The sequence below is a fragment of the Arachis stenosperma genome, chromosome 9 (assembly GCF_014773155.1).
Source record: "Arachis stenosperma cultivar V10309 chromosome 9, arast.V10309.gnm1.PFL2, whole genome shotgun sequence".
Taxonomy (NCBI): Eukaryota; Viridiplantae; Streptophyta; class Magnoliopsida; order Fabales; family Fabaceae; genus Arachis; species Arachis stenosperma.
The window spans coordinates 162,037,096-162,109,184 of NC_080385.1; the positions used below are offsets into that span (position 1 = coordinate 162,037,096).

At 32.4% G+C, this 72,089-nt stretch overlaps 7 protein-coding genes across 7 annotated transcripts; 4 read left to right on the plus strand and 3 right to left on the minus strand.

Moving 5' to 3' along the window:
• The first annotated feature begins 6,793 nt into the window (after positions 1-6,793).
• LOC130948444 (sucrose transport protein-like) lies at positions 6,794-10,141 on the plus strand. Its single transcript, XM_057877168.1, has 4 exons — positions 6,794-8,237; positions 9,207-9,270; positions 9,389-9,432; positions 9,558-10,141. Exons 1-4 carry the CDS (start codon positions 6,960-6,962, stop codon positions 9,735-9,737), a joined length of 1,566 nt encoding a protein of 521 aa, XP_057733151.1. The 5' UTR covers positions 6,794-6,959; the 3' UTR covers positions 9,738-10,141.
• A 2,178-nt stretch (positions 10,142-12,319) lies between these two features.
• Positions 12,320-15,483, plus strand: LOC130947451 (alpha-(1,4)-fucosyltransferase). The gene is made up of 3 exons (XM_057876158.1): positions 12,320-12,946; positions 14,221-14,394; positions 14,480-15,483. The coding sequence occupies exons 1-3, from the start codon at positions 12,455-12,457 to the stop codon at positions 15,044-15,046; spliced, it is 1,233 nt and encodes a 410-aa protein (XP_057732141.1). The 5' UTR covers positions 12,320-12,454; the 3' UTR covers positions 15,047-15,483.
• Positions 15,484-16,314: 831 nt separating this feature from the next.
• Positions 16,315-25,287, plus strand: LOC130951018 (tRNA nucleotidyltransferase cca2-like). The gene is given in 17 exon segments (XM_057879630.1): positions 16,315-16,546; positions 19,749-20,048; positions 20,051-20,166; positions 20,252-20,382; positions 20,528-20,645; positions 20,934-20,989; positions 21,112-21,161; positions 21,283-21,381; positions 21,506-21,615; positions 21,764-21,891; positions 22,605-22,671; positions 22,810-22,893; positions 23,351-23,413; positions 23,550-23,697; positions 24,127-24,285; positions 24,570-24,667; positions 24,763-25,287. Coding segments are annotated over 16 exon segments (1,743 nt in total). The 5' UTR covers positions 16,315-16,546; positions 19,749-19,837; the 3' UTR covers positions 24,868-25,287.
• Positions 25,288-28,701: 3,414 nt separating this feature from the next.
• LOC130947539 (receptor homology region, transmembrane domain- and RING domain-containing protein 2) lies at positions 28,702-33,724 on the plus strand. The gene is made up of 4 exons (XM_057876234.1): positions 28,702-29,268; positions 29,646-29,876; positions 31,198-31,602; positions 32,595-33,724. The coding sequence occupies exons 1-4, from the start codon at positions 29,088-29,090 to the stop codon at positions 33,161-33,163; spliced, it is 1,386 nt and encodes a 461-aa protein (XP_057732217.1). The 5' UTR covers positions 28,702-29,087; the 3' UTR covers positions 33,164-33,724.
• An 891-nt stretch (positions 33,725-34,615) lies between these two features.
• LOC130947540 (hevamine-A) lies at positions 34,616-35,851 on the minus strand. The gene has a single exon (XM_057876235.1). It carries the CDS (start codon positions 35,832-35,834, stop codon positions 34,944-34,946), a length of 891 nt encoding a protein of 296 aa, XP_057732218.1. The 5' UTR covers positions 35,835-35,851; the 3' UTR covers positions 34,616-34,943.
• A 24,246-nt stretch (positions 35,852-60,097) lies between these two features.
• On the minus strand, positions 60,098-61,253 carry LOC130951126 (uncharacterized). Its single transcript, XM_057879740.1, has one exon. It carries the CDS (start codon positions 61,149-61,151, stop codon positions 60,537-60,539), a length of 615 nt encoding a protein of 204 aa, XP_057735723.1. The 5' UTR covers positions 61,152-61,253; the 3' UTR covers positions 60,098-60,536.
• Positions 61,254-66,842: 5,589 nt separating this feature from the next.
• Positions 66,843-67,762, minus strand: LOC130947738 (mitochondrial import receptor subunit TOM7-1-like). Its single transcript, XM_057876443.1, has one exon. The coding sequence runs from the start codon at positions 67,601-67,603 to the stop codon at positions 67,382-67,384; it is 222 nt and encodes a 73-aa protein (XP_057732426.1). The 5' UTR covers positions 67,604-67,762; the 3' UTR covers positions 66,843-67,381.
• Positions 67,763-72,089: the final 4,327 nt, after the last annotated feature.

Consider the following 72,089-nt stretch of genomic DNA (forward strand, 5'->3'; position numbering starts at 1 on the left):
TTTTTGGAGGATTTGCTTCATGGGTTGGTTCGTACGGACTCTTATTGTATGAGCCTGAAAGTAAGGTCGTAGTCTTCGTGAGGCTATCACTAAGGAGTAGGCAAACTTCTCTAGTTTGTGGTACCTTAGCTCAGGGCCTTGTAGAACCTTACTGGTAAAATAGACCGGGTGTTGACCAACCTCGTCTTCTCGGACCAGGGCTGAGGAGACAGCCCTGTTTGCCACGGATAGGTATAGGACGAGGTCTTTTCCCGGTATTGGTCGGGTTAAGATAGGAGGTTGGCTTAAGAATTTTTTGAACTCTTGGAACGCCTCCTCACATTCCGGAGTCCATTCAAACTGGCATCCCTTCCTTAACAAGGAGAATAATGGAAGGGATTTTAGTGCCGATCCTGCCAAAAATCTGGAGAGGGCTGCAAGTCGGCCATTGAGCTGTTGAACCTCTCTTAAACAAGTCGGGCTCTTCATTTCTAGGATGGCTCTGCATTTGTCGGGATTGGCCTCAATCCCTCTTTGTGTTAGCATGAAGCCTAGAAATTTCCCTGCTTCTACTGCGAAGGCGCATTTTGCGGGATTTAGTCTCATCCCATGCGACCTTATAGTGTTGAAGACTTGTGAGAGGTCGGTTAAGGGGTCGACTTCTTGCTTGGTTTTTACTAACATGTCGTCGACGTATACCTCCATTAAGCTCCCTAAATGGGGGGAAAATACTTTGTTCATCAGCCTTTGGTACGTGGCTCCTGCATTCTTCAGTCCGAATGGCATGACCACGTAGCAATAGTTGGCTTTTGGTGTGATGAACGATGTTTTTTCTTGGTCGGGCTCGTGCATCGGGATTTGGTTATATCCCGAGTAGGCGTCCATGAATGATAGGTATTGGTACCCTGAGCTGGAGTCTACTAGGGTATCAATACTTGGTAAGGGATAAGGGTCCTTAGGACAGGCCTTATTCAGGTCGGTATAGTCGACGCACATCCTCCATTTACCGTTTTGTTTTTTGACTAGCACTACATTGGCTAGCCATGTTGGGTATTTGACCTCTCTGATGAAGCCGGCTTCTAGGAGCGCCTGTACTTGCTCTTCTACTATGGAGGCCCTCTCTGGGCCGAGTTTGCGTCTCCTTTGCTGTACAGGTCGGGACCCTGGGTAAACCGAGAGCCTATGAGACATGAGCTCGGGATCAATCCCGGGCATGTCGGAAGCCTTCCAGGCGAAGAGGTCGGAATTAGCTTTTAGGAGTTCACCCAACCTTTGTTTCAGGGTTTCCCCTAGGTTGGCTCCTATGTAAGTCGTTTTTCCTTCCTCTTTACCGACTTGTATCTCCTCGGTTTTTCCACCCGGCTGGGGTCGTAGCTCTTCTCTTGTCCTTGTCCCACCTAACTCTATGGTGTGGACTTCTTTGCCCTTTCCTCTCAGATTTAGGCTTTCGTTGTAGCACTTCCTTGCCAATTTTTGGTCTCCCCTCACCGTTGCTATTCCTCCTGGAGTCGGGAATTTCATGCAGAGGTGAGGAGTTGACACTACTGCTCCAAGTCGATTAAGGGTAGTTCTGCCAATTAAGGCATTGTAGGCTGACCCTTCATCGATGACTATAAAGTCTATACTCAGAGTCCTTGATTTTTCCCCTTTTCCAAAGGTGGTGTGAAGGGGTAAAAATCCCAGTGGCTTTATTGGCGTATCCCCTAACCCATATAGAGTGTCGGGGTAAGCTCTCAGTTCTTTTTCATCTAACCCTAGTTTGTCGAAGGCGGGCTTGAAAAGGATGTCCGCCGAGCTTCCTTGGTCTACTAGGGTTCTGTGGAGATGGGCGTTGGCTAGGATCATAGTTATCACCACGGGGTCATCATGCCCGGGGATTATCCCTTGCCCATCTTCTTTCGTGAATGAGATAGTGGGGAGGTCGGGTGTCTCATCCCCGACCTGATAGACTCTTTTGAGATGTCTTTTGCGAGAAGATTTGGTGATCCCACCTCCCGCAAATCCTCCTGAGATCATGTGGATATGTCTCTCTGGGGTTTGTGGTGGCGGATCTCTCCTGTCCATGTCATCCCGCTTTCTCTTTCCATGGATGTCCGACCTCTCCATGAGATATCTATCAAGCCGGCCTTCTCTAGCCAGCTTTTCTATCACATTTTTGAGGTCGTAACAGTCGTTGGTGGAGTGACCATATATTTTATGGTACTCACAATACTCGCTGCGACTTCCCCCTTTTTTGTTTTTAATAGGTCTTGGGGGTGGCAGCCTTTCAGTGTTGCATATCTCTCTGTATACATCCACTATAGAAGTCTTTAGAGGAGTATAAGAGTGATACTTTCTGGGCCTTTCGAGACCGGGTTCTTCCTTCTTCCTGACTTCCCTTTCCCTCTCCCTAGGGGAGGAAGTGGGTCCAGGTCGTGAACCTAGGTCTCTTAATTTGGCATTCTCTTCCATGTTGATGTACTTCTCGGCCCTTTCTTGTACATCACTTAGAGAGACGGGGTGTCTTTTAGATATGGACTGTGAGAAGGGACCTTCTCTAAGTCCGTTGACTAACCCCATTATTACTGCCTCCGTGGGCAGGTCTTGGATTTCTAAACATGCTTTATTGAACCTTTCCATATAGGCTCGTAGAGATTCTCCGACCTCCTGTTTTATCCCCAGGAGGCTTGGTGCATGTTTTACCTTATCTTTTTGGATTGAGAACCTCATCAAGAATTTTCTTGAGAGGTCTTCAAAACTGGTGATGGATCTTGGGGGAAGGCTATCGAACCACTTCATCGCTGCTTTCGACAAAGTGGTCGGGAAAGCCTTGCATCTCGTAGCGTCGGAGGCGTCAGCTAGATACATCCGACTTTTGAAGTTGCTAAGATGATGCTTTGGATCCGTAGTTCCATCATAGAGGTCCATATCAGGGCTTTTGAAGTTCGTTGGAACTTTTGCCCTCATTATGTCCTCGCTGAAAGGATCTTCTCCGCCTGGGGGTTGATCTTCTCCTTCGTCGCGGGAGTTCTTGAGAGAGGATTCTAGCTGCAAGAGTTTTCTTTCCAACTCTCTTCGCCGTTCCATCTCTTCCTTAAGGTACCTTTCGGTTTCCTTTTGCCTCTCCCGCTCTTGTTCCAATTGCTCCAGGCGGCTATGGACTAGTCCCATCAATTCTGTTACGTGGGATGGTCCACCCTTTTCTGATTCACGTCCATCTGAGGAGTTTACCTTTGGATTCTTCATTCCAGAGGTACCCTCTCTGTGTTGGTCGTTATCTTGATGTTGGGCTGTGTCTTCATTGTCGTTGCCCAGGCCTAGATTCTCTTGCTCAGAATCTGTTTCAACATGGCCTTCTTCATGGGATCTTTCTGCCATCAAGGGATGATCTCTCGGGTCCCCGGCAACGGCGCCAATGTTACGGTGGGTAACCGGAGATTAGTCCAATGGATGGCGTTCGGCGGCCCAAGTGTATGATGGAGGAGGATTCTGTGTGGGTCCGCAACTCGGGAGGCTCCGTCCGACTTGTGCTCGCGTGTGAATGGGGGGTGGTACCTGCAAAGACACTCCGATGCCTAAGTTAGCAAGGGTGTGAGCAGGTCTTAGAGAGTATTGGACTTAGGAATACCTGAGGCGTGTCAGTGTACTTATAGTGGTGAGCCAATAACCACCGTTGGAGTAGTGCCGTATCTTTAGGATAATAACCGTCCCATTATCTTAGGGAGGTTAAGATATGGCTTTATGAAGTGGTTGGAGAGATTTCAGGGGCGGTTACTCATTTGAATGAGTATTTATCTGCCAGCTAATCTCGCAACCGACTTCTTCGTACCAAGTCGGGGTTAACACCGACCTCTTGGATGGAGGTGGGTGCTTCGATAGGCTTAACCTAGTGGATCAGGCCTTTCGATTGGTCCTGGGCCCTTAACATTGGGCCAGGGTATGAACAAAAATCAATCAATAATAAATCAATAAAAAAATAGAAAAAATCAATTAAATATATTATTTTATTAATTTCAATTAAATATTAATAATTTAAAAGTTTTGAATTTTAGTTTTACCGCGATCCCCGAACCGATTTTGATAACCTTTTTTAAAACACCTTATTTCCGGTTGAACCGGGATAACTGTCAGATTTCAGAATAGGACACTGATTTTGGGATGAAATATTGAAAGTTGATGCATCAACTTGATACGTCGTCGTCGCAATTTGGCACAGTAGTTCACTGCGGACGGTACGTGGGTCCCACTAGTCAAAGGGTGTCGGTGGGTTTACGACCAACTTTTCTTATCAAAGTTTGCATTCTTTTCCCATTTTTTTTCTTTTTTCAATTTTAATTTTCTCTTTTGGGAATCTGATTCTATATTTATTTTTTTTTTCCTCTATCTTTTCTTTTCCAACAGAATATGAGAAACATGTACATACTTGTTTTAAACTTTTTATTTATTTGTTTGTGGGATATTTTTGGAAAATATTGGAGCCATGCACTTTAACCGTTTTCAGGTATTTGATTTCAAACCGTCCAAAAACTTTATTTAAGGGTAATCATGGATAATGTAATCATTGTTTATAATAAGCTTTTTTTTTTGCTTTTATTGTTTCCTTTTTTTTTTTAATCAAATTGTCTATGATACGCTTTTTCATATGGTATTTTAATTTTAGAGAGGCGATGATGATAGTGTTATCCAAAATTAAAGCTTAAAAGTTGTTAAAATGTATCTAATAGTCATACTCTTTTTGTTCTTTTTTTATTTTTGGTTCAATATCAATGATTTTCATTCGGATATTCGGTAAATTCAACACCTGCAGGGTAATGTAGAGTTTCCTTTAAGCAACATTTGGTTTTAAATTTTTAATCCATGCATATCTCATTGAAAATTGGGTTTTAAATTTTTAATCCATGCATATCTCATTGAAAATTGGGTTGTTGAAGAGCCTAAACTTATCCAGTTATTTTAGTATCTTTAGCTTATTACACCAAATATAATTAATTATTAGTCCCTAATAATATAAAAGTAGTTTTTTACTTGTCATGGTTGTTTAGAACATTTCTAATATTTAGTTTTAATTTTATTTTATATTTTATATAATATTATATAAATATTTATAAAATTATATATCATAAAAATTAATTTAAAATTTAATATAAAATTTATTATTCTAATATTTAGTTTCATTTAATTTAATAACATTACATAATAAGATTATAATATTCATTTAATAAATTTAATAGATATATAAATAACAATATTTTATTTTTTTAAAATAATACAATATCTATTATTAATTAATTCAGTATTATTTCAAAGATTATGTTCAATATAAATTTTAATTTCAAATCAATTAAATTATGATAAAAAAAAATTGATACTAAAAAAATATCTCATTAAAATTGTTTTTATTTAAGTTCAATTACAAATTGGGGTATTAAGCATTTGAACTTTCAAAATATATTGTATTACTATATATTGCTATATATTTATTGTATATTTTAATCCACTTAAAAAAGTACTACGTATAACGTACTATGCTCTGTATATGCACGGTATAATTTATTTGATCCTGAATACAGAATACTTGAATTTATTGTGCAAAACATAATTTGTCTGAATAGTATGAGACTACTCAAGGAACAGAGGAACAAAAAGTGATGTAAACCATTAAATTTCGTAATTATTCAAGCACCTATAATTAAATGTACTTTACTGTTTGTTACATAATCCTTATTACATGAATAATAATCTGGAATGTGTTTAATTCTCATTTCCTATACTCAACTTAGATGAGCAGCATCAATTAAATTCAAATGACATTCCCACCTTATCTAGTTAAAGCATTTAATACCTGATAATTTAATCATTCTTCCTTATCAATAATAGCACCCTATAATCGTGTTTTCAATTAATTACCTAGCTACATTTACAATTTCATTTTTTCTCTATTTTACAATTCTACCATTATTCATATATATACTATACGTTGACTCTTACTCTAACACTCATAATAATGACCTCAATGGTCACATTAAAACATCTAGCTAGCAACAAAAAGCATTTATTATTGAGTTTCAATCCTGTTCTAATAATTCTTGAAACTCGTGATTATTAATTGCATACAAAATTAAAATAAAAAAATAATCCCATAATGCTCCTTAAAATACCAAACTTTTTTTTCTTTCTGTTTTGCACATAACATCAGGCTTTAGAGGGATTTTTTATGTGTTAAAGAAGTAAAAGTTAAAGAAATAAAAAAAATTAACTAACATGTGTTCTTAAGACAAATAATAAGTTTATTATTAGTGAAAGATATAATTTTTAAATAAATATATTAAAAATTTAATTTTTTATATATTTTTAATTATTTTTTTCTAATTTTAATTTGTGTTCTTAATGCAGAAGATAAATAAATCCTTGAAAAAAAAGGCGAGAACAAGGCAAGTAGTAACCTTAGCTGGCTCCTGTCCTCTCTTCCATAGACCATACGAAGACAAATCCAATATACAGCAACAATCTAAATTATTTTTGTGTCTTGTTTAAATTTAAATATTCTAATTTTAAGAATATATAATTTTAAAATTTAAATATATGAGAGAGGAAAAAGTTAAACTATAATATCTAAAGAATAATTATTATAGATATTTTGTTATTTTTTTTAGATAATAACTGGCTAAAAGATAGATTAATTGAACCCCTTAGCTTAGATACAAGTCCACGCCATAATCACCTTTAATTAACTCAAATGGATAAGCCCCTTAAACCTCTCAAAATACAACTGCTACTACTTTTCTATTTACCGTATCCTCTCTCTCTCTCTCTCACACATACACAGCCAACACAACACAGTACTGTTCTCAAAGATTCTCTCTCCATTACATGCAACTAAACATACCCTTTCTCCCTCCCTCCCTCTTCTATTATAAAAACCCCTCACACACCTTCCCCTCAACTCCACACCATAACACACAAACTTCACAAACACATACACTACTTCAATTGAACGCACAATGGAGTCCCTTTCCTCCACCAAACACAATCACAATCCTTCTAAGCCTAATTCTCTTCACTTAGAGAACCAGCCTCAACTACCACCGGAGCCAAGTCCTCTACGTAAGATCATCGTCGTGGCGTCTATTGCTGCCGGTGTTCAGTTTGGATGGGCTTTACAGCTCTCCTTGCTGACTCCCTACGTCCAGCTGCTTGGTATTCCACACACTTGGGCCGCTTATATCTGGCTCTGCGGCCCAATAAGTGGGATGCTTGTGCAGCCTATAGTAGGCTACCATAGTGACCGCTGCACGTCGCGGTTTGGACGTCGGCGGCCCTTCATTGCTGCCGGCGCTTTAGCGGTTGCCATCGCAGTGTTCCTTATAGGCTACGCTGCTGACATGGGACACATGTTTGGTGACTCGCTGGAGAAGAAGGCCCGCCCGCGCGCCATAGCCATCTTCGTGGTCGGGTTCTGGATCCTTGACGTGGCGAACAACATGCTTCAAGGTCCATGCCGGGCACTTCTCGCCGACCTCGCTGCTGGAGATCAACGGAAAACGCGGACGGCCAACGCTGGCTTCTCCTTCTTCATGGCGGTGGGAAACGTCCTAGGATACGCCGCCGGTTCCTACAGCGGTCTCCACCACATATTCCCGTTCACAAAAACGAAAGCATGTGATGTATACTGTGCAAATCTCAAAAGCTGCTTCTTCCTCTCAATCGCGATGTTGCTAACTCTAGCCACGGCGGCGTCGGTATACGTCAAAGAGAAACCACTCTCGCCGGAGAAATCAACGGCGGCGGACGCCGAGGACGAAGGGAAATCACACGGCATGCCGTGCTTCGGAGAATTGTCTGGCGCGTTCCGCGAATTGAAGAGGCCGATGTGGATCTTGTTGCTGGTGACGTGTCTGAATTGGATCGCGTGGTTCCCGTTCTTGCTCTTCGACACCGATTGGATGGGGAGAGAAGTGTACGGCGGAACGGTTGGTGTTGGTAAGGCATACGATATGGGAGTACGCGCCGGAGCCTTAGGGTTGATGTTGAACTCGCTTGTGCTCGGAGCGGCGTCGTTGGGGGTGGAGATTTTGGCGCGTGCAGTTGGTGGAGTTAAGAGGCTTTGGGGAATCGTGAACTTCATTCTTGCAATTTGTCTTGCAATGACGGTTTTGGTTACCAAGCAAGCCGAGCACTCGCGCCATTTCGCCCCTGGATCAAACGACCCTCTTCCGCCGCCCGGACACGTTAAGGCCGGCGCTTTGGCTCTCTTCTCCGTTCTTGGAATTCCCCTTGCGGTCAGTAATAACCAATAACCATTTATTCTTATTTATTTCGCTTTTTTTTTTCAAATATTTATTTTGTTTAATGTGAAAAGAAATTAAATTTGATTGAAAATGTATGTGTAGTTTTGGGCATAAAAAATAGTTTTGACTACTTTTGAATATTTAAAGAATACTTTTACCATAATCATTTGCTAAATTCTTAAAATATGATGATTGGGTTTTATTTTGAATAATTATGGGAATTAATTTATTTTGGGTGGGGGTGAGAGAAACATTGACATGTTCCTAATAATATCCGTTTCAGAGGAATATGAGAGGGAAAAGTTAGAATACTTTACCTACTAATTTTGTTTCAAAATAGAATTGAGGGGTGGCCATGCATGAATGAAGAGCATGTGAATGAGAGGCATGTGATTTTTTTTTTTAATTTTAAAATCTCAAAAGATCTTCTTTTTTTCAGTTTTTCTTGTCTTTTATGGGAAGTGTTGTGCAGAAGCTTGGCCTTCCCCATTAAAAACAAAAATATTGGGTATCGATTTGCTTAAGGCGTGTGACTCTTGTATTTTTGATGTTACAGACTTTATTTGAACTTTACCTGTTAAATAAAACAAATTGTGTTCTTGGCTTTGAGTGTTTGTTTGAATTGTCAAAGACAATTTTAATTAAACAGGACCAGAAAGAAATAAAAGACAATTGTTAGCATGTGTTTGCAGGGATTTGTTTATTATTGTGACTAGTTTTGATTATCAAATTAATACAGTGGCTAATATTCCTTACCCTGATTTTGATCTCTGCAATTAAATAAAAGATACCAGTTAACTTCTAATAATCCAAAGTTTAGGTACTTAATTCATTCAAATTTTAAAGAACATAACCTAAAAAAACAACTAAAGAAAAAGTTTAGAAACTTTATACTTCTGCAAAACATAACAACAACATAGTAATAGGCTAACATTTTTTATTATTGTGCATGTGTCACAGATTACTTACAGCATACCCTTTGCTCTAGCATCTATATTCTCTACCTCCACAGGAGCAGGACAAGGTAAAAGACAAATCAAACCCTTTTAGTTTGAAAATTTGAAGGTCTATAATCATATAGATCAATACTAAACTAAGATCCATAAGCTTAACCTATTGTTATTGTTTCAAAATCATTTCAGGGTTATCTCTAGGAGTTCTCAATCTTGCAATTGTCATACCACAGGTTAGCATTAAATTATTCATAAGGTTTTGACCTTATTAGTACTTCTTTTTTATATGTTAAAAAAAAAGTAGTAGTTAGTCTGAATAATTGACTAATTTGTTTGTTATATATTATTATGTGTATAGATGGTGATTTCTGTAACTAGTGGACCATGGGATGCTCTGTTTGGTGGTGGAAACTTGCCAGCATTTGTGGTGGGAGCAGTGGCAGCAGCAGCAAGTGGCATATTATCCATAATCCTGCTACCATCACCGCCGCCGGATTTGGCCAAGGCCGCAACTGCCGCCGGAGGAGGCTTCCATTAAGCCAGTGCAGCAACATACATCTCAGATCTCTTTTTTTGTCCCAGTCTTTCAATATTAGTAGCCAAAAACCAAAAGAAAAAAGGGAAAAAGAAGTTTTTGGTATTTGAAGTTGGTTGTGTATAAGGCCTTTTTAGATCCCAAGAAGAAAAAAAACAAATATGCTGCAATTTCCCTTTTTGTGGCATCAATGACTAATAACAGTCATCTCAATTGTAAAGCCTTGATGTGGCTGTACATAACCCTGTTTCACCAGAAAGGTTCCAGCCTTGTCTTTTTATTTATATGATCATGTTTTTAGTACCCTTTTTTTTGAGGAATGTAGTGATAAAAAGCTAGCTTGCATGCATGGATGGTTAATCCATTAATAATACCATGTGATGGGGAGGAATTCCTGAATTTGACTACTGCACTTCTTTTCTATGCCTTTGCTCACTTTTCATTTTCTTCTTCCATTTTGTTGATTACTAGTACAACAATAAAGTTGATTATTTTTCCTTCTATACAGAAACAGAAACATGTTACCCTTTAATAAATATGGGTGGCAATATATATTATGTTACCAGTCATGCAAGGAGGAGAAACCCAAAAAAGGATGATAAATATAAATGGAAGAAAGCCATGAGGGTGAAGAGATGTTAATGATTAGTAGAAAGAATGGTACCAAACTCTCTCTGATACCCTTAGGCCTTAGATGTTTTTAAAGTAAATAAAAGAGTTTACTTTCTCAATCAATTTATTCTGTATAAATTTGCACTGAGAACACTTAAAAAATTTTCTAGAGAGAGTTAGTTATCAAGAATAAAGAAATATGAGAGGGGAAAGAGCAGAGAAAAACTTCATAGCTAGAATCAATAATTCTCCTTTCCATCTTTACTCTTGCAGGATCAAGATTTATTCTCTTCTCTACTGGCTTATCTGGCTACTATAGTGTCAATGACATCCCTCTAAGTGATTTTGGGTCCATTGTATTTAGATGTATATGCCGCTGGCCAATGACCAATGAGTTGCTACATGCACAAGGCAGGATTTGAACTACTGACACTTTCTTAAATGGCCGAGTGAGTTGACCACTCGACCAACTCAAGTTGGTTAATTGAAGAAACTTATTTAAAGTCACCAAATTATGAATTAGTGAGAGTATTAGATTTTTTTTTTGGTCCTGGTCCATCATTATAATTATTTTTGGTTCTCGCATCCATTTTAGGATCCTTTTCGGTCTGATCCATTTGAGGCTTTTTAGCCCAACAAATTGTTGCTTAATGGGCCAATTATTATACAAACCCTAAATCCCTAAAACTAAGGTCCAAAAAAGAACATCTCACTAATCGAATACCCAAATTACATACATAATGGACCGACCAACACCCAGAATTCTTTACCCAAAAATCCCTAAAAATATTATGATAAACAGTGACAGTTCCTCACTTCCTCCTGAGTCCTGACAAAAAATATTAATAAAAAAGAAGAGAAATGTTGTCAACAAACTTACGTGGTAGAAAGTAGAAACTCTAACTTCAGTTGACCGAAAACAAAAGAAAGTCTAAGTTTTAAAACAATAAAAAATTCTGAACAGAAAATAGCCCTGACAAAAAATAAAAAAAATAAGGCCTATCCCAAAAAATATAAAAACTAAATACTGAAAATTATTCAAGTTAAAATAATTACATACTTTAATAACTTGTAGTTATAGATATGGAGTTGTAAGTGGACTTTGTAAATAATATAAAGATTTATAGAGTGATTGGGAATATAGTTATCAAAATTGAACGAGTATAAACTGATCTAATTATTGATTTATTAGTTTAACAGATAGCTTATCCATGTACAAATTTGTAATTCAACTTCTATTCCTATCGATTTTCATCGATTTAGTTTGAATTTAATTGATTTTTTTTAAACAGTCAAAATACTAGAGTGAATCGATTAATTTATTAGTTTTTTTAGTTGAATTGACTGATCTGATCCAATTTTAATAATTATGATTAAGACAAATTAAAATATAATAATATAAATTATTATTGATTTTTCATTTTTTTTGGTTTCTCTTTTTTTATTATTAATTTTAAAAATATTAATTAAGTCTTTAATAATTTTGATGTTCGATAAATTAATTCCTAAAAAATATCAATTAAATCTTTTACTTTTGTGTACATTTAATTACAATATCGTGTTTGTTTATAAAAGATTGTAATAACTTTTGAACAAAACTTCACTTGCTTAGTAGAGTTCATAATAAATAAAAAGTAATTATTGATAGTTATGTAAAAATTCATAAAATAAATAATATCGTCTTTGTATTTATGTAAAGACCTGTAAATAAATAAAACACATAAATAATTTTATTTCGTTTTATGTTATTTATAGAGAAAAAGACATAACCTATTTACTGTTTGTTATTGTAAAAAATGTTATTGATATTTATTTTTTCTTCTAATGAGTCCGATATTAAAATAATCAAAGACTAAATTGTGATTTTACTCTATATTTTTTATATTAAAAAATTTAAAAAATATTATATATTTCAGCAGACATCTGAGTAGCATTTATGAAATTTCATATATGCCACTTCTTGCTTCTTAGATCTCAATTAAGTAAGGAGACCAAATGCGTAGAGACAAAGAAATCAAACCGGTTTCAGAGACGTAGAAATTACAAGAGAGAGAGAGAGAGACCAAAACACAAGCTCTCACCAGCAGAGACGTAACACCATTAACACCATGCTGCTGGTGCCACCCAAACCCATCAACATCACCATCACCATCTCCATCATGCTCCTCTTCATCTTCTTCCTCTTCTTCTTCTCCGGCTTCTTCCACTTCCCTTCCTCCCTCTCCCCCATCACCACCACCACCACCAGTAGAACCGCTCGATTCACTCCCGCCGCCGCCGCATCGGAGCCATTCACCGATCTGGTGGGAGCGTTCAGGAGGTGGGACTCGAAGGTGGGGTGCCAGCGGTTCAGGGAGAAATGGGGTAATGGGTTGGTGCTGAATCAGTCAAAGGATGCAGCTTTGCAAGGGTTCGGTAAGTGTAAGGGTTTGAAGATGAATCATGTGAGTGTTTTGGTTAAAGGGTGGACTTGGATTCCTGATAATTTGGATAATCTCTACTCTTGCGATTGTGGGTTGAGCTGCTTGTGGACCAAATCCAACGTTCTTGCTGACAAGCCTGATGCTTTGTTGTTCGAAACTACCACCCCTCCTCTTCAGGTGCGTTTCTGGGTTCTAAAGTTTCGTTTTTTATCGTTGTTTTTCTTTAGATTAGGTGCAAATGTAAGTGGGTGTGCTTGTTGACTTGGCTAGTTTTCTTCACACTCTGCATTTTTATTGATGTGATTGATTTGACAATGCTGCTTGGTATCTCTTGTGGATGAGTGTCATTTGTTTTTGCCATGCCATTACTGCTAGTTTGATCCAAGATCCTTGATTTGTAATCTTCCCTTGTTAGGGTTTAGGAAGTTTTACTTGTTATTTCATTTTTGGTTGCTGAATCAATAGTCAATTAGAGGGTGAGAATCTCCTAAGGTGTTATAAAACTTTTTTGGTTTGTTTGAGAATCAATCATCTTGAGTTTGATGTTGACTCATGATGTTGGTGGAGAAGGATATGTTACTGGATATGCTGGCTTTTAGTGGCTTTGCCTAATTTGCATTGATTGTCAGTTTTCTGTTTTACTGAAACTAAACTAATCTTTTTCTTAAGAATTCATAAGAAAACCATGGTGCTTTTTAAGAATCGTGGAATGTGATTATGCTGTAGTTTACAACTAGTCATTGTTTACAAAATAATAATAAGGTGACAGGGAGAAGTGTCGCTTTTGGCAGACGGAGAACCTTTGATCTGTAACTATAAGGAGCACACACTGCTATTGGGAAGATTCTTTCGTTTTTTAGGCACCAATAGCTTGATGGATAAATTATTTACCAAACAGTGTTGTCATCTTCACAAGTTGGTATAATCTGGAAGAGTGAGATGTTCTGTGTCAGGATAGTGTTAATAGATACTGCAGTTGAGATTGTAAATTTAGCTTTGAAAACTGGGGTTCAGTGACTCTGTATTGAGTTTTCATATAGCTATCGTCTAATACGGATTTTTCGTATAATGGTTGATATTTGATATTAGTACCAACAACAACAACATCAACAAAGTCTTGTCCCACTAGGTGAGGTTGTTTGATGATTGATATTAGCAATGCTAGAAAAAATTTCTGGTTTAATGGTGTTGTGAATTAGAATCACAAAATGGTTGATGTTGGTGGAACAACGTCGAGAAAATAAATATAAAAGAAGATAAAGTTTAAATGTGAATTCCATATTTTAATCTGTCTGAGATTCCAGCATCTCCTTAATCTTGTTTTCTATGTCAACATGTGTGTGTGTGCGCGCGCGCGCATGGTTGTTTTGCATATTCGATCTTTACTATGTTAGAGCCAAAGGATTTTACGATTATCTGGCGAACAATATACATTGTGTTATTAATTTCAGCGACGTGTGGGAGAACCACTTCGCGTATACATGGATCTTGAAGCTGGCCGGAAGAGATCAGGTCTAGAGGAAATTTTTATTAGTTATCATGCCGGAGACAATGTACAGGCAACCTATGCCGGTGCGCTATTCCACAATGGGCGAAACTATCACGTCTCCAATAATAAAAACAATGTAAGCTAGTAAAAGAAGGCTTAGAATGACAGATAACAAAACGAAGTTTCTTGCGCTATAACTTATCTGAATTTATCATTTGTAGGATGTACTCGTATATTGGTCCTCATCAAGATGCCTTTCTCAGAGGAACACAATTGCAAAGAAACTCCTCAAGTTGCTGCCTCACCACTCATTTGGAAAGTGCTTAAATAATGTTGGCGGTCCAGACATGGCTCTCTCTATGTACCCCGAGTGCGCGAATGATGCCAATTTAGCTCCAAAATGGTGGGATCACTTACATTGTGCCATGTCTCATTACAAGTTTGTTCTTGCAATTGAGAACACTTGGACAGAGAGCTACGTGACGGAGAAGTTGTTTTATGCCTTGGACTCTGGCGCAGTTCCTATCTATTTTGGTGCTCCAAACGTCATGGATTTTGTTCCTCCACATTCAATAATAGATGGCAGAAAGTTCAGCTCATTCGAAGAGTTGGCTTCATATGTGAAGTCTGTAGCTAACAATCCAGTAGCCTATGCGGAATACCACGCATGGAGACGGTGTGGCATACTTGGAAACTATATAAAAACTCGAGCAGCGAGCCTTGACACGTTGCCATGCCGGTTATGCGAGGCTATTAGCCGAAAAGGTGGAAGAAATGCAAGAAGCTAGGTTGAGATTCCAGCATAAGCTATTCTGAATCAAATATAGGAAGACTGAATTTCATGGAAGGTGGAGGTTGCAACCTGTATAGAGAGAGGCACGGTGCTTGTTTCACATAGAAAGAGATCACATGGAAGGCTTAGGATAGGATGGTTCCATTTTTTATTTGTTATTTTTAATACTTGTTTTTTTAACCTTGTGCTATGATAGAAAATTGTTGATGCTATCTCCACCTTAGTCAATTCAATGTAGATTGGCTATACGTCCCCAAAATCCAAGGGGTTGTAAACTTCTGAGGAATCATGATGTGATGTATAGTGCTTCTATGGTTAGAGCTTTAATATGTGAACTGTGAAGTCCATAGGGTAGTGCTTTAACTAGGAACTTAAGCTGTGTCATTATCTCCCTTATCACACAATTATATTAATAGAGCATTTTGCATTAAAGGGAGCAACATGCATCTACATTGGGCAGGTGTGTGTCTGTTTCTTCATTCTTACAACAAAAACAAATCCTACTTGCATTGACCTGTGTATAAGGAAGTAAAGATATAGAGAATAAGTTAAGAGAAGAGCTGAAGTTTCAAGGTAACCAAATATACAACACAACTAGATTCATAGATTATCATTTTAAAAAAAGAAAAAAGAAAAATGCAGTGGCAGAGGAAAAGAAAATGAATAAGTACTGAAACTTGAAAGTGTTTGGTGTTTAGGTTCTTAAACGGGCGCCTGTATAATTGCTGAGTTGCTGGTTAATTGCCCAAACAATTTTTCCTTTTATTTGTTTTACGATTTAGTTTTCTTTTATTGTCCTTTTTCACTTTTTAACTATTAAAAAAAATATATTTATATTGGTTATGTCACTAGAATTTACCATATATGATATTTATTGTGTATGTCATTATTTGTGTGAACCATTTTTAGATCACTTCTAAAATCTTCAAAACCACAAATATGATTAATAAAACCACTGAAAGCAACAATAATATTTATCTCAAAATTTTGAAAAAAAATAAAACTTTACTCTAATCGTGTAGTAAATGTAATTCTCGATTGGGTTAACCGGAAACCGGTCATCTGGCCGGTCCGGGTAACTCTTAGAACCGTCTTACAAAAAACTGATGAGAAAATTGGTTGAACCGACAGTTAAACAGCAAACCGGGTGAACCAGTCCGGTTTTTCAAATCAATGGTTTTTCATTATCCATCAAAACGGCGTCGTTTTAACGCCGAGAAAAAAAAAAAAACTTCTGTACTAGTGACCCACCCACCCAACCCATCCATTTCCTCTTCCATTTTCGAACCCTAACCCGGCAACAAGCTCCACAATCGACGCCGGCAGAAGGAACTCCAACGGGCAGAAGGAACTCCCGGTCGCGGATCGAAGCTGCTGTCAGCGGCGTCGTCATCTAGTCGTCTGAACTCTGGAGCTTCTGGCGTCGGTGTCGTCTGGTCGCCCTGGTCGTCGGCGTCGTCGTTCTGGAACTCAGGCCTTCTTGCTCTCTGCCACGGTGAGTTCTTGGGTTTTTGAATTAATTTTTTTATTTTGTTAATTAACTATATGAATTGTTTGTTGGAAGATTGTTGGTTCAATTGTCTTGTTAATTATATGAATTGATGGCTTGATGCAGAGTTCTTCTTCTGCTTTTCAGTTTTTTTTTTTTTATTTTGTTAATTATATGACTTAAACATTCTGTAATTCTGAATTTGCTTAATATAAATTTGATATAAGTTCAATTTTGGATTCTGGATTTTGAATGTTATATAGAATTGATACAAGTTTGGAACTCTGGATTTTGAATGCTACATTGACTTTTGCTGAATATAATTCTGGATTTTAAATGCTGTATGAATTGATATAATTCCAAGGCAAATATTTTCTCAGATCTTTCTTTTCTTATACAGAGCCAACAATGCATATGATGTATCAAGTTATTGCTAGAGAATTGAATTAAAATTCAGTTTCTGTTCAAAGTTTTGCTTCTGCTGCTTTTTATTCTGTTATTTTAAATCCTTATATTTCATGTAGGCCTAGAAAAGTTCAGGTACCCACATTGATGCTCATTTGTATCAACAGCGTCAAAATGGTCCTTTAATAATCAATTTTTTGTTCATCAAGGACCAATTTTATGTTTTTGAGGTCTAATTTTATGGAGAAATGTCACAGATTGATAGTGAAGAGACAATTAGATGTCTCATATATCTTTGGGACTAATTTGACCATTTTAGTAATATATATAAATTGATGATCAATTTGATGTCAAATGCATATTCGAAGGACCAAATAAACTTTTGATTATTTGAAGGGCTTACTCATGTTTTGAGCTGAACTTTTGTTTATTTATTTATTCTTTTTAAATGTATTACCTTTATGTTGTGTATGACATTGGGACATAATAGTTTGTTGTTGCATTGCAATCACAGTTAAAGAACATAGCTTACTATGCTTGTGTTAGAATGAGAAATTTGTCATTTTTAATTTTAAGGGTTAATGATGCTTGCTGCAGAAAAGTTTCATTTTGATTATTTTGGGTGTTTCTTTACTTTGGCTACTTCTTGTTGTTGGATCCAAATTTACAGACATATCACTTTTGTTTTGGCTGCAAACTTTATATACACAAGTGCATAAAATTCTAACATCCTTACCAAACAAAAGTTTATTAATTAAACCGGTTCAACTACAATTCGATTCCGATTGAACCATTAAATTATTGAACCAGTCACTTGACCGGTTCAATGATCGGTCCAATTCTCGCAACCTTGGTAATAAATAAGAGTTTGTTGTTTGTTTTCAGAAGTGAGAAAATGGGAAGGTTCCAACAGTTTTAAGTTTCAACATGGATTTTCATTTGAGTTGGAGGTTTTTTTTTGTTATATTTATCTTATTTTTTATGGAGGATGGCCCTTTGTTGAAAACTTTTAATATTATAAAATTGAATTCTAATATTTATTATAAATTAATAAAATTATAGAATTGAATTGAATTTGAGTATTTAAAATATTTATCAAATAAATTTAAATTTTGTAATAGATAATTTTATTTTTTATTAATATAATATTATATTTAAATAATAAATATATTTATATATTAAATTATATGAAATAATTAAAAAATTATATTTTGTAATTATTTTTTCAACTAAAATTTGTTCATTTCTTTTAGAAAAACGAAAATTAGATTAATCTAAAAATATTAAATTTAAAAAAATATATTATTAATTAAAAAATTAAATGGTTCTTCATAATTGATTTGAACGACAAACTAATAACAAAAAATAAATATGAATTATCAAGAACCAACTTGGTGAGTAGTTTTTCATAATTGATTTCGTCTCCGGCCTTTGTTTGCCTACAAAATGGTTCCGAAAATTTAACTTAATTGTAAAATCGTCTTTTTTTTAACAAAATATTTTTTATTCCAAAAATATTCCTAACTAAAAAAATAAAAAAAAAGAAAATGGGTTAATGGGAAGGGTGGGGGGTTGGGTTTGGGTCTAGGAAGAAGATGGGGGAAGGGGAAGGGGAAGGGGAAGGACCACTGCCGCCGCTCCTTATCGCTCCTGTTCCTCGTCGTTCGGTCCTCGTCTCGCTGTCGCTCTCGTCTCGCCGCACCTTGACCTCGAAGCGCCGTGACTTGAACCCTAGCATTGCCACAACCCACCCGCGCCCTCGTGTTTCTTGTCGTCGAAGAGGTGGTGGTTGCCCTCGTGTTCCTCGCGTCCTCTAGAGGAATTTTTCGTAATTATATTTATGGATTTTTGGTTCTTGTAATTGAAGATGAATTTGGAGATTTTTTTATTATTGTAATTGCATGTGAGTTTTGTTAATGAAAAAGAAAGAATTTTAATTTTGAGTTTTGTTAATGTTTATGAGTTTCGATAATGATGACAATGATTTTCTTGTTTTTTCTGAGTTCTGAGTTCTGTTTTTTGAGTTTTGATGATAATGATGATGATGATGATTTTTTGAGTTCTAGGTGGGGTGATGCAAATAGTGATGGAGTGTTAGTGGATGGGAGGTGGAGGTTTTCTGAGTTTTGGGGGGTGATGCAAGTTCGGGGGGTGATGCAGATGCAGATGATGAGTTTTTGAGTTTCTGGGTTTGCTTTTGCTTCTCATAGATTTTGGGGAAGAAGGGGGAAGTCGGACGATTTTAAAACTAAGGTAAACTTTCGAGACTATTTTTTAGGCAAAAAAAAGGCCAGGGATGAAAAAAATTTTCGGCCCCTATCTTAGAGACTAAACTCGTACTTAATCCTTTAATTAATGACCTAGTAGTCTATTTGATTTAATTATCAGTTTGAGTTCGATAACTATATTGAAAAGGAGAAAGTTTAATTTAATTATCAGTTTGAGTTCGATAACTATATTAAAAAAGAGAAAATTTAGACATTTTTATTAAAATTTGACTAATACTTAACAAGTAAAAAAAAAAGTAAGTAGCACTTAACAAGTAAAAAAAATAAATAATTTCATATCATTAAATTTAATTTTATACAATTAAAAATATTAATAATAATTAATTAATAATTACTTTATCACAAAATTTATTGACTTTTTAGGATTCTTCTACTAAAAAATGTAAAAAGTCTTCTTTTATTGATAATTTTTTTTAAACACTTATATTTCATGTTGTGTTTTATAAGGTTTTTCCTTTATTACCCTTCTCTATAAACTAAGAGTTGAACTTACCACTTATACTCTTGTTATACAGGCATAGAGCATGAGGGAAATGGGCAAGCGCCGGAATCTTGAGCAGTGTGTTATATAAAGCGTCTGCGTTCAAAACCCTATAAAGATTCCATGAAATTCACTTTGAAAACTGCAACCACCCATTTCTTCCTCACTAGATTCTCACTCTTACGCACACCAACTGTTACGACTATTCCTCTTCCTCTTCTTAACTATCCCCTTCCAACAAGAACAACAACAACCACCATCTCTACGCCGTCGTTTCCAATTTACTGCGCCTGCGCACCAATGTCGATTGCCACTCAGCACATTCTTCAGGTGAGGGAAAAATCGAACTTTCGGACATTGAGCGCAGAATCTTCGATAGGCTTCTCGCCACTCTCCGCCACTTCAACCTCCAAACTCAGCTCCGCGTCGCCGGCGGCTGGGTACGCGACAAGGTCCCCCCCCCCCCCTCTTTTTTCTCTACATAGCTCTTTACCTGTAATTTTTCCGTTTGGAGTTTGAATTTGGTCGGTTTTGCAGCTCCTGGGGAAGGATTGCTATGACATTGATATCGCTCTTGACAATATGATGGGCACTGAGTTTGTCGACAAGGTGAGGGAGTACTTGTTGTCCATCGGTGAAGATGCTCAGGGTGTTTGTGTTATTGAGTCGTATGTTCTTCCCAATTTCCCATTCTTATTGCTTTTTTTTAAACATTTTTATTGTATGTTTCTCAAGTGTTACTCTGTTTAGTAATGAAAATTGAATTCTTTGGAGCGATGTAGAACTTAAATGGCATTTTTTATTTTTTGGCAGCAATCCTGACCAGTCGAAACATTTGGAGACAGCAAGAATGAATTTGTTTGATATGTGGATTGATTTTGTTAACTTAAGGAGTGAAGAGTATACTGAGAATAGCCGCATTCCTTCTAAGGTATGTTATAACATGTTCTTATTATATGTATATTTCATATTATTTTCTTTTGATTTATTGTCGTATAAGATGTTATGCTAATTTCCTCCTAGTTGGAATCACTTCAATGTCTTGTCTTGTTATTGATGAAGGCGATTTTCCTCTATGTTTTGCACTCTCCTTGTCTTTTAAGCTAATTTTATGGCAACATGAAATGTTGATTACTACCTTTGCAATGTGTGCTTGTGTATATTCTCCCCATTACCAAGTCAAGTTCAACCAAATAAAGTTTTTCTTCATGTCTAACAGCAAAGCTTTGGCACACCTGAAGAGGATGCATATAGGAGGGATTTGACAATTAACAGGTATCTTTGTGTGCATATATCTGGGCCTATGGCCCATCATTTTTTCTGTGAATGTTGGTTTGAGTCCCTGTTCGGACATTTTAGATGATAGTTCCCTAAAGCTGTTTGGTTGTGCATAACAGCTTATTCTACAACATCAACACTGGCTCGGTTGAAGATTTCACGAAGAGAGGTTAGAATTGATCTTATTGCCAAAACAAGTATAAGAATTACTTGACCCTCCCTCCCCCTCTTCCCTCCACACATTTCTTTTTTATATCTCCACATGTAACAATCTCTTTGGCACTTTGCAGGGATCTCAGACCTTAAGTCTGGAAGGATAGTGACTCCTTTACCTCCTAAGGCCACCTTTCTTGATGACCCTTTACGAGTTCTTCGAGCCATTAGATTTGGTATACTTTAATTTTTAAGATATTTGCATATTGTATACCCTGTGAACATTTTTTTGTATGCTTTTATATGAAGCTTGAACTTGGTTTCCAGCTCTGTTTAAGAGAGATGTTTTATTATATATAGGTGCTAGATTTGAATTCACTTTAGATGAAGATCTGAAAGTAGCTGCTGCATCTGGTGATGTGAAAGATGCTCTTGCTGCTAAAATTAGCAGAGAGCGCATTGGAACAGAGGTATGTGCTAACCCTCCCATTCCCTTCAATATGGATACTTAGGAAGTGGTTTTCAATTATGGAATGCTATTGGATATTTTGAAGGAAATAGCTTATATATAATATTGAAAATTTAGTCGTTTATGGTCTCTTGTGTGTTGTTTTGTAGGTTGATCTTATGATATCCGGAAATCAACCTGTCAAAGCAATGACTTATATTTGTGATCTGACATTATTTTGGACTGTGTTCAGTCTTCCTCCAGAGTTTGAACCTACTATTTCAGATGGATGTGAAAGGTAAGTTTGCAGGTATTTTGCCCCCATGTTTTTAATAGGTTAAAAGGTGTATAATGAATTAATGATTGCAAATTCTTTATTAATTTCAAACACATCTTGCGCACATAGAAAGAGTTAGCTAAATATTATTGCCACTTTAGCCCCTCCCCCCCCCCCCCCCCCCCCAAAAAAAAAAGAATAACAAACAATAATGGTTAGTGCACCACTAGCAGCCTTATATATTTGTTGTGAACTTCAAATTTGAAAGAAGTATCATTATACTCATTGAGACATGTGTTGTTATTGCACTCACACACACAATCCTAATCATTTATATATTTTTTAAATCCATAAGTTGGATGTGAGATGCATCAATTTTATACATAAATGCATATGGCTCTTCTTGGCTCTAGTATTCATTTAACTTTTGATACAAGACCATACATGGGTTGAACTTGACAGATGACATGAAGTGCCCAAGGGCAAGGCCCACAAAACCTGTGGATAAAAAGAAATTGTTTGGTTTACTAGCAATACTACAGTAGTAGTTGAACAAATTATGAAGAGACACTTTTCTCACTTTTATTCCATCCCTAAGTAAATGGCTAAACCCTATACTTGTAACATTTTTTCCCTCTTGGCTCTCTATTTTGTTTTTTACTATACTCTTGCACAAGATAAAATGTTCATCTTTCTTGGCAATGGTGATCAGCTAATTCTTTCACTTTATCCAGACTTTGCATTGCTTACTTGGATACTGCATGGAACCTTGTCCATTTACTCAAAGAGTCGACCTTTACAGTGAGTAATGAATTTTTCATTTTTACCGTAATCCATTTTCACATATATTGTCACAATAAGAAGTTGTTGTCATTCCATTATCATTTTATTTTTGCTTGATTATATCTGGTCATGATAAATGATTTCTGTGTTACTTAGGATGAAGAAAGGAGGTTGTCACTTTTTGCTGCTTTGTTTCTCCCACTTAAAAATACCACTTACCAAGTAAAGAAAGCGAAGGTGGTATGTATCTTGTCCATTCTATGTGATACTATTTTTGAATTTGTAATTTTTTTTGTGCTTTGAATCGATACATCTAGCAAAGTGTCTAAATTAGAACTCTAGTGTCTTGCTTTGTTCTTTTCCTCTTTTTTTCTTTAGTTTGTGTTTTGGAAGTATTTCATATTAGACATGTAGAAATCACAATCTATATCTTGTTAGACTGTCACGTGACTCAAGTAGAGATGACAACCACGCTATTGGACAATCTTGGGAGGGACTATTTGTCTCATTTCAAGGATTGCTAATATTGAGCTCAAGTTTTACCTGATACTCAATTGAAAACTCAAGCTGATTTTATCCACAAAATCTATTTACGAGGAACATTTTAATATTGTTATGTAATGCAGTTTCTTTAGTCAGTTTTCTTGTATTCCAATGACATGCTGGTTTAAGACAATAACATTATTTTGAATTATAGGTTCCTGTTGTCAATTATATTATTCGTGACTCACTCAAGCGAAAATCCAAGGACGCAGAAATGGTCAGTTACCATTTACCCTTAGTAAACCCCAGAATAACAGAGTTCTAACATCTCTAATATAAATCATTTCAGTTTTTCAGAATCTGGTTAATGTTTCTATTGATTAATGTGTTTGTAATTGTGTTTCAAAATCCAGGTGCTTGATTTACACCGAGCATCGCAGAAATTCTTGTCATTGATTCCTTGTCTTGCATCTAATGAGGGTTTGCAATCTGATGATGTTGATTGGATGAGACGATTGATTGATGATGTCTCTGTTGCTTCCAGAGTCCGGGTTCTAACAGGTATATTGTTCTTGGTCTGCTACCTTAGTATTGGCAGTTCTTCCTTATTATTTCTGGTAGCTTAGCTCTTCTTGTCCTCAATCTTCAGTTAACTTATTTTGCTAATTTTGTAAGTTGTGTCGTATGCTAATTTAATTATGTTTTACTATGTTGTGGTTTTCATCTAAATTATTGGGTTTCCTAGTGGAACTTAGCCATGGACACTCCTCTCTATTCATTTTCAATCATTGTTTCCTATATAGTATTTGCACTTTGCTCAAGCCACAATGTACACTTTGCTTTTTAAGTAATCAAGTTTATTTTAGGCTACTTGCTAGATTACCTCAATTTAATGAAAGGAAATCTGTTTCTCTAGGATGTGACTGCAAAGTTATTTTACATTATGGATTGCATCTGACATGACCAAGATTTTATATTTGATTTATTTAGGTTTTCTCTTGAGGGAGCTTAAAGATTTATGGAGAGTTGCACTATTGGTATCCATATTATTACATCCCATTGACATTAACAACATTGAGGATGAATCCTTACAATTGCACAAACGGATAGATCTATTTAATACAGTGGAGACTGCTATAATAAAACTAGGTGAGCTGTATTAGTCGTTTAACTTGTAGCATTGATGCTTGTATCTGTTGCTTGTGTCCTTTGAAGAATGAAGGTGTAAGATGTGTATAGCTTTTACTGAAAATTTACTGCAGCATCTACCTGTTCTACTTCATATTCATGATCCTAGTTTGCTGAGCATTTGAAGTTGTATCTCTTTTCTTTGTTCTATCTATGCTGGGCTTTATTTTAGTTGTAACTTTTACCACTTTAAGTGATTGGGAGCCCACATTATGTAAATATTAACGTATTTTGGTGGATAACAGGCCTCAACAAAGTTTGGGAGGTGAAGCCATTGATCAGTGGCAAAGATGTTATGAATGTCTTACAGCTTAAAGGAGGAGGACCACTGGTTAAGGAGTGGGTAAGTCATTCTATTTACTGCATTTTTACTCGCACAGTCATGCACACTGAACGCTTACTAAATTTGAGGTTCTAATATATCATTTTCACTTGCAGCTAGAAAAATCAATGGCATGGCAACTTGCCAATCCTTCTGGAACTAGTGAGGAATGCATTGACTGGTTAAGAGAAGCCAATTCTAAGCGTGTAAAGTTGGAGTGATGTCTTTGTCCGTTTCATACCATGTCACCGAGATAGAAATCCTAAACTCATTTGCCTTGGATGGAGGGAGCATAGCCAGAGTTAGCTGTGTGGACAGCAGATGATACTGGGAATCACTTCATGCACATATGACTTGTGGTTGTGCTGCCGCTTCAAAGTTGTATGAAGCTCACAATTTGGATGAAAATTTGCCTCACTTGCTGATGAAGAAATATGTGAATAGGAATATAGGATAGATATTTTGGCCTTTCTTTTCTTGTCTAATTATAAACTCTTACCTCCTTTAACATATTGGTCCATATTCGAGGAAGAACATATCCCCCTATTCATTTAGGCATGCTTAGCTAGAGCTTTGTCCATCATATATGGAAGAATTTTGCAATGAGTTTATTTTAGTAAATGGAGATATACTTTTGTTCATTTTATGGTCCTACTCGAAGTTGTTTTGAATTATGTATAATTCTTAGCTTTATTGTTAAGGTTTTAATAACGAAACTACTATATGATATCTAAAGTTGGGATGAAAAAAGAAAAGAAGAAATATGAATTTCAAGACTATATATAGTAAGCTTTTTTATATCAATTATTTTGACCTGAAGTTGGTCACTTTGTTGTATTTAGACACCGAAAAAAAAAAAACTAAAAACTCAAATAAATAAAGAAATTATTTTTTATGCCTTTTCAACATAAAATTGGTCTATATTCAATTTTGCTTTTTTAAATAGAAAAGTTTTTTTCTTCTAAAATCATGAATTTAAAAGCTAACTTTTTTTATTTGTATCCCCTTTAGAAAGCTACCTCAGATTTTTGTTACTTTATTTTTTATTTGGTTGGCACACCTTTAAAGTTGGTTGCATGCATGTTAATGAAGCATTGCTCATATAGAAAAGTAGCTGGTAGTGACTAGCTAGTGAGCATGAACACAACACTTCATATAATAATAATTTCACAATGTCAAGTATCGTATCTCTTTAACTGTAATATCATCTATACTCAAAATTTATGGAAGGTTATGGGGATAGAATAGAATTTGCACTTATAATAACTTTACTTATTATAGGAATGACAACACTATTCGAATTCGTAGTTACCCACCTCATTCTTATCTGTTCGAAGTGGGTAATTAGGGTAGGTTTTTAGTGGAGTGCGGTCGGATTTGGCTAACACCCGTCTTACCTACGCCCTTATTCACCTCGACATATATAATATATGTAAAATAATTAATGATATTATATTTTTTTAATTTTTATTTTAATTTATGTTATATATATGCTGATGATTATATATTTTGAAATTTAATTTTATTTGTCGAATTTTAATAATTATAAAGACAGCTGAAGTGGATTATGGTTTAATTTTTTACTATTCACCAGTAAAAACGAGGTGGATTCTATAAAGGTTATTGTAAGGTAAGGCGAGATCACATAGGACAAAATCTCACCCCTATCCATCCCATTGCTATCCCTATTTACTTTGATTCTTTTACTTTTAGGTCCTAACTGCCTTAGAATTTGTTTATGGGGCAATGTACCTTATCTTTTCATTCTAATATAAGGGTTTGATTAAGCTGTTAAGGAAGCAACTGATTTTTATTATTGTGAATGAACTTATTATGCTGTTTAATCATGGCTGTGCCGTGACACACTTAAGTTGATTCAAGCTTATGGTAGGAAGACAGTTTCCGCAATTGTTGACAATGAAGATGAAGAAAGACTGAAAGAGTTTGTAAAGTTATTGAAGGCTGCTGCATCTGCGAATTGCGACTTAATATTTGGTTATGTTTGCTGGAAGAATTTGCCCAAAAATTCTATATTGACACTAAACTACCAAAACTGGTGGCTTGGGACAGAATCTGCATCATATATGCATGCTTTAATCGTATCAACTTTGACATATGCGTTTATGCTTGTGTATTTGAGAGATGGAGTTATAGTTGAAAGCAGAGTATAAATTAAGCTGGAGACAGCAAGAAGGATTAAACCAACACAAACCAATAATATTATTATCAATGAAACTTGAATTTACTTTACAATTTCATTTCTATTGGGAGGATGTGTAAACATTTGAGATTGTGTATCTTGATAATTTAAGTTGTGTCCAAACTTTCATTCAGATTCACACACTAGCTTTTCTAAGACGCCAAGGGCCATTTTTTTCTATTTTAAAGATTCCAATGGTATAATTTCCAGAAATTATTAAGTTTCAAAGTTCAATTTGCTAACCAGTGCCTAAATAGCAAGATTTGTGTTTTGCGTGTTACATTCACAAAGGATCAAAGTTGTCAATACATGACAACTCACTTGATATTGAAGGGATCTGAACCAACTAGACTTTGCACTATTCATATTTAATTATTTGAATTTTTTAATCATATATATAATTTTGATATTTGTTAATGTAAAATAATTATATCTAATTATATAAAATATATTAATAAAAATAATTATTTTTTATGTTGATTATATAAATCATCATCTAAAAAACTAAGTATATATTATGATTTTTCTAATTTTTCTAATGTTGAGGCGACTGTTACAATTTACATTAAAAAAACATAATCCTTTTTAGCCATGAAAATTCTTTGTCCGGTAATAATAAGCAAAAAACCACTTGCAATTTATTGGTGTACTGACGACACCACCAAGGTCGTCTTGTATTATATTGTATGCATAGATTCTTCTGATTAATCATAATTATCATTCAGTTACGGTTTTGTTCATATAATCTAATCTTATATATCATATAGTTGTAACAAAATATTGTCTATAAAAATAAGATAAGTTTGTTTATTGTAAATTATAAAAAAAAAACTTTAATTCTCTGTTAAAATTAAATATCTCTTACATAACATAATCACATAGCTATGTATTCATGTTATGATTCAATTATTTCTTATTTTAAAGGCATATATGGCTTGAACCTTAAATGATAGAAAAAAAAAAACGCTCTTGCATCAAAATTAATTTTATAATTTATTTATTTATTTTTAAGGAAACCTTGATCAGAACGTGGTTTTGCTTTGGTGCATGCACATGATTAGGGAAAAATTAGTGGTATACAAGGTTCTAAACAAGGTTAGCACACAGAAGACTTACCATAAAAAACATAACCCCACTACTTAATCCAAATGAAAAAATATAGATACATAACGAATACTAAATAATATGAATAATAAATGTGTGAGATATTCAATTTAATAAGCATGTAAATGAATATATTAATTATTTTTAATTAAATAATTATTTTTTTTATTCGATTTACTCATATTTAATTCATTAGTTATACAAATAATTATTCTAATATTAAAATTTAAAAAATAATTTAAAATAAAATATTTTTTTATTTTATTAGATCAATTCTAAAATCTATCATTCACATTATTTATAAAAATTATTATCCACCTAACAATACCCAATCCAAATACATCTCAACTTGCCCACTTGCTTCTTCTTGAATGTTGTTGCATTTGTATAATGTATTCATCAAACTCTATATTATTTTTTAAAATAAAATATTAAAGGTTGAGGTTCCACATGTCTTCATATTATTCCAGGGTTCTTCTGGCGGTGCGATAAAACCCTACCATATTTTAATTAATTAATTAATTATTAACAATAACAACTAATATTGATGTTATCACAGTTTCTTATACATCCAAAAATAATAATTATATAATATTAAAATTATGTAGAAAATTACAAGCAAATAGAATATAGTAACTGATTACCTAATATTATTTATTTTATATGAGACGATAATGATCTAATTTTATAATTTTCATTATTTTTCTCCGGACAGAGAAAAAAAAATCAAAAAGAAAATTCTCTGATAGTGTTACCAAATTGGCAAAAATTCAGCATCAAACTGACTTATCTACAAAGTTCAATTTTTTAAATCGGAACTCATCAGAAAAAAAAGAAAGTTCAACTTGCAGCTTCAGTATTTGGTTCCAGATTGTGATATTTTTATTTCTCTTTTAGAATAGTGATATTTAGTATCAGCAATCAATTTTTCGGATAATTGTTTCTTTTTTTCTTCGGTTTTTCTGATTGGCAATCAATTTCAAACCTATAGCAGAGAAAAAGCATCAAAGGAATAGAGACTCATTTGATTCTTTTTGGGGAGATGGAAGCTGATGTATCTATTTTTTTTGCTGTGTTTCCAAAACCCTAAATAGTAAAAGAAAATCCCCAAATTTCTTCTATCGCTTTCTGATTTGCATGATTTTCAACCAAAAGCTTTGCCCCTTTGTTCTTTTCAAATCTTTTGCACTGATGGGTACCTCGAATCTTCTCCTCTTTCTCTTCTCTCTGCTGGGTTTGTGTGCTTTGTCAGCTGCCAAAGTGGTGCTGATTGGGAACAACATCACTCTCTCCTTCGATGATATCGAAGCTAATTTCGGTGAGTTTTCTTCTTTTTTGTGTCCATGTGACGTGTGTTTTAACTTTTAAGGTTGTTTAGTTAATGGGTTGAATGTGATTTTGGTTATTGAATATTTGGGAGTGGTGAAAATTTCAACTTAGGTAGTGTCTTTGGTGAAGCTCTGTGTCTCTGTCAGTGAGAAACTGATTCAGCTGAAACTATGTCTGAAACCATCTGCAAAACAAGGCAAAAAAAAAAAAAAGAAAAAGAAAAAAGGATTTTATTTGATGCTGAAAAATATCTAATTGTGAACACTGACGTGTGGTGTGCATTTTTCCAAATGTTTGTAGTGCTGCTGATGGTAATTTTGTTTCTTAATGGTTTGTTTCTTGACACAAATGCTGTTTTCATTTCAGCTCCGACGATCAAAGGGTCTGGAGAATGTGGGGTCTTATATTCGGCAGAGCCACTTGATGCTTGCACTGACCTCTCGAACAAAGCTCCACAACTTCCGAATGCGAGTTTGCCTTTTGTTTTGATGATTAGGGGAGGATGTAGCTTTGAGGAAAAGGTCAGAAGAGCACAAGCGGCTGGCTACAAAGCTGCAATTGTCTATGACAATGAGGATAGTGGTGTCTTGGTTGCAAGTAATGACCAATTCTTACGTGCAACAGCATATTGTTGTTTATCATTCTCATCCTGCATGCAATTTGCATTAAGCTTGGTTTTCTCTACTGATAATGTGAGTCATCAAATTCAGTCACTGGTTGTAGCAAAAAAAAAAAAAAAAAGAGAAAAGAAAATTGCTACGTAGATTATAAAAAATCACTATAGTGGCTTTAGGTTCTACATTAAAATGGTTCTTGTAAACCTAAAATGAGATTATGATGTTTTCCATGGAAGTTGGATTAAAATAATAAGTGAGTATGATTTAACTTGGAAGGCATAAGGCTTGAAGTAATCTATCATAGTTGAGTGTGTCTGTATGTTGTGTTTGTATGTTCGAGACAGATTCTGATAGCTTTGGACCATCCAATCATGTGAAGTGATTTTTCATTGTTGTTTTCTGTATGTTTGAGTAGTTCCTTGTTTAAGCTGGATGGTAAGTCATAAAATTTTAAATAGCATGCAAGATATATGTTTTTCACTACAAATGTCTGGATATCCTCCAATACAAGATGGCGAGGGATTTATTTAATTTCTAATCAAGTATATATGCTTTTCTTTTTATGAGCATTTTAACACTGAAGAACCAAAATTTATTTAGGAAAAGTCTAGGGGATCAGCAATTTTTGTATTTTTTGGCCAGTACTTAACCATCAAAACAAAAGTGAGTGATCTCCCACCATTAGATGTAATCTCACACCATTAAAAATACTACTGATGGCCAATTGATAATTACAAAATACCAAAATTGCTGGCCCCTTAGCATTCCTCATATATGCATGCTATCTGGGTTTGTTGGTTGATAAGCTTATGCTGGTAAGCTGGATGGAATGTTAGAGAGAGAATCATCCTCATTGTTTTACCTAGTAGTGACATACTTTGTCTCCGTTGGAGTCGGGATAAAAAAGGATTGACAACTATTTGGAAAATTTTAACTTCTATGAACATTTGAACACTGATGAACTAAATGCAAAGGATACTCCTAAAGTGTCATACTCTTTACATGGAAGTTTGGATCAGCAAGGACTGAACAACTGTTGAAATGTTGTAACTAGTAACTTGATTAAAATACATTGTTAAAAGCTTTGTGAAAAGGATGATTAGTTGATAACCCAGCCTCATACAATACATGAGTAAAAGGTTCACAATATGAAGGATGTAAGTTGACTAAGTTCATGGTGAAAGTATGGCTGTTAAAGATGATTCATTACTGGATAGATGTCCATATATTTTTTTTCCCCTTCAATATATGTGTATATCTTGTGTTGCGTATATCTAATTCACTATTATGTTGGATTCCAGTGGCAGGAAATTCTGCTGGCATAAGAATACATGCTGTGTTTATATCAAAAGCTTCAGGTGAATTACTAAAGGAATATGCCGGAAGGACTGATGTGGAGCTATGGCTTATTCCAAGTTTTGAGAACTCAGCATGGTCAATCATGGCAATTTCATTTATTTCCCTACTAGCAATGTCTGCTGTGCTTGCCACCTGTTTCTTTGTTCGTAGGCATCGCATAAGAAGGGAAAGGCCTCAAGCTTCTCGTGTTCGTGAATTTCATGGTATGAGTAGTCGCCTAGTGAAAGCAATGCCTAGTTTGATATTTACTGCAGTCTTAGAAGACAACTGTACCTCAAGAACATGTGCCATATGTCTTGAAGATTATTGTGTTGGAGAGAAGCTCAGGATACTTCCTTGTTGTCACAGTAAGTCTTCCAATACCAAATCTTACTTCATCTTCAGATGCAATCCATTCAAAATAATTGTTTTCTATAAAAAGGATATTCTCTTGTGTTGGGTTCTATGGTCTGGTTGGAATTTAGTGGTTATTGTTTGATGTTGACTACCAAATCCAATGCTATTCTGCATTTACCGTACATAACCTGCTAGAATTAAGCCGAACACAAAAAAAAAAGGTTTACCAGACAAACAAGTTGAAAAATAATAATAAAATAATTGTATCCTGGATTCATCATTACATGATTGCTGAATTGCATGTATATAAAGTTCCCTCAAGATTTGGAAATTCCAAAAAACTGAGCTACCTTAACTTCCCCAAAGTCATACTTACACGTACTAACTGGGACTATGTTCATTAGATGCTCTGACAAATGTTCTGGTGATGAAACATATAAATAAATTTTATTAGAAGAGAAGAAAATCTGCAAAAAGAGGATAGGACATCCTTATAAAAATATTTTTATTTTCAGAAAAAAGTAACAGCTTAGACCTATGGGGAAATTAAAGTGATAAACCATGTAGCAATTATGATAGTTCCTCTGAATAGTAGCTTTAAAGTTATGCCATATTAGCAATCTAGTCCCATATACACTAAAACACTGTAAAACCGAGGACCGTCATGAAATCTTTGGCCCTTTTTCATAAGCTGAAACTTCTGAAGTTAGTTAGGAGAAACTGATGAAATTGTAATCCCTATCGTAGATACCAAATAGCCTAATCCAAAGAGAATCTGCCACAGGTTAGAAATCGGCGAGCACTCAGCTTGAAAGCTAAGTGAACTAGTTGAATCAGATCTGGAGAAAGTAGAATAAGAGACTGTAAGGTCCTGGTACCATGTTAACTAGCTAAGCAAATAATGCTAAAGAAGATTAATTTCAGCATTCTGCTTTGGCATTGCTTATATTGATGCTTGTTGTATTTAGGTCTAATTCCATTTTTCCTAACGTGTTATATGCAGAGTTTCATGCTATATGCGTGGATTCTTGGCTTACCTCATGGAGAACATTTTGCCCAGTTTGTAAGCGTGATGCAAGAACTGGTTTAAGCGAACCTCCGCCTTCTGAATCCACGCCTTTGCTTTCGGCCAGCCCAGCATCTGTATCATCCTCCATCTTATCTTCTACAAGGTCATCATTAGCGTCATCCCCAGCTATTCAAATTGCTCGTCCACCTTCACATGCCTCGTCCGTTTCTCGCAACCACTCATTAGCTAGCACCCCTTATGTTCAGCCGTCTTATAGGTCCTACCGACAATCCCCATCGCTAAGCATCAGTCGAAGCTCTGTAGACCTTAGGAATGCATCCCAAAGATCTCTAGCATCTCACTTGAATTCACCACATTCCATGGGCTACCCATCTTTGTCTTCTCTTAACTCAAGGTTCATGTCTGCTTATGTTCCAAGTCCAAGCAATGCTTCTGTAAGTATTCTCGGGTCATCAAGTCACCGACAGCATCCACTCCGATACAGTGAGTCAGCTGCGAGTTTCTCGCCATTTGCATCCGCAAACTCCCTCCCAGAGTGTTAAAATTGTTGATCCGATTCCATCACACGGTTCAGATGTCCATGCAGTTGATCCTGTAATTGGCAAGTCACCTCCCTTCAATGCGGCAACCCAACTCCCCCAACCTCCGCGTCCCTTTGCCGAATTACCCGTTTCTTGGCGGCCGGAGTACATTGTATAACACCTTTGTGATTTCAGTTTTATTTTTACATTTGGTGATCGAGGTTCTAACAATTTCAGGTTGATGATGTCACTGTATTGTGTGTTATGAGTTTTTTGAATTGTTGATGCTTTTACATAGCCTTGATTTCAAAGTATGTATAGTACTTTCTTGTTTCTTCAAATAACTGCTGACACAAGAAAAAATAGTTGGGCTGCATGGAAAGATTGTGAACCAAGATAGTTGTTTATGTTTGAATTCAATGATAACAAGCTCATGTCATACTTGGGAGTTGAGGGTTGTCTTGTCTTATCACTTATGTCTATACTTCAGCATGTAAATTGTAACATTCAGTTTGAGATAATACATGTAAAATTGATCCGTGAGATTTAGCTTTATGGTTCATTGATAGTAGATTTTCCGAAGGTTTTCCCGTTTTAGCATAGGCCCATCTAGTTATAGATAATAATTGAATTTTCTCCAATTTGAATATGATTTTGATCCTAATAATTGAACTTGGAACATAAAAGCAATTTAAGCAGTTAACTTTTATTTTTTGGTTGTGAATATATGGGCTTATTGTTATGACTGCTTCTTAGGAAGTATATAGGGCCTGAAAAGTGCAGTTATATAAAAGGCTCATAAGGTAGCTTGGCCCACTACCTAAACGGGCCTACCTTTACTATTCTAAACAGGAAAAATTAATTAAAATATCGTATCGATAATCACTATTTTGTAAGAAAAAATAATAGAGATTTAAATAATAATATTTATTAAAATATAATTATAAGTGTAATATGTATTATTTATTTAAAATTAGAAATGATATAAGATAAGTTTGTTTTAGTAGTCTAATAACCTCAAGTTTAAAATGAACTAAAAATAAATATAGTGTTTAGTTATAAAATATTATTAAATATTATTATTCTTATTTTATAAAAAATATATTATATTGATGTTTGAGAAAAAATATAACTAAATTATTTTATTTTTTAAGTATAATAAATATAAAATAAATATAATAAACCTGTAATTTTTTTTATATTTTTAATATATATATTTTTTTTAATTTTAAAACATATGTTAGCTAAAATGGTGCAGAAGTCCACAAAAGTTGCCGACTTATTACACTAAGAAAGATATTTATACCAAGTTATCAATTATTTGTTGTTGGAGGTAGACAATTATTAGGGCGGTCCAAATAGCATTTTTCTCTATTAAATAAATCTCTCTTTAATCTAAATTTTTTTTTCTCCCTTCTTGAGTGCCGCCAGCCGCCTTTAGCAATTCAGCTTGTTAAATAAAAAAGCATATAATGGAGAAAGGATAGCAATTCAACTAATTTTGAAAAACAGCAATTGTATCACATTTATTTGCTTTTGTATCACGTTCCTACATGAATATTGCAGTATGCTCAAACAAGTTGGAAAGCACAACAAATTAAAGGAAAAAGAAATTGCTTTCTTCTCCCCTCATTATTGAATTGAAATAACCATACAAATAAGATGAAAATTCAGATGCAGTTGATTTTAGGTGAAATTGATAACTGAAAATCATTAAATGATTTGACTGATTTTTTATCTAACATGAGTTTTCACTTAAAAATAATTGTTTCATTGCAACTACTCTGTTAAATCTTGACATTCACACGCTGCTAACGATGGAGTCACTGTACCCATTCTTTACATCATAGAATCTTGACCAAAGCATCACCCCTCCATACTTTGGCGACTTCTTGATCTCCGGCAGGATCTGATTAGTCAACACATCAGGAGGAATGTAACCGCTCCCGGCCGCAGCCGGAGCAGCCGGCAGCCCCAAGAATATGTTGGTTGCGGGGACAGTATTCGTCCACCGTGACCAAGAATTGAGAAGATTAGTTATGTTACCGTTGGCATAAGAGCAAGGAGGGTTGGTATAGAACTGAACCCAAACAAAGTCGAAGAGCCCTGTGTTAAGGGCAGTCCCTAAAAACCTATCGGGAATTGGACACTGAGGAGCAGCAGCAAGGTACACCTCCCTTCCTCTTCGGCTATAAGCCTTTAGGAACCGCGCCAGGTGCTCCCAATTTGCGGTTGACCCGAGCTCAATGTCGAAGTCTATGCCATCCAAAACAGCATCCCCTAACGGCCGTGAAGGTGACTTGCCGCCCAAGAAAGTGTTCCACAAGAACTTTGATACATTTCTTGCATCCTGAATTGAAGATAAGGAGTAGTTGCCGATGCCGCCGCCGATGGAGAGCAAAACCTTGATCCCTTTGCTCTGGCAATCCTTGATTTCAGCACTGAATTTGGTGCATGAATTGAGGATGGAGGGGTTGCAGTGGCCAGCGAGGTTCATTTGTGGGGTTTGGCCATTGCCAAAGTTGTTGAGGAATGCTATGTTAACGTGGGAGTATTTGGCAGTGGCACATGCTTGAGATAAGGTTCCTTCATTGCCGTTTTGACCCCAGTATATAGCTATGCCACCTCCATGTGATGTTCCAACAAGGAGGAGGAGGAGGAGGGACAAAATAGCATTACACTTGTTTGCCATCTTCAAATTAAAACCTTTCACAATTAATGATATTTATATAGATTTACAGGTTGAAGATTGGTACCAAAAAGATAATGTGGGTTGACAAAAGAGGGAATCCATTTCCCACTTGCCATCAAGGGAATAAGTCAACGTTTAATAACCTTCCAACCACTCCATATTTGAGTATTAAGCTCTTTCAAGAAAACACATCCAGGCGCCACCGACCGTCATCCTGATTTTTTTAAATTAAAAAATGATATTATACCCTCTTTTGTAGAAATTTTTATAGGAAAAACCGAAAAGAAATAAATTTTATTTTTATTTTTATTAGTTAATTTTTGTTCCGGATCTGCCTACTGGCCACACCCATCTCCACGACCATAGAGCCCAAAGGGAGGCCAACAATAATTCGAGATTTGAATTGATACGTTATTTAACGATATTCCATAAATTGAGATGAAGCAAATCACAACAATTCCTCAAATCAATGGATTCTAACAAACTCCAAAACTTTTTGTAAATAGAGAGCTCTTAGCTCCTCCAAGATATGAACTCAACCCCTAGTTTCACCATATCTCTTTGAATATTCTTTGATTTGAGCATCGTTACAGGTATCAGTTCTCATAACAATTAGTTTGAGATAAAGAATTTAATTTTGATGTACTGATAGTATAATTATATCCATTTTTTTAGATGATTATTCACGTAATTAATATAAAAAAGTAGTTATTTTTACTAATATGATGTTAAGTAATTAGATATACGTATAAAATTATTTTAGACTAATAATGCATTAAAATTAAATTGTTGAGATAATACGTATAAAATTGATATGTGAGAGGTGAGATGTAGCTTTATGGTTGATTAATAGTTGATATGCCAAAGGTTGTAGCATAGGCCCATTTAGTTGTAGATAATAATTGAATTTTCTCCCATTTGTAATATGATTTTTTCCCTAATATATGGCCTTATTTTTGTGAGTGCTTCTTAGGAAGTGATTAGGGCCTGGAAAGTACAGTTACATAAAAGTCTCATAAGGTTGCTTGGCCCACTACCTAGATGGGCCTACCTTCGCTAATCTAAACAGGAAAAAAAATTAATTGAAATGTTGCATTTATAATGGAGTACTTAAACCAAGTTGGATTGGTCTAGTGGTTAGTTTACTAGTACACTTAAGCAAGTGTCGGAGATTCGAATATCGTTTTGTGCATGCAGCAATTCATTGGTCAGCGACTTATACTACGCCAATACAAACTTTTTTTTTGTCTATAATCATTTACATATATTATGAAAACCTAAATATAAAAAACTTAAAAAATAAGCTTCGAAATCGGTTTCTTTAATCCTATACGAAACGACTAAGTCTTAAAACTACTTTTATGTCCTATGTTATAAATAACTTAAAATTACATTTATTATATGCATTAAAACGTGGGTTTTTGACACATGAAAATTTAAAGCCTCCTTCGTAATATGAAAGAAACAAAATAGGATTGAATGCAGAAAATTCCTTCACATTAAAAGCCTGTGTTTAATTCTCTTAAAACACAAGAAGCCTTTATTACTGCTGCTGGAGACACCACAATCTTACAAACATTGTTAATTCTGACAACAAATTAGGTGTTTGCATTATTTAATAATTTTGGCACAGGCAATTTTCAATAGTTAATAATAATTTTGAGACAGCTTGGGGATTGATGCAAAGACTTTCATCACTTACTTGTGCGTTAGACAATGGTCATCACTATTATAATCTTCAATTTTTCATTAAAATAATGATGCCTATGTATATGGTTGCTTCCCAATTGCTTCTTTATTTATTTATTTTTTTTATTGAGACCAATTCTATTTAATTTATTTGTTATAGGATCTGTAATTCTTTCATGCTTTCTTTTTTTTTTTTTCAGAATATTAATTGTATGATTTGCTCTTAAAGTCTTACGTGTTTTTAGATAGATCATAGATGTATGATTTGCTCCACTGTACCCTACTTGTAAATAGGGCAACACATTACATATACAAATTAAATTAACTTTTACGTGAACTAATAAATAAACATATTATTTTAGTCTCTAATATTTATATAAAATTTTAATTTTATTTTTAATATTTTAAAACATTTTATTTTTATTCTAGTTTTTCGATCAAAATTATAATTTTTTATTCTAAATATTCTTCTGTGATCTGTATTATCATCTTTTTTTTTTAAGTAATGACAACGATTATAACTGTGGTAATCGTAATAATAGTTATAGTGATTTGAAAATAAAATTCAAATAAAATTAAATAAAGATAATTTTCTTTTTTTTTTTTTACACAATTTTGTCAAATATCAATCCAAGTGGAATCATATTTTACTAACACTTGGAATACAGGATGTTATTATTTAAATTTCAGCTAAGAAACCTAATCTAACTAAACTTAAATTATACTCATCCTATTCACCACTCAAGATAATATAACGAATAAAATTACACAGCACTTCAATATAATATTTGTATCAAAATGGGTGCTTTAATTTTAGGTTTAATTACTCCATTGATTTTCATAGTTTTATAAAAATTTTAATTAAATTTTTATATTTTTTTTTAATTGAGTCTTTGTACCAATTTTTTTAATTGGGTCTCTATATATTTTTTTTTTATTTAGATCCTTGTACTAATTTTTTTTTTAATTGAATCCCTATATAATTAAACTAATTACTGTCAAGAGAGACCTAATTAAAAAAATTAATACAAAAACCAAATTTAAAGAAAAAAAGAATATAAGAACTTAATTAAAAATTATTTAAACCTTAATTTTATAGTCGAGTTCGACACTGATGTGTTAATATTTTGAAAGAATTTCTAAATTTAGCCTTCAATTCGGTATAAGATTTTATTTTACTGGTCTCAATTATATATAAGCATTTTGTTCCTTGATATTGTTAGTGTCAAAAATTAAAGAATACAAAGATTTAATTATATAACATGAGCATTATTAGGTCAGAATAGGATGTTGAAGTATCATGAGTAGTGAAAGGAGGAGAAGGACCACTAATAATATAATTAAGATAGCAAATAAAATCAAATAACACATATATAATGGATTACATGAATTAGAGTTCAAAATTATTATTATTCTTATTGCCATATAAATTCTTTGCCAGCCACATGGCTTGAAACTTCGCACTGGTTGCTCAATAAGACTTCTTCCATTTATGTCACTTTTGTTTTGGTGCGATTTATATCTTCACCTTTTCTTTTAAAATTTTCTGTAAATCTTTATGTCACTTTACATCCATTTCCATAATTTTTCGTCTAATCCACGAGTACAATTAAGCTTCATAATCAAATCTACAACATTTAATAATGAATGAACCTTTTCGTTGATTAATTAGAAAAAAGAGAAAAAATATAATGCAAGGTAATTAACTATATAAATTATTCATCGAGCTAATTAATAATTAAGAGGGATGATATAGTAATAAAATAGTACAGCTGTGAGAGGTTTATATTTGACTAAGTTATATCTTAATTAAGTTACTTTCTAAGTGACAAATATATATATCGTTATACAAATAATTATATCATTTGTTAAAAGAAAATGTTTAGACATTGAATATTTTTTTAAGAAAAATATTTTTCTTAAAAACATGTTTTCATAAATTGTTTATATATATATATATATATATATATATATATATAAAATTCCATTTTAGCTGTATGTATTGAAATTTAAGAAACTATTACTTTTCAAACATTCTCCCATCGATTTCAAATGCTGGTTCTAAAAATTAGTCTAGTTATTAAATTAAATTAGTAAAACTAGAAGTTTAAAAATTTAACATTTCAATTTAAGTTCAACGGGATATACAAATATATAATAATTTTTTTAAGAAAATAAAATCAGTTTAATCGATATGGGGATGCTCCGATAAAGACGTGTAGAATGTCTTTTTATAAAGACATTATTATTGGACGTATTAATGAATCGGTTATTTTTGAATTTCTTAACAAACTAGAATAAAACCGATTTTTTTTATAATAATAACAATAAATAATTTTTTTAAGGATTTTATTGTATTTTTAAATTTTTAGAGATTTAATGTCCGCAAAATAAAAAGTTAGGGATATATTTATCTTTTTATCAAAAAATTTAAAGATATTCGATTTAGATTATATAATTCGAATGAATCAAATCGGGTCTAATAATTATAATGCAGATAATTGAGTTTATTATTGTTGCTATAATAAACCAATTTTATTCTGGTTTATTAAAAAATAAATTATTAACCAATTTAATAAAAATGTCCAATAATAATGTTACCTGAATGTATTAGCTATAGCAGATTGGCATACTTAGCTTAGTTAGCATTTATAATTGATAGTTAGTTACTAGTTAGCATATTCAATTAGTTTAAGATATTTATCATGTAAGTTGTTATATAAAGCAGGGTTTGCTAACTGATTCTGTTAGCTTCCATTTATCCACATCACTTTCTCTCTCTACCAAAATAGATTTCAGAATCTTCTCTCTACCTTCCCTTCCTATTCTTCTTCACCATTCCAACTCTGCAACCCCCCTTTTCCAGCTTCCGTTTTCACATGGTATCATCGCCGAAAGTAATCCCGGGCATCTTCCATATTTTAAGCTTCTTCATCTACCTCCAGATCCAACATCTTTCCCAGACTCACACAGTAGAGACTGATGAGAGCTGTTCATGGAATCTCTAGGGTTTCGGTAACAGTGTTCCGATCAGCGAGTTAGGGAATCATGTCTTGGAATTGCTTTCGTCTTCGTTCTTTCCCTTTCTTTTGCACTCATTCGACAGAATTTGTTCATTAATCGTGATCTGTTTTTGTACCGAATCACCTCCAATCTTCATCTCTTGGATTCTCCTCACATTCTTGCTTTTTCTCTTCAATGGATTCCACTCACAGTGACGTCAGCTCCACTGCAGCTTCCAATGTCGATATTAACACTCTTTCGCAGCTTCTCCTCCAAACTCACTCAACTGCAGAATCGCACGAGTTCAGGAACGGTGCATCCTCCTATTGATCAGAACAGTCCATACTTCTTGCACCCAGCTGAAAGTCCTGGTAATCCTTTAATTTCTCTCCGCCTCAATTCTCAAAATTACACCAATTGGTCCCGCTCAATTTCATTGGTGCTCAAGTCCAAGAACAAAATTCCCTTTATTGATGGCTCTCTCCCTCGACTGGAGGTTACCGATCCAATGTATGCAGCTTGGGGCCGTTGCAACACCTATGTCCTCTCTTGGCTACACTTATCTCTCTCACACGATATTCTTCAGAGTGTCATCTGGAGAAAGGTGGCTTCAGATCTGTGGAATGATTTAAAGAAACGCTATTACCAGGGAGATTTGTACCATGTCTCTGAACTGTATGAGGAGCTGTATAGTGCAAAGCAAGGTGATCTTTCAATTACTTCCTATTTTACCAAGATGCAAGCAATTTGGGAAGAAATTGATAACTTCAGGTCAATTCCTATGTGTCTTACCTACACTAGCAAGTGTATCTGTGGTTTGGAAGAAATGCGACGGTACCGCAATGAAGACTACATTGCAAGATTTCTGCGTGGCCTCAATGATCAATTTGCAACTGCCAAAACCCAAATTATGCTCTTGAAACCCCTCCCTGACATGGATTCTGTGTTTGCAATGCTAACCCAACAAGAACGCCAACTCAACCCTTCAATTGACACTCCAGATTCACAGATTCTATACGCTGCTAATTCTGGTTACAATTCCACCAGAGGCAGAGGCAGAGGTAGAAGGGGTGTGAATGGTAGAGGAAGAAGTTCAGGTAGGTCTCATAGCACAAAGCATTGCTCTTTTTGTGGCAGAACGGGACACATTGTTGATACATGCTTCAAGAAGCATGTCCTTCCCCCGCATTTACAGAAACGTGGAAGCATCAATAACACTTTCACTGATGAGAATGATGAAATCAGTGCATTACCTTCAACTGCTGTTAAAAATGGTGAGAATCTAAGTTATAGCTTGACCAATGATCAACGGATTGCTTTAATGTCTATCCTACAACAGTCAACCCAATCTAATCAAACTATCAACCAACTCACTACATCAACTGAGTCAAAAGACTTACAGATCACCAAAGGTACCCTTTTATTAGCTGCATCATTATCTGTCAATCAAAAATTTCTTAGATCAGATACTTGGGTAGTGGACACAGGTGCTACTGATCACGTTTGTTTTTCTCTAAATGTTTTTCAATCTTTCAAAAATATTGAACCTGTTACTGTGCACATGCCTGATGGCTCTATTGCTACTACTACTATTGCTGGTACAGTGATTTTTAATACAAATTTTTACTTAGAGAATATTCTTTACATCCCTACTTTTAAATTCAATTTGGTGTCAGTTTCACGAGTTACAAAGGCATTGAACTGTCTATTTTTATTTTCACATACATGGTGCCAGATTTGGGATCACCATCTATTGAAGATGATTGGCACAGCTAAAAGCAGCACTGATTTATATGTACTGGGTCACTCAAATGATCAAACTGTAGCTCACTGCATTGCACGGCATTCATTACAAACACTACATTACACTTGTGAGAACACGGTCTCATCTACACAACAGTCACAACTATGGCACAACAGACTAGGACACTTGAATAATTTAGCTTTGCAAACACTACAAAAAGATTTTTCCTTCATCAAATGTAACAATAATGCTTTAGCTTGTGAACCTTGTCATTTTGCAAAACAGAAGAAAATTCCTTTTCCTATTAGTAGTTCAATAGCTGACTCGCCTTTCGATTTAATACATGTTGATATTTGGGGCCCTCTATCAATTGTGTCTACCTCTGGTTTTAAGTACTTTCTTACTATCGTCGATGACAATAGCCGTTTTACTTAGATTAAGTTCATGAAAAATAAATCTGAGGTTTCATTAATTCTGTCCAACTTCATTAAAATGGTTGAAACCCAATTTTCAAAAACCGTCAAATGTGTCAGATCAGATAACGGTCCGGAATTCAGCATGCATAATTTCTTTGCTTCTAAAGGTATTTTACAGCAAAAGTCTTGTGTGGAAAACCCTCAACAAAATGGGATAGCTGAGAGGAAGCACCAACACATTCTTATGGTGACTAGAACTCTACTTTTTCAATCAAATGTTCCAAAGATTTTTTGGGATCTAGCAGTGGCACACGCTGTGCATATCATCAATAGAGTCCCTAGTCCCATTTTACAAAATCTTTCCCCCTTTCAAAAATTACATGGCAAATTATCTGATCTAAACCACATCAAAGTTTTTGGTTGTCTTGCCTTTGCATCCACTTTAACTCAAAATAGGAAGAAGTTAGATGCACGAGCTCAAAAATGTTATTTTCTCGGATATAAAGAAGGGATCAAAGGATTTTTTTCTCTATGATCTAAAAACAAGGCAAACTTTCCTTTCTAGAAATGTCATATTTTATGAATTTGAGTTTCCATTCAAAACCAACCCTGCCTCTTCAGATGTCAACCCAGCTGCTGTCACAACCACATCACATGTCCCATGGATAGACCCTTTTGCATATCATGATCATCTTTCGTTTTACCAACATGTGCATTCAACTCCAATTCTGCATCAGCATCAACCGACTTCCGTCACTGACTTTATTTCTCATAACACTGCAAGCTCAATTCCTAATGCACAAGCCTCATCCTTGTCTCATTCACATACTCACATGGACACTCATGCATCACCTCACCCTGCACCTCTTAGGAAGTCTAGTAGGACTAGGCGAACACCAGCATATCTAAATGCCTTTCACTGTGCACATAATACCACTGCTCAACAAGTTATGCCAATTTCAAAATGCAAATATCCAATTTCAGATTCAATGTCTTACTCTTTTCTGTCCACTAACCAATTGAATTTTTCTCTTACTGTTTTCGCACATAATGAGCCAAAAACCTATGAAGAAGCCATCCAAAAAGACTGTTGGAAAGATGCCATTAATGCAGAACTTCTAGCACTTGAGCAAACTAAAACTTGGACTCTCACCCCTTTACCACCAGGGAAGAAAACTATTGGCTGCCGTTGGGTGTTCAAAGTCAAATTCAATCCTGATGGATCAGTAGAGAGGCACAAAGCACGCCTGGTTGCAAAGGGCTATACACAACGATATGGTTTAGACTACATGGACACCTTCAGTCCAGTGGTTAAGATCACTACTGTGCGATTGGTACTTGTTCTCACTGCAATCAAGGGTTGGTAGTGCCACCAATTGGACGTAAACACCGCATTCCTTCATGGTGAGTTGAAGGAAACAGTATATATGAAGCCTCCCCCGGGATTACCGCTCTCCTCCCCCGATTTGGTTTGCAAACTTGACAAGTCCCTCTATGGACTCAAGCAAGCTAGTAGGCAGTGGAATCTTAAGCTTTGCTCTGTTCTTCGTGCTCACGGGTACCAACAATCGAAGAATGATTATTCTTTGTTCACAAAACACAAATTCGAGACCTCCTTCACTGTGATACTTGCTTATGTTGATGATCTCGTCCTTGCTGGAAATGATCTCGCTGAGATTCAATCCATCAAGACCATCCTTGATCACCAATTCAAGATTAAGGACTTAGGGAATTTGAAATATTTTCTTGGCTTTGAAGTTGCAAGAACTGCCAAAGGAATTGCTCTTTATCAGAGGAAGTATGCTCTAGATCTCTTGGATGAGTGTGGCCAATTAGGCACAAGACCAGCGAGCACGCCAATGGATTATAGTCTCAAGCTTTCTAAGGACTCAGGAACGCTACTCTCTGACGTATCACAATACCGCAGATTGGTTGGCAGATTAGTGTACCTCACTAACACGCGTCCAGATATCAGTTTTGCAGTGGGTAAACTTAGTGAATTTCTCAGCAAACCATCTAATATTCACCTCCAAGCAGCACATCGTGTCCTTCGCTATATCAAAACAGCTCCGGCCTCGGGGCTATTCTTTGCAGCAGATTCTGAGCTTCGCATTTCTGGCTTTGCTGACTCAGATTGGGCACAATGCCCTGACACGCGACGCTCCATTACTGGTTTTTGTTTCTTCTTGGGCTCTTCACTCATTTCATGGAAGAGTAAGAAGCAATATACTGTTTTCAGATCATCTTCTGAGGCTGAATATAGGTCACTAGCTGTGGCCACCTGTGAGGCTCAATGGCTCAACTACTTATTGAAGGACTTCCGCATAGATCACAGACTCCCAATCTCCCTATACTGTGATAGTCAATCAGCCAGGCATATTGCGGCTAACCCTGTATTCCACGAACGCACCAAACATATCGATATCGACTGTCACGTTGTTCGAGATAAGCTTCTCAGCGGCGTGCTTCATCTCCTACCAATCACCACTACAGATCAAGTGGCGGACCTATTCACCAAACCTCTATCCCCTGCTCCTTTTGATTCTTGTGTGTCCAAGCTTGGCATGCTTGATTTTCATCAACCAAGCACTGCCAGCTTGAGGGGGCATGTTACCTGAATGTATTAGCTATAGCAGATTGGCATACTTAGCTTAGTTAGCATTTATAATTGATAGTTAGTTACTAGTTAGCATATTCAATTAGTTTAAGATATTTATCATGTAAGTTGTTATATAAAGCAGGGTTTGCTAACTGATTCTGTTAGCTTCCATTTATCCACATCACTTTCTCTCTCTACCAAAACAGATTTCAGAATCTTCTCTCTACCTTCCCTTCCTATTCTTCTTTACCATTCCAACTCTGCAACCCCCCTTTTCCAGCTTCTGTTTTCACAAATAACATGACACGTGTGAACGTCTTTAAAAAAAGATATTTTTAGTGTCTTTATTAAAGTGGTTTCAATCGATATAATCACATTTTTAATTTGAATTAAATCGATTAATAAATGACCAATTTTTTTATTAAATTGATTAGTTCGGTCTAATTTTTAGAACTATATATAAAATAGGCTGAAATTTTTCAATGTAGAGAATTAGAGATTAATTATACTTAGAGCTAATTAATGTAAGCCTCTCTCTCTCTCTATATATATATATGCTCAGAATTTTAATTTAATGTATGATTTATTGGATGGTCTTATCAGAGCACGCATGCTATTGAATTGCAAAGAGATTCACATTTTCTGGGGCAGCATCTGAAAAAGTTTGAAAAAAAAAAAAAAAAGAAGAAAGGTCCTCATCCTTGTTACTTATGGTGGTGACTTTCACACCAAGCAATGCAAAAGGAAAAACACTATTCGCCTAATTAATATTTATTCAAAGAAAAAACTGTCGGTGTGGGAAGCTATAGTTCCAGCAGCTTCAATGTATATTATGATGATAGTGGAAAAAGAAAATCATCATGTGCTTGTTATTGGAATATGAAATTATATCCTCTTTCTGTAGAGGAAATAATAAAGAAGTTTCAAATTAAAATAATTATTTTAAGTAAAATATGATCATTTTTATTTTATGATAATAATATTAATAGTAGTTTCTAAAACTAAAAAAAAGAGAGAGAAATTCTAATTGATGAATAAATTTAAACCGGGTGTTGTAATTTAAATTTAATCATTATAAGGTATTAATTCTAGTGTATGTAAGACAATTTATGCACATGTATAAGACATTAGAATTATAATCTTCTAACTAAGGTGCACGAACTGGGGTAGGTTAATGATGATTATTGTGGGTCACCTTGTTCTTCATAATATTAGTACTAATATAATATAATAATAATTTAATTATTCTATTAGCTTTTACAATTTTATTAAATTTATTATTAAATTTATATAAATTTTTTAATTAAATTTTTATACTACTTTTAATTTTATAAAATCTTGTCAATGTAAAAGATATTAGAATTAATAGAATATTTTTTTGTAAATTAAAAATACTTATAATAAAAAATCTAATTAGATTTTTAATCATATATATATTTTTTTAAAAATATTCTATTAATTTTAACATTTTTTATACAAAAAAATTAATTATAAAATTAAAAATATTATAAAAATTTAATTAAAAAATATATAAAAATTTAAATATAAATTTAATAAAATTAAAAAGACTAATAGACCTATAATAATCAAAACAGGTAACAGTTTGGAACTTGGAAGAATTATAGTGTTGGCAGATGATGAAAAAATGGTATGGAATGGAAAAGGAAAACACTATGATGCAGCATTGAAGCTGAGTGATGATACCGGTTTCCTACTATATATTTGTTTAATTAGGAAAATAAAAATAATAATAATAATAATAAATGATTTGGCAAAATAAATTTGTGATATTCTGTCTCCCTCCCTTTTCCACGTTCCCGACCAGTATGGATTAGGGAGGTTTCGTTTATTTAAACCACAAATACAAATATTGTTCATTTAATTATCAATCTTTGTTGAATGCATGCTTCTTATGATTTGTTCCTTTATATATATTATATTGCGTGCACGAAGCCCATGCCATTTATATAATTCTGTATGAATTTTATTAGGCAAACTATATTTTTTTTTCTAAAAAAGGAAAAAACTTTATAAGGACATAAATATATTTTATTTATATAAGTAAAGAACTAATATATTTGACTGGCTATCCAACTCAACTGTTTGAAGATATTATTCATTTTGACACTTTTAAATTTCACAGTTAAATGTGTTTACAGAAAAAGATATCTATACTCTTATAAAATATATTTGATTCGAAAACATAAATATCACTAAAAAAATATTCATATTTTTATATGATATATTTTGTTTTTTTACTTTGACCTACTTAAATCTTTATATTTATCTTGATTAATATTAGGGGTGACAAATTGCTCAATCCGTCCCATCAATTAAAATAAATTTAAAATGCTAGTTCGTTTTATTTTATAGTAGATTGGCAGATTGAGAGATTAACTTGTATGACTTTTTTTTTTAAATAAAATTTATTAAAATTAATAAAAAAATAATAAAAATAGTCAAATTATAATATAATTTTTTAAATATTTTTTTATTAATTTTTAACTTCAATAAAATTGTTCAAAATAATATTTATTAATAGAATCATCTCTATTTTTAAAAATAAGTCACATAATTTTGGTATATATACGAAATTGTAAAATAAAATAAATAAAATTAATAACTAAAAGAAGAATAAAAACAAAAAAAATATATTTAAAAATTATATAATTATTAATTTTGTAACAATAATCATTTTTTTATTTAATAAAAAATAAAATAAAATAAAAGTCTTTGATCCGGCTGGCCAACCGTCTAGCTCCGCCAAAACCCATAAATTGAACAGAGTTTTAAATTACAACTCAACTAACTTTTTTTTTAACGAATTTGACGAATCAACCTGATAGATTCGGTCTGTTTTGCTATCCTATTTAATATTATTTAATATTATGATGAACAGTTTAATTTTCTATAATATTTAGTAGTGCGAAGACATCGACATTTTCGATTAATAACAATGCATATAGACAGAATATAGTAATTATTGCGTGTACTTGTATATAAAACAACGCGAAGCTTTTATCATTATTATTTAAACAATTTTTGAAAAACGTTAAAAATTTTAAAATGATTATTTCAATTAAACAGATTAAATTAAAAAAACTGTATCATCTAATAAAAATAAATATTAAAAATTATTTTATATGTTTTAAAATTTAAAAATTAAGATATCTAATATTAAAAATCTGATAAATTATTTTGGATAATTATTCGCACCATAATAATATTTAGCAAAATTATTCCTAACAACACAAACACATGCATTGTACTAGTGACAGTCAGCCGCCTTTTCATAACTTCGTTAGGTGTTATAAAAGGAATTATCGGTTTGATTTTAACTTTATTAGAGTAAAGTATAAAATATATATTAAAAATAAATTAAATTATATATATTTATACAAAAAATATAATAATTAATTTTAATAGCTAATTTTAATCAACAAATAATATTTTTAGTTTTCTTTATAGGATTATTAGTTCATCTAAATCATTTTGCCGCTGATTTAGCTTCTTCTCTTAATAAGTAATAACTCATTAAGCGTGAGTTGTTTTTTGGTCCTACTACGGAACCTGTTTTATGCAAATAACATTTGCATATGTGATGATTTTGAAGAATAAATTACTTTAATTTAATTTTTGAAAAGTCACTCGGAGCTGTCTAAGGATGAGGAAATTAAGTAGTGTTCGTACGATTTTAAGTTTAAACTCAATTATTATCGCGCGCGCGTGTAAATATAATTATAAGACTCTTAAGTTAATGAATGATTGATTCAAGGACTTTTTGTTAATGGGTTATCTAATTGATAATTTATAAATAAATGTAGGTGTAAAAATGTTTTTATATACCAATTATATATATTAATTTAATTTTAATGCACTAATTAATGTAATAATATATAATTGGATGCTTCTATAAATTTTTTTACACGGTAATAACATGAAAACTAAGTTTATATATATCTCCCATGAAATTGCATGTAGAGACAAAAATCAACATACCTACTTTTTCGATGGAAACAAAAAACAACTTCAAATTGTATTCTTATATATTTGAATTGTTTGATAATTTTTTTTATGGATTCAATTTATATGGTGTTGTTATGATTCCCATGGAGCATATATAGGGTATGATGATAACCCAAAGAGAGGGCACTAATAAATAGAAAATGCAATGTCACTAAGTAGTAGATGGGCCTCTACTCATTATTATAAAGTCTATATATGCTTTTATTAGGACATCCCACCACCGTAAAATGTGACACAAATATATGTGCACTCGTTGCTTTCATCATATGCAATACATCTAAAGTGGACAAAGATATATATGAAGAGGATTTTCTTCTTTTTTTTTTTCTTTTTTTTTGTGCTTTTTGACCTTTAATTTACACGATTTATAAAGACTTAGAACATTATTATATGTGATGAATGAAGATTTTGCCTAGTCTATCCCCTTGGATTTAATTAATAGTGGGGGGTAGATTGGTCATTTAGAAACGAATTGAATGTGTTGAAACCATGTGAGGGGAAATCATGGACCCATTTCCAGAACTTGGGTTCCAAGATTGTCTAAATCAATTATGAGGATAGTTAGATGCTTCCATACTTGTCGTTTTATGCTATCTTTCATTTTTTTATTTTTTTATTTTTTTACAAAAATAGAAAAAGAGAACTATTATGATGTTACTAATTAATAATTAAGGAGATAGATGTGAAAACGTTTGATTACTTCAATATATTACATGCACCAATTAAGAAGGTTTTAAAATATTATATTTGTTTTTCTATTTTTTTTTCAAAGTTTCAACCAACAAAACATGTATATATATGTTGACATAATTCACATTTTACCTTGGATATAAACATCTGACTCATACGTGAAGTTTAGGAATTAAATGTACTTTACAAGTACCAATTATAATCTTCCAAATGGCTGGGAAAATATGATATTCATGTGTGTGATCCATCATGTTCATGGAATAAATTAATGTTATATAATGCAATACACAAATTATAAGAATACCTAAATTAAATTATTTTGAGGATGTTGCATTGGGGCGTGCTTAGTAACATACATGAATGCCATTATTTTTTTTGAAATTGTATTTTTCTTAGGAAGAACAAGTTGCATGATGTTACCTTGTTAGAATTTTATTTCTAATTGTGGTGCAATTTGTTAATATAGAAATTAGTTTGAGTGGTGTTGTAATTATTCATTAATTATATTGGTAGTTGGTCTGTTATTTGATGGAAAAAACACAACTATTCTTTCTACAAAATATCTTGGTAATCCTTTAATTCTTTTGCGGCTTAATTCACAGAACTATACGAATTGGTCGCGATCAATTTTGCTAGTTCTGAAATCCAAAAATAAAATTGCATTTGTTGATGGCTCATTACCTAAACCTGATATCGTTGACCCTCATACGTTGTTTGGGATTGTTGCAATACTTATGTTTTGTCTTGGCTTCATCTTTCACTTTCTCAAGATATTCTTCAGAGTGTAATTTGGTGGAACGTTGCATCTGATTTATGGAATGACTTGCACAAGAGGTATTATCAAGGAAATCTGCATCATGTATCTAAATTATATGAGGAATTGTATGCTGCACGACAGGGTGCTTTAAGCATCACTTTCTATTTTACAAAATGAGAGCCATTTGGGAAGACATTGATAATTTTCAACCTATCCCTATCTGTGTCACATGTTCTAGCCGGTGTCACTGTGGTTTAGCTACTATGCTTACTTATAGAGATGAGGATTATATTGCTTGATTCCTTCGCGGCCTTAATGATCAGTTTGCCACTACCAAATTCCAAATAATGCTACTCAAACCTCTTTCGGACATTAACACTGTCTTTGCCATGCTCATTCAGCAAGAACGCCAACTCAATCCCTCTGTTAATTCTCACGAGTCTAAGATTTTGTACGCTGCAAGCAATGCTAGCCCTTCCAGAGGCAGAAGCAAGGGTCGAGGGGGCATATCTAGATGAGACAGGTCCCTAGAGAGAGATTATAGTACTAAGCACTGCTCACATTATGGTCGAACAGGCCACATGCTACAAAAAGTATGGTCTGCCACCACACTTGCAAAGAACAGGCCACACAAACAACCTTATCACTGATGAAACTGCTGAATACAGTGATCAGCCCAGTGCCACGAGTGTTAAAGAGAATGAGGTCCAAGTTGCAACTTGACCAATGACCAACGGAATGCTTTGTTGTCTCTTCTCCAACAAGCACCTCAATCCTCCATCAACCAACTCGTCGCCTCATCCAAACTGAAAGATCTGAAAATATATAAAGGTACTCTCTTAGCTGTCTCTTTGTCAATAAATCAAAGATTTCTAAGATCTGATGCCTGGGTAGTGGACACAGGTGCCGCAAATCACGTTTGTTTTTCTCTAACCGTTTTCAAAACTTTTAATTACATCTCTCTAATATTAGTGTACATGCCTGATGACTCAATAGCTTCTACAAACATAGCTGGTACAGTACACTTCTCTAAAGATTTTTACCTTGAAAATGTATTGTATATTCCATCTTTCAAATTCAACTTACTTTCTGTCTCTAAGGTGACTAAGACACTGAATTGTTTGTTTGTATTCTCATATGTATAGTGCCAGAGGGATCACCATATATTGAAGATGATTGTTTGTATGTCTTAAAACAAATCACTACTGTTTCACCTACACCTACTGCTAGTTGCATTTCACACAACTCTGATCTTACACAATCATCCACACAATAGCATAACTGCTTCAAACATTGCATTTGCACAAACTGCTCAGCTTTGGCACAATAGACTGGGACATTTAAATAATTCCATCTTACACACAATACAAAAAGTTTTTTCTTTCATTGTTTGTAATAATGATAGAATGCTCTGTGAACCTTGTCACTTAGCAAAACAAAAGAAATTTCCTTTTCAATTAGGTACTTCAGTAGCTGAGGCTGTATTGACCTTATTCATGTTGATATTTGGATACCTCTTTCCATTGTATCTTCATATGAATATAGATATTTTCTTACAATTGTGGACGTTTTTACTTGGATAAAGTTCATGAAAAATAAATCTGAAGTGTCTTTTTTATTGCCTAACTTCATTGTGATGGTTGAAACTCAATTTTCAAAGAAAGTAAAATGCATAAGGTCAAATAACGGTCTTGAGTTTCATTTACAAAATTTTTACACCTCACGAGGTATTTTGCATAAAAAATCATGTGTGGAGACCCCTCAGTAAAATGGTATTACCGAGGGCAAACAGCAACACATACTTGTTGTTACAAGAGCTCTTATTTTTCAATCAAATATTCTAAAGGGATTCTGGAATTATTACTATGGCACAAGTTCAAGTCTCTCTTTGAAGAATGCTTCACATTTTCAAAAACTATATGGCACACTACTTAATTTATATTCTCTCAAAGTTTTCGGGTGTCTTACGTTTGCATATACTCTCACACAAAATAAAAAGAAATTGGATGCTCATGCCAAAATGTTATTTTATGGGGTTCAAAGAAGGGGTTAAAGGCTATCTTTTCTATGACTTAAAATTCAGACAATTTTTACTTTCAAGAAATGTAGTTTTCTATGAGTTTGACTTTCCTTTTGTGTCAAAAGCTGATCAGCATAATATTACATCTGCACCGGATCATTTGTATCATTTCACTCCATTAGTAGATCTGCTTGCATATCACATTCCTTCATTACAGCATCCCAGCGTTCATTTAGAACCCATGTATCATAATTCAGAACATCAGGGCCCTCAGCAACCTAGTTTGTCTAACATCGTCACTAGGAATAGACATTCTAAGTCAATACCAGCATCTCTACAACATGTTCCTGCATATTATGAGAATCCACACGAGACATAATTTCTCATAATCATTCTGAGCCCATTAGAAAGTCTAATAGAATTAGGAGAGCACCAGTCTACTTGAAGGATTTTCATTGTGCATATAACATCACCATTCTGCCAAAATAATCACATTCTAATTGTAAATATCCTATATCCAATTTAGTGTCTTATGCATCTTTATCCATTAACCATTTAAAATATTTTCTTGCTCTTTCCACCAACACCGAGTCCATCATATTTGCATAAGCCACGACATATGATTGCTTGAAAGCAGTGGTCAATGCGAAACTTTTAGCACTTGAGCAGACTAAAACCTGGACCTCACTCCTTTACCAACTGGCAAGAAGACCATAGGTTGTCGCTGGATTTTCAAAACAAAATTTCATCCTGATGGTTCGATTGAAAGACACAAGGCTAGATTAGTTGCCAAGGGCTATACTCAGAGATATGGGCTGGACTACCACCTGTGGTCAAAATTACCACTGTGAGACTCGTACTTTCTTTGACAACCATCAAGGGATGGCATTGCCACCAACTTGATGTCAACACAACATTTTTTCATGGTGATCTAAAAGAAATAGCTTACATGCATCCACCACCAGGAGTCCCAATTTCTTCTCCTCATTTGGTATGCAAGCTTAACAAGTCCCTTTATGGACTTAAACAAGCTAGTTGACAATGGAACCTCAAACTTTGTTCTGTCCTTTTCAACCACGGTTACAAGCAATCAAAGCATGATTATTCTTTCTTCACAAAATTCAATTTAGATTCTTCTTTCACTGTGATTTTGGCCTATGTGAATGACTTGGTCCTAGCTGGAAATGATTCCTTGCAGATTCAGTCAATCAAAGTTGTCCTTTATGACAAATTCAAGATCAAAGATTTGGAAATCTTGAAGTATTTTCTTGGATTTGAAGTGGCACGGACAGAGCAAGAGATATCTCTGTATCAACACAAGTACACGTTAGATCTCCTTGAAGAATGTGGCCTCTTAGGAGCAAATCCAGCAAGCACCCCTATGGAGTATACGTTGAAGCTCTCCAAAGATTCTGGATCTCCCTTGACTGATGTTTCAATGTATAGATAATTGGTTGAGAGATTAGTGTATCTCACCAACACTAGATCAGATATCAGCTTTGTCGTGAGCAAGCTGAGTGAATTCTTGAGTAAACCAACTAATATTCATTTACAAGCCACATATAGGGTGCTCAAATACATCAAATCAGTTCCAACCTCAGGATTGTTCTTTGCTGCCAGCTTTGAGCTCCGAGTTTCTGGATTTTTCGACTCTGATTGAGCTCAATGTCCGAATATTCGACGCTCCATCACCGGTTTCTACTTCTTCTTGGGCTCCTCCCAGAAGCAATCGAGAGTGTTACGTTCTTCGACTGAAGCCGAATATATAACTCTTGTCATCGCGACATGTGAGGCTCAATGGTTGAGCTACTTGCTGCACGACCTTCATGTTGAGCATCAAACACCCGATCTCTCTATTGCGACAACCAGTCAACAAGATACATCGCAGTCAATTCCGTCTTCTATGAGCGCACCAATCACATCAAGATTGACTGTCACGTTCGAAACAAATTGCTAGGTGATCTTTTCGTCTACTTCCAATCAATTCAGGTGAGCTAGTGGTTGACTTGTTCACAATACCCTTATCTCCTGCTCCATTTGATTTTTGTATGTCCAAACTTAACATGTTTAATTTTCAAAAATTAAACGTTGTCAGCTTGAAGGGACATGTTATTTAGTATAGGTGATTTTTCATATTTAATTTTTTTTAATTAGTAAATATTTTTAGATATATAGCAGTAAGTTGTTAGAAATTTAGAATTGAACTCCAATTAATAACATTAACTTAACGCTATGGGTTTATCATAAAAGTATACCCCCTTTATAATAACCATGAGGTTTATTGGGGATGCTGCAATCCCTATCAATTTATGATATTAAGATAGTATTAATAGAGTTAGAACAAACAAAAATGCGTTGTATTTGTCAGAACTTTTACTTGTAAGCTAAAATCTAATAATTTTAATAATTTCTTAGAGAAGACGTACGTATCATTTATCATATTAATTATAACATTTGAGGATTGGACATAGACTTTCAATTCGTGTCTAATACTCTAATTAACTCATCAAAAGAATGTATTATTAAGGTATTGTTATAAATCTATATTTATATATACATTTATACATAAAAATGAAGTATAAAAAATTAATTTTTAATTAATTAATATTAATTCCTTTATTGTAATTTTTAATTCTTTTTTCTTTTTAAAAATTTAGAATTTAAATTTAGAATTTAAGATTTAAAATTTAGAATTTAAGATTTATAGTTTAAAATTTAGAGTTTAAAATTTATAATAAAAAATAATTTAAAAAATAATTAATATTAATTAAAAAATAGTTAACTTTCTAATTGAACTTATATATGATACATACTATTTTTTATTTAGTTTGAGAGTTTAAAAATGGCTACTTATTTTTTATTTAGAAGCATACAGTTAATTTTAGGTTTAATTATTTTGTTGGTCTCTATAATTTTTTTAAATTTTTAATTAGATTTCTATGCTTTTTTTTCTTTTTAATTGCGTCCTTTTATACCATTATCAGATTTTGTAACTAAGTTTTTATCGTGACAAAAACGATAGAATTAACAAAATATTCTGTTAAATTATATAAACTATTTAGTCAAGTGTTAGATACATTCGTTTTGTTTATTAATAAAATATTCTATTAATTTCAACGTTACTTAATTACAAAATATAATATGGTATATAAAGACTAAATCGAACAAAAAAAAGAATCTAATTAAAAATTCAGTAAAAATATTATAAAAATTGACATCGACAAAATAACTAAACCTTGATTTTATGTGAGATATATGAGAACATATATAAGTACCATTTCACTTATATCTAAAAAAATTTGGACTAAAATCGCACAAAAGTTTACAAATACTAATAAAATCATAATTTTCTAATCTTGCATATATAGCTCAATCTTATTTGAAGCTAATTTAATTGTGGTTATTAAATGTCATTATTGAAAGGATGAAGTATGTTTTCAGGGTTATTTTTTATACTTTTAAAAAATTTTAAAGACAAAAAAATAGTGAATTACTTATTGAAAATAGTATTATCGATCTAAATCCAAACCGTAAATTGAAGATATGATTTGACAATTAGAGGATCAAGTATAAATTGAACCGAGATATATTTGGGAGACCAAATATAAAAATTAATAACTAAACCTCATTTTACTTTTGATATAAAGTTCTGATTTGCAAATTCAAATGGTGAAAAACTCTTTTTAGTATAATTTGGGTTGCCTAGCTAGCATGTGCATGGAAAATAATAAATACATTAAACAATATTCATTTTCAAAACTTGATTTATAAGATTGCCTAAGATAATCATGGATGATATATATATATATATATATATATATATATATATATATAGTTGGGTGCAAGCTCAATGATATTTGGTTTATGAGCATAACGTAATATACATTTTTTTTCAAAGATAAAAATAGGGTATATTTCATTCAATTTAGTAAATGAAATACAGAATTTATGTCAGGACAAAAATCATAAATGATGGAATTTCCCAAATAAATCATATTTAAAAAGAAATTTAATAGTAAAAAATAGAAAAAAAATTGTAAAAAGTGAAAGTAGATTTCTTTTCAAAGAATAGAACTTGTAAACTAACTCAATAAAAAACTACATAGAGGCTTGAATATCTCGAAAGAGTATACTAGAAGTATTGAGAATAGAAGTTGGGGCAGTGTTGGTTTTTTCAAAGACAAAGAGATTCCTAACTTTTCAACAGTTCCAACATAGAATAGCAAGCAGTTGTTGGTTCCAATTGTCACCACTCATTGAACAAATTTGCTCTGTCGTGGTGTTCTACTAAGACCAAAATTCAGTAATTGAATGGGTGGGGAGGCATAAACTCAGAGAACTATTTGACCAAGCATCTCTTATAGTTGGACATTGCATAAGACAGTGAATGATTGTTTCGTCCTCTTCTTGGCAATGGGAACACAGTGCCGGTGTTGCAGGAAATCTCCGGTGAATCTGGGTTAGAATCGAAAGCTGACTATGGAGGCACTTCTAAATAAACAGTTTGATTTTGTGAGGAAGTTTCATCTTCCAAAGGTTGATCCAGGGGACTTTTTGCTGCATATGAGTTGGACAGAGTTCAAGCGGAGGGTGTAAGAATAGGTACGCCAATCTATAGTCTGATATTGTATCATACTTCTTTTGTTTGTTCAATGCCCATTGGAGTGTGTCATCTCTATCTTTAATTTTCAAAGATAGAATTCTAGTTAAAATATCACTTGAAAAGATCTCTGTAATTAACAGCTGATTCCAAATTCTTTTTTTAATAATTAGGTCTTTTACTCTGGGAGCAACAATAGCCGAGTGTTGAACATTTATTGGCACAATGAATGGATATGGGGGAGGCAGCCATGTGTCATCAAACATACGAATGTTTATACCGTTACCTATTCTCCAGGTAAGTCCCTTCTCCACCACATTTCTACTTTGCAAAACACTTATCCATCCCTAAGAAGGGAGTGTTCCAGGTTCTGCATTTAGAATATTTTCGTTTCTGAAATATTTATCTCTGTAAATTTTGGCCAATAGAAAATTAAAATGTGTTGTTATTCTCCAATACTATTTGCCTAACAGAGCAAGATTTTGAGTCTTAAGGTCTTTAAAACCAATACCTTCTTCTTTTCTTGGGTGAGTCACAGTGTTCTAACTGATCCAGGCCAGTCGCCTTTCATTTTTTTTTTACCCCACCAAAACTGAGTCAGTAAAGAATGAATATCGGAGATTAGACTGTTTGATAATCTGAAATAGGAGAGAGTGTAAATCGAAATGACCTCCCCAGTTGCCTTTAATAAAACTAATCTTTCTTTAGCAGACAATAGGTTACGCTTTTAACTTTAAATTTTTTTCTGTACCTTCTCTTTAACCATATTAAAAGTAACTTTTTTTGATCTATTGACAACAGATGATAGCCCAAAATATTTATCCTAAACTCTTATGTGTGAAACATAATATACATCATAGTAATAAGTTTCTTCTATAATATAATTGAACCGTTTTTTAGGGTGTGAATAATTGAACTAACGGTTGCGGTAAGAAACTAACTAGAAATAAAGCCAACTTAGTCAACTAATTAAAAAACTTATTTGTTACAAAATAAAACAAAAAATAATTTTTACTATAATGTTTTAAATTTTAAAATTAAAAAAAAAATTGACTTAGTTGACTTATACTATAATTGACCCACTAGTCACCAAAAGAATACTATAATTAGCTCACTAAACTTTTTTAATGACCAGTAATTAATTAATAGTGACTTATTAACCCAACTAAAATATACCTTTAGAGCTTAATGATATTTGTAGTCCCCTAAAATATCATGTTGTTTTTGGTTAGTTAATTCCCTTCTAATTAAAACTTTTTTTTCCTAAATATATAAATAAAATTTAAATTTTGTGACTTCTAGATGAATATAGATAAATTATGCCATTTGAACTATAGCTCATTAGCACAAATCTCACGTAAATAAAATTTTTAGATAATTTATAGATGTTCATGAACTAGTTTTTGAGATTAAATTATATCCGCTCAATTTTAATTTTAATAATATAGTATTAAAATTTATACGATCTAATGTCCTTATTATTATTATTATTATTATTATTATTATTATTATTATTATTATTATTTAATAAAGACATAATAATTTTAATTTTTTTTTTAATTTCCAGATTAGTCAACAACTCCTATTGATTTCCAATGTTTTATATATATATATATATATATATATAGTATTGAAGACTAAATGATGGGGAACAACAACACCACACAAAAAATAAGTAAAATAAAAAATATTTATTTAAAAATTACTACATTGATATAAAAAATTAATCATCTTATTGTATGCTAATATTTCTTTTTTATTGGAAAAGAACAAACAAAAATAATAAGAGTTTAAAATACTTATTAGCAACAGAAAAAAATCATAATTTTTTTTTCAAAAACTTAATCTGAATTTTTATTTATACACAATGATATGTTTATATTTATATATACACATGGGAGCCACATGTGCAATTTAGGTATTAAAAGTACTTTAGAGGTACCAAATATAATCATCCAAATAGAAAATCAGTTACAAATTCACTGAGTGAGGTGTATCATATCATGTACTAAATGGAAATGTCACTAAATGCAGCAGCAGGCACAGCATGTGGATCATAATATGTTTGAGACAAACTTATATAAGTGAATCCTTTATTCTCTAATTCACATTTTCAGCATAACATAAAGGTGTAAAAGTAAAAGCTCATCATATCCAATATAATTTCTAAGGTCAAATGTTGTAAAGTTACTCCAACTTTTAAGCACCTCAAAATAAAAATTTATTATAGCCCACGCTGTAGGACCAGAAACTTGAAGTTTCACTCAGGACAGTGATATCAGAACTAATGTTTTCTGGAAGCATAAAAATAGGTTCATATTGTCTGATGAGTCTATTGTGTTTTGATTTTATGCCAAGTTTTAAAGCCATTGCTGAAGACTAATTGAAAGAAATAGGATCATTATTGAAAGTCTCATTGTTGAAGAGTGGAAGTTTTAATTTGTTTGGTATATACTCTGTCTTATTTATTTGTTAATTATTAATATGATTTTATTTTGTGAAGGGGATGTATGCAATACAATGACATACTAAATTATTAATATTTGTAATGATTTTTGAAGCTTGTGGGGTTGAAAGAGAGAGCAGGGTAGCTCAACAACTTGTCATGGGCATCAGCATCAGCATGGACACAAATATGCACATCACTATACTTTTACTCTATATATAATTCATAATCTTAGGGGAATCACATTCACTTGCAAATACAGATCATAACATGTTCTTAATATTATTATTCATTGAAACTAGAAAAGTCAAAATCAATTATATGACTTCTGTGGTCCTCTGCATTTCTTTTTCTTCTTCCTCTCTCCCACATGGGATCATGTAAATTTCACTCACTATATCATCACATCAAATACAACCATCACTCTATGTATAAACTTTAATCTCCCTAAATTAAAAATACTTAAAATATTTGACAAAATTACTGGAAATAATTAAAAAATTGAGCATAATGAAATCTGTGTAGATCTGTGAAGAGAAGATGCCAAGCAAACACTGGTTCCTATACTTATAATTTTGTATTAACAAATTATTACAATAACTTAGTTTTCCAAAGACATACCACATTGTAATAAGAAACTAATTAATTAGTAGTAACAAAGATGAAACAAAGTTTAATTTTTTCTTACAATTATTAAGAAGGGAATGCAGAATCAGAGAGTTCTGCGGCGGCTTGAAGAAGAAGACGAAGAAGATGAAGAGCTTGGAAGGTAAACAATGGATTCAGAAACAGCACAAGTTCTCTTACAAGAACCATAAATGTCTGTGAATCCGAAACGATCACTGATACTCCTTGAAACCTTTGGTCCACTCCACAGATTCCTGTTTCTTGTTCTTGTTTCTTCATCTTGATCTTCTTTGGAACACTCTACAAGTGCTGCTAAGAATGGATCTTTCTGGAAGCTGGAGTTCTTCTTTCGAATTCTAGAAGCTTCTTGATCATGGCTACCGTGCTTGGTTGGCGGTGGCATCAATGGAAGGAGCTTCATTGAAGAAGGTGATGAGGGGATTCTCTTTGAACTCTGCTTCTTCGGGATGCCGGGAAGATGCTCCCAGGAGAACGGAACGCCGCCGGAGAATCTAAGAGGAGAAGCAGGGCTGAGGAGAATCTTGTTGTGGTCGTCATGGAAGTAGTAGAATGATGAAGATTCAACGGAGGATGAAGATGATGAGGAGAATGAAGGTGTTCTTCTAGATGAACATTGTTGTTTTGGAACAACCTTGTTGCCATGGCTCTGCTTCTGTTGCTGAAAACTATTAGCTGCCATTGTTGATGAGCTTCTTCTTCTTCTTCTTCTTCTTCTTAATTTGAAGGTTTTATTTGTATATAGAGTTTAGGTCTATTTCCACATTTTAATTATATAATAGCCATTTAGGAGAAGGACAACATGCAACTCCTTCTTTCTTACTTTTTATATTTATATTATTTATTATTATTATTATTATTCTTGTTATTATTATGTAGATGCTCCATATATTCTTTGATTAAGTTCTTGAATACGAAATATTTAGGTAATAAATATAGAAACTTATTTCATTGTGTAAATAGAAATAAAGATGTAATTATCTATCTCAAGTACAAAAAAATTGTGTGTTTTAGTTCTTTTTATAAATAACAAACAGACATTTAATTAGTAAATATTAGTGATTTTTTTTGTAAATTAATTTTTTAATTTATATTTTTGGAGAATTCAAGATTTTAGAATTTATATTTTAAAATTAAAAAATGTTAATTAGTTAATTAGCTGAAAAAATTGACTCTTTAATTGAATTATGAAAAACATGAAATATCATTTTTTTTAGTTTTGTATTTCTTAAAGACTTACAAATATTTGTAAGAATTTTTATTATGGAAAATGGATCCTCTTTATTTTTTTAACAATTGAAAGAATAAAGTGTAATTTTTTACTATTAATTTTATAAATATGACAAAAAATAAATATAAAAAAATAAAAAGTTAAAAATCACACTTTATACTCTTAATTTTTTTAACAATAGAGAGAATCATGTCCTTCGTTATGCTATAAAAATCCACTCAACTAAGTCTTGGATTATTATTATTATGATTTAATATAGTTTGATTGGGGCAATAAAGGGAGGTGAAAAGGGGGGGGGGGGGGGAGGGGGGGATTTAAGATATTATTATTGAGTAAGAATAAATGACCCCATTGCATTCATGAAGGAAGAGTAGGGGGACAAAATGGGAAATGAAAAATTATGGAGGGTGTATAATGTATGTGTATATATAAATTGGGAGGGGTTGCTCTAAGGAGTGGTTAAGAAGCAATCACATGAATCGTCGCTGGCCAAACAAGGCATAAGGAATTGCACCTGCTAACAATAATACGAAAACGTTGAGTGACAAAAAAAAATATAACAAAAATAATTAAAATTTATCTTATTTAATTATTAATAGAATTAATAAATATTTGGTCTTTTTTTATCACCTCATCATAACCGATAATAATAATAATACCCTCGACACTAAGCAGATAAAGGTTTTAATCAAATTGGCTTTATGAGATGAAGGTGATCGAGGAAGTTTTGGAACTATAGCCTATATAATTAATTCCATCGAGAAATACACGTCTAATCATAAATGCTAGATATTATTATTGATTGTTATTACTATTGAATAGCCTTGAATATTTCAAGCCTCATCAATTTTGTGTTTGCTTTAGTTCATTTTTTTCAGCTTCCCAACAGTTTGGGGGGCATTTTCGGGATTTGAAGTTATAGTACATTAGCACTATTATACTACTATCTATCTTCTTCTAATAACCTTTCCATTTCTAAGTATTTATTGATTGCACAAAGTTACAGTTTTGGAATGTGAAGTGAAATATGAACCAGAGAATTAAGTCTACTAACTTTAAGCACATGTTTGGCTTTGGTCGGTCACTCTTGTCTCAAAATTTTGTTCAAAATTTATAGTTATTATTTCACATGGTTCTCAACCCTTTTGTCTTGCCGTGGTTCAAATGGGCTAAAGTCATATTAAATTTATGATAACCAATTATTAAAAAAATATATTATGTGCATATTAAAAATTAACTAATATACATATATACTATTTTTCTCGATCTATTTTTTCATATTTTAATATGTATGTTTAATAAATAATAACTAATTTATTTTTAGTAACAGTTATAAAACGGATTTTTTGTTTTAATAGTGAAGAGTGAATAGAGTCTTACGTTAATATTACAAAAAATGAGGTTTTACAGTATTTTGGAGGAACTATTTTGTGCAAGTACAATACACAGAATACGTATTGCACTGATAATATACAGTTTATGTATTATAATTTAATATTAAAATAATACAATATAAAGTTTATGTATTATTTTTAAAAATTAAAAAAAATCTGATCCGACAATCCACCTCTACAAATTCTACCGTCTCCAGAATTTTACAAAATACCGTAGTTTCTAATATTAAAGAATTACACCAATTCTTATCCAATATCTAAAAAAAATAAACCTTATAAAACTTTTAGTTATAAACTACTAGTTTAATGCTTTGCGTTTTAAAATATTATTTTCATGTGTAAGTATATTCAAGAAATTGGAAGTTAGTATTTTATTTCGGAATTTGATTGAATCAAGAATATAATTTTTAAAGATTTAGGCAGTAAAAGATAAAATTCAAAATGAAAATGAACAGTCACACTTTATAAATAAATTAAATAAGAAGAAAAATATTTTGATGAAGAAATATATATAATTTTGATCTAGTGATAAGCAATAAACAATCCAACCATTGTAAACATGTCCTATAAATGTTTCCTTAATGGAGTATGCCTTAAATTTATTGATAAAAGAGAGTGTGATTTGGAGCCACATCCTAAGGAAAATAGAATTTGGTAGAAGTAATGACCCAACAAATTCAATTTTAGTGAACCAAAGATTATTATCAATTACAATTAGGATGTGGACAATGGATTAGAGAGGCACGTGCTAACTCCAAATTCTTCAACCATTGTCACAAATTATTGAGTTTTGCCTCTCTTTTTTTATTGTTTGATGACTTGCCTTTGAAATTTTACTTAAAAAATAGATAATCCCATTGAAGAAACATGATATGATTCTGCCAGAAAGAGAGAATCTTATAACATTAAATTCCAAAAAGACTTCAAAAGCTCATGATTTTTCCAAATTTTTATCTCTTTTTATCCAAATGGACCCAAAACTCCATATGAGTTTGAAGTACACTACCCCATATTTCTTCAAGTACAATACCCCCACGCTTTCTATTATAATAATAATAATAATAATAATAATAATAATAATAATAATAATAATAATAATAATAATAATAATAATATAAGTTTAATTTTGATGCACTCATAATAAATAAAGAATTTTACAGAGTTATTCAATTGATTCATGTATTTAGATAAATTTTTAAATTAAAAATACTATATGTATTCAAAAATATAGTAATTATGTATTTATGTATAAAAATATGTGTTATTGAATTTAATATATTTTTATTTTAATATATATTTTATATGAGTGACTAATTTGATAAATAATATTTTGTATATACACAATATAATTATTTTTAAATAGTGGCTTAAAATTAATTATTTTTATTAATATGATAATATATGATTAATTATTTGTGTATACATTTTTAAACTAATAAAATATGAAAATTAAAATCATATACGGCTAAATACTAAATAGGCTCAATAAAGAGGCTTAGGGATGGGAACTGGAGCAACCGATTTTAAAACTTAATGAAAGGAGTTGAGGAATTTAATGCCTTTGTATTTCATTCTTTTAAGTGTACAAAGATTAGAGGAACTCAAATTAAAATTGTCAGGGAAAGAACAAGAAGATTTTATGTGTCAATGTAAAGTTACTCATTAGCTTATTAAATAAGGGTTTGGTTTATCAAATTCAAATATCATCATGTGTAAACAAGTAAACCAACATTGCCTCACCTAATGTGAATCAATTGAGCCAACATTTTGTATTCCGTTTTTACATTTTTCAATATTTTAGGTAGAAAAAAAATTAGAATGTATGTTATTTAACATTAATTAATTATTACAATAATTAATATAGTAATATCAAATAAAGTAAGTTTTGACTGCTTGGTTACCAAATATTTTCGATTCAAATTATGTATATATAATTAACAGATTTAGATACTTATCATAACGATTTCTACATTGGTGGAATCGCCTTGAGTTTTACCAAATATCAATCTTATCATATTATGTGATTTTAATTTTAGAACTTTCTTTTTTTCTTATTTATTTTTTTTCCTGAAGGCCTCGAGTATGAAGCAACCCTATCAAATGTTTTCAAATTCTGATAGAGGCCCAGATTTGTATGAAAGATTGACTTGAAGTCCACTTGATTGTTTGGTTTTAAGCCCATTTTTAAAAGTAAAAGTACTTTAAAAAACTATAAAAGGGCCACTATTTTTTCACAATTATGTTACTTTTTCTCTTTTTGGTAAGACACAATTATATAACTATTTAATTTGTGATTGGATCAAATTGAAAATATTTGGTTCATTATCTATCAATCTAGTTGGGGAATTGTACATGCCCAAAAAAATGAAAAAAAAAAAAGTGGTACCAGGACTAAGACACATTGTTGATGATGACTGAAGAAGGGTCTCCTTAAGCACCCAAAACAAAACATAACCAAAAGTCCAAAACCTGTTCAATTTTGCTATGGGGTTGAACCCTCACATATAAGTTATAACTAGTGTTAAACTATCTGAACATAGCAACGATTTCTTTGACAATCCCACTCTACATAGATCTATAGTTGGTTCCCTCCAATATGTTACTTTAACTCACCCAGAGATTTCATTTTCTGTTGATGAAGTATGTCATTTTTTTATTTTTAATATTGGATTAATAATGCGACTGTCCGATTTTTAAGAGGTACAGAAATCGGACCGTCTGATTTCTGTACTCGGACCGTCCGATTTATGTTGAAAAAATTAAAAAAATTTGGAGTACACAAATCGGATCCACCGAGTTGTGTACTCCAAATTTTTTTAATTTTTTCAACACAAATCGGTGGGTCCGATTTGTGTACCCCCATAGTTTTAAAAAACACCAAAAATCACCACATTAAAATATAACACTCATTTTACTACCATATCAAAATTTTTTAGCCGAAGCATGTCAATATATACAACTTCTTCTAACATCACTGGCAATGTGTTAAAACGTATATTGAGATACTTGGCTAGCACATTGGATCAAAGACTGATATTTCATTCTAGCATCGATTTAACTCTCTTTGCTTTTTCAGACTCTGATTGGGGGTCTAGCCGCAAGCAAGCATCTGTGAGTTGAAATAGCATAGAAGCTTGGCTGAGGTGGATTCTCAACTAATATGGATTCAAAATCTTCTCAAGGAGTTACATGTTAAATTGCCATCAATTTCAACTCTATATTGTGACAATGAGTGCTATTTTATTAGAGCCAACCCAAAGGATTTTGAATGTTCATATTGATTCGGTTGATCATGTAGCAAATATTTTTGCCAAAGTCCTTTCCATTGACCCCTTTAATAGATGCAAGTTCAAACTTAAAGTAACTTCTAACGTCCCATTAAGTTTGACGGAGAATAATAGAGTTAAAGAAATAAAGAGTGAAAAGGAAGTTAGCTAATAAATAGAAATTCTGTTATTCTGTTGGAAACAGAATTTGTTAGAGTAGGTTAATTCTCTCTCACTCTCCATTCATCAGTTGATAATCATTCAGTAAATTCTTCATACTGCATAATGCTTCTGCATTAGCTCAATCATTTCACGATTCTTTCAGCAACAATTGTTAATGCTATAAATTAATCACTTTTTCCTTGAGGACAAAAATGACACTACATTGATTCAACTCTAATCACTTTTTCCTTCCACTTTATCACAGGACTCCAGACATTAATCAACCTAGAAATTTTCCACACAACTTTCAAAAGGCGTAATGTGATAATAATCTTTGGATAATCAAATATCAAATTAATGTTCTAGAAATCTTTTAAATAACCTTGAAATAGGTTCTACTCCAACAAACATACAAGGATTTAGACATAATTGCAAAATCCAATATCCTAAATAAACTTTGATATGATAATTCTTGATCACCACACAAGCTTCAGATTAGTTCCAAGTGTAATAATCATTGGAAGATCAAACTGATGATCCTAAAATCTTTAAGAGGAACAAAGATGAGGGTACTCCAAGACTTCCTATTAGATGCAACAGCATTCAACATTATCACATATTCTCACACACACACAAATACTAAGCCTTAACTCAAAGAACAACCACATCAAGTGACTTGGAGAGAAAATGTAAACACGGAACAATCGCAAACAAGTGAATATTATTATAGCAAACATAATAATAAATAGCTCTTCTAATGCGTCTCCGAAAATATCCCAAATAAAAAAAAGCTACATAATCTGATCCACTTGATTCTAATAAATCAAGAAGAGGAAGGCCTGGTTGAATCGATGAAGAATCAAACAGGGCTGAGAAGCTGAGAGAGTTGGGGTTTTGGTTCGGAGTTCATACCGATGATGATGACGAGAGGGATGAATCCGTAGTGGGTGATAACCTTGGCCTTCCTCATCGCCCATGTCGACCACTCCTTCACGCTCTCGCTTAAGAAACGATCCTCTGATCCCTTCGATCCCTTCGAGCTCTTTCCCTTTGCCTTCAGAGACACACCCCTTGAAGCCATTGATCTTTTCTTGCTTCTTGATTCTCTCTCTCAATGAGTGTGTTTAATTGCTTGCTCGCTCGCAGCGTGCGGTGGAGGAGACCTTAAACCCTAATTTCGTGTTGTGTAGGTTTCGTTGTGACCTGATTTTCTACTACCCGTTTTAGCAAACGACACCAATTCCCTGCCGTTTAAATGTTACATTCCTATTTGGGCTTAATACCATATTAATATATCAGTGTAGAGCCCGCGCCAACGTAATCTACTTTATTGTATTTATAAATTATTTACTTACAAAAAGATTAATACATATTTATAAAAAAATTATTTTGTTTAGTATATAAATAAATTAATTAGTTAATTTCTTTTTGTTATATCAATCTTCAATCTGATTAAAAAGGTTAATATATAAAATTTGACATAATTATATTTTTTAATATTTTAGTTAACATTAATTTACGTATTTTTTATAACTTTTTTTATTTTAATAATTTTAAAAATATATTTTAACTAAATATATAAAAAAATAAGTAAATAAAATTATTATTACGTATAATTGAAATTAATTATTAAAGTTTTTTTATATATTAATACACTATTATGTAAAAGTGTCTATTGATAATTTAAAAATTAAAAAAATATTTTAATTATTAAAAATTTAAAATTACATCTAATTAATAAAAGTACTCTAATTTATTGATGAAATAATGTAGTTATACTTTTTTGATAACATTAATCAGACATATCTTACCTTTTTACTGGGCTTGACTAATATTTATTAATATTTTATAAATACATTTATATTCATGTTTAGATGATAACAAAGATGAGATTATTAGTTTAGTAAAAAAAAATACTTTTTATCACTTTTAATTTGAAGTAATTTTTTTTAGTAATTTTTAAGTTAAGGTAGATAATACATATTTAATTGATAACTTTTTCAAAAAAAGTAATATATTTTAATAAATATTATTATTTAAATTTAAATTATCCTTTCTTACAAAGCAATTATCTAAAATACTTCACAACTTTCGTATACAAAATTTACAAATTTGATAAATATCAATGTTTTTGCATAAAAGTATATTAATTAAAACGCAGAAGAGTAATAAAATTTTTCTAAAAAATTTGAGATAATTTTAGTGTCAATTTCTTACTATACATTATTTAAGTTAATTTACTTTATACAGATATGTTAAAATACAGAATGTACTGAATGATTTTTTGTATATATTTATAAGAAGTTGAAAATTATAAATGCCCAATCTTTATAACAAAAAAATTATAAAAATTAATATTTTACACTAAATTTATGTTATTTGACTTATTTCACAAACTGTCGTAATCAATCCACATATATATATATATATATATATATATATATATATATATATAATACCAATATTTAATATTTGATACAAAATAAATTAGGTCTCATAAAAAAAGTATAAAAAGATTTGAGTTTAAACACAAATTATTGCATATTTTAATTTGTTCAATTATTTCTTCTATTACATAAAAGACAACACTATAAACACAATAATTAACTTGAGTTGTATCTAAATAAAAAAATATAACACTTAGCTACTTATGTAACAACTTCGACGTTTTTTATGTTATAAATAATACATAATTAAAATTATCCACAAAATGAAGGCAACAAACATCACACTAAATATAACTTTAAAGTTAAATTCAAACTAAATATAACAATGTAATCACAGTAAATTGATAGTCTAAATTAAGTGTATATTTACCAATATTCCTAAAACTTGCATCGGAACTAAAAAGAATATTAAACCCTTAAATGTTAATTTGGATTGGTTTTTGAGTTAAAAAAATATTTTTTAAAAAAATAAAATATTTTTATTTAATTTTAAATCTATTTAAATACATATTTTTAAAAAAATATTTTTATTTAAAAAAATTAATTATTTATTTTGTCTAAAAATTAATAATACCTTGTTTTTTAAAAAAGTATAAGCAAAAAACGTATTAAAAATTTAAAAACTTTTTTTAAAAAGCATGTTAAAATGTGAAATAACTTTTGTCTATTAAAAAAATCTTTTAAAAAAATAAAAAATAAATATTTTTTTCAAAAGTCAATCTAAACTAACTCTAATTTCAAAACAGACACAAAATTATTAAACATCAAAATCACACACATATATATACAAAGGATAATGTTAGGTAGCTAAAAAATAATTACAATATAGAAATGTCATATAAAAATTTCTATTCTCTTGATAAGCAAGTGATATACATCTCCTTATCACTTATCCTCCTTATCACCTATAATTTTACTGCATATTTAGAGTCATTAATGTTCTTTCCAAAATCAATTTCAGTTTCTCTCAAATCAAATTTCTAACATCTTTCAATCACATTATTATCCATTAAATGCAATAATTCTCTACAAAAATTATGAAAGTTAAATAATTAAAAAATTTTAACAATTTCTACTATACAACTTATATTTTACATATAGATTATTAAAAAATAAAATATAAAATATAAAATATAAACAAAAATTTAAATATAATTTTTTAAAAATAATTATTAACTCATCATATTAAAATTAATAAATAAACATACATATGAATATTAAAAAATATTAAAATAATTAAAATCACGACCTACTAGTTCACATATGAGATAATTTGAAGAATACAATAAGACGTATAGTTTAAAATTTGATAATATTAATTATAAAAATTTATTAACTATAGACATCAAAGGTATGAAATTATAAATATTATGAGTATAAATTATGGATGTTATTAATATGAAATTATAGATGTTATGTGGATAAATTTATGGATGTTAAATTTTGGTTACCAAACTTTTTCCGTAATTTTAAGTGCTAATTTCGTTTTATTATGTATGTTAACGTGGATGTTAACTTCATATAATTATGGATGTTATTTATATAAACTAATTGATTGCGTAAAGTATGAACTTTACACAAATATTATGCATATAACTAAAAAAAAAAATAGTGAGCAAAATCAAAAGATTTAAATACCAATTACCAAAAGAAAGTTTAAATATTAAAAAAAATGCTTCTTATTTTAGCGATCAACATCATAAAACTATTTTAAAAAATTAAAGGTGTACATTTTAAACATATATAAAAATTGAAGGTATACATTTGAAGGTATACATTTGAAATATATATAAAATGGTATATAAAACATTCTTCTAAAATAATTATTGGTTTTCCAGTTTTTAGTCTCTATAAAAATTAGGTTTTTACTAATAAGAGATCCAAAGATATAATTAAGGATACTACAAATAAAAATTTAAAAAAAAGATGTAAAAATAAATCAAAGGTAAAAGTATATCATTTACATGTTACGAAAACAATTTTAAATGCTTCTATTTTCATAAAATTATTTTTAAAAATTTAAAAATATAACAAAAATAATAAAAAAATTATTTTTCTAGACATAAATAGCAAACAAATAATGATAAAAAATGTTACGCTTATAATTAAAGTGTTAAAAAATACATAAAAATAATCCAGGCTATTACCATACCTCATCAGAACACCTTCTACCATAGGTACTGTATTAAGGTTAAAATCAATTGTCATACAAATTACAATGATAAAAACAATTTCATGTAAAATTTCTTGGTTGATACACTATTGTGCTTGCAATGGTGTTATTCTTGTGATTTTTTAATGAATATGATTGAATTAACATAAAGTATATATTAGGATAGGTTTCATGTTTCATATCTCCAATAATTGATGATAAATAGCATAACGGACAAAGAATCAATTGCAATTATTTAATGTAATTGATATTATAATTACCGCTCTTAAATATAATTATTAATCTTTATTGTATTTTTATATATAAAAATCAAATTATACAAAAGAATAGTAAGTATTGATTACAATAATGCCTAATAAAAACGGATATGATTTTATAATTAATAAGTAGATTTGATAAGAACGGTGATAAGTAGAATGATAAGAGAATGGGATAAAAAATAAAACTGATATTAAATGATATAAATGAAATGAATTATGAAAAATTTTAACTAATTATGACTGAAAATTTTTTATTACCAAACTTTTTCCATATAACAAATACTTAATTTTTCATTATTATCACTATTATAGTATCATTTTCAACTAATGGTGCAGTAAATACACATAATTAACCATAGTACAAACAAAATTATATTTTTTCTAAATTTGATTGGAAGTCTTACTTCTTCTTTGCCAATCCAACAAAAACAACAAAAGTAAACTCATAAATTAATAAAAACTCAAAAAGACAAAAATATTTTTATTTATTTTAAACTTTGATTTAAGTTTAATCTAAAGAGTAAATTGGAAATTTTACAACAGAATGATACTATATGCATGTTATGTAAGAAAGATACTGAGAATATACAACATCTGTTTATTCCTGTGAGTTCTCTTGGCAGGTGTGGTGTGTTTGGGCCTCGAAATTTGAACAAGAGTAGATTATTCCCGGTACTGTGAAAGAGT

Coding starts and splice junctions, on each gene's coding strand:
- LOC130947539 (XM_057876234.1), top strand. CDS start 29,088: ATGATTTTCAACCAAAAGCTTTGCCCCTTTGTTCTTTTCAAATCTTTT. Junction 29,877..31,197: donor TAGTGGTGTCTTGGTTGCAA/GTAATGACCAAT, acceptor GTTGGATTCCAG/TGGCAGGAAATTCTGCTGGC. Junction 31,603..32,594: donor GATACTTCCTTGTTGTCACA/GTAAGTCTTCCA, acceptor TGTTATATGCAG/AGTTTCATGCTATATGCGTG.
- LOC130947540 (XM_057876235.1), bottom strand. CDS start 35,834: ATGGCAAACAAGTGTAATGCTATTTTGTCCCTCCTCCTCCTCCTCCTT.
- LOC130947451 (XM_057876158.1), top strand. CDS start 12,455: ATGCTGCTGGTGCCACCCAAACCCATCAACATCACCATCACCATCTCC. Junction 12,947..14,220: donor CTACCACCCCTCCTCTTCAG/GTGCGTTTCTGG, acceptor TATTAATTTCAG/CGACGTGTGGGAGAACCACT. Junction 14,395..14,479: donor TCTCCAATAATAAAAACAAT/GTAAGCTAGTAA, acceptor TATCATTTGTAG/GATGTACTCGTATATTGGTC.
- LOC130951126 (XM_057879740.1), bottom strand. CDS start 61,151: ATGGCAGCTAATAGTTTTCAGCAACAGAAGCAGAGCCATGGCAACAAG.
- LOC130947738 (XM_057876443.1), bottom strand. CDS start 67,603: ATGGCTTCAAGGGGTGTGTCTCTGAAGGCAAAGGGAAAGAGCTCGAAG.
- LOC130948444 (XM_057877168.1), top strand. CDS start 6,960: ATGGAGTCCCTTTCCTCCACCAAACACAATCACAATCCTTCTAAGCCT. Junction 9,271..9,388: donor CTCCACAGGAGCAGGACAAG/GTAAAAGACAAA, acceptor AAATCATTTCAG/GGTTATCTCTAGGAGTTCTC. Junction 9,433..9,557: donor TTGCAATTGTCATACCACAG/GTTAGCATTAAA, acceptor TTATGTGTATAG/ATGGTGATTTCTGTAACTAG.